Below are 70289 nucleotides of genomic sequence, written 5' to 3'. Positions count from 1 at the left end.
TCCTCCTTGGACTCTCGCACTCTGGGGCCTCTGGATGTCTGGAGCCTGGATCTCCTCCATGCCTGCTTCATGCCCTGGGGAACGGGGCTATGGCTCTCTACATCCTCTAGCGGACCATTACATGGGGAAACCTTTTGAATACAAGCGCGCTGATCCACACAGGTGTGCACACGGTGTTCACTGTTCATAGACATAAACTACACCTCTATTGGCTGCTATTTCCAAGCATATTATGCGCTGTCAGTCCTGCTTGCTACACAACAACATTCAATATTTAGTATTTACTGCTGTTTACACTTAGCTAGATTAACGTGATGGTGTTGTGTTTAGTATGTTGCTCTGTTTTTTTGGCTTGTTTTCTCTTCTTTTTCTCTCAACAGGTGATCCAGGAGATTTTTTTTCTCTTCTTTCTCTTTTTAAGTGCCCTTTCTCACTGTCCCTCTTCCCTTCTGTTTTTCCTTTTCCTTCATCTTTCTTTCTCCCTTTCCTATCCCTCAGTCATGCCTGTCCCGTCTGTAACAACTGAAAATAAAATAAAATAAATAATAACAACAAAGGTTGATCAAATGGACCAATGGACCTGAATAACGATCAGTAATTCCAGTTGAATCCTAATAGAGTGCTTCATAAGCACAAAAGATCCAGATGGAAGAAGACGTAGAGGAGGTAAAGAGAATGAAAAAGCTCAGTAACTTAACAATTTGCTTTCAACATCATACTTTCTTGCATATCAAACTCCATTGTAGTATTTTTATTTTATCATACAACTTAAGTTGAAACATTATATATATATATATATATTGCATTATAGATGTTTACTTTGAACCTCTTCGAAGGTTTTAACCTACTTTTACAAGTTGTTTTTGCAGCTGTTTAATTAGTGCTACTACAAGCTGCTTCCACTCCAGTGGCATCATGCTTAATATTCGTAACCTGTTACTAAGATGCAGTAAGAACACAGATTAAAAACATAGATGATTAAAATCTTCATCAACACTTTTTCCAAATCTTGCAGTTGAATTTTATATTAAGGCCTGCTGACAGAACTCTATTAAAAAGTTCTTCAATTTAAGCAGTGAGTTTGACTTCGCAGTATTTAAATTTGCAATTTATGTTTTTTCTTCTTCTTCTTTTATTCCCTCTGATCCATAGAGTGTCATGCATTATGTAGTAGCTTGGTTGTGGCACAGCACGAGTGGGTGTATCTTAAGCGGTGGCTGGCTCAGGCTTGGCTCTCCACCATTGAAGTTAGATTACTAACGCAGATAGTTAACCTAGCTCTCACACACACGCTCTCCCACCGCCTGTTGCCAAGGCTGGCTGATAAAGAAGAAAGCTTTGATTGTAGATTTTTTTGCTTTGGTTGTTATGGCTTTTAAAATCACGTATATTAAAGTGTAAAATTCACGATCCACCCCTCATTTCTTTATATTCTGCTTCCAATGTCATATGCTGTGGGAGTGTCTGGTCGGGCATGGTCCAGGTTCCTGTCATCCGTCCTTTGGGGTGGAGTTGGCCAGCTCATCACCTGTTTTCAATCTCCAGGGCTCCACCTAGAGGGTTTTTAAGCCAGCACTGCCTGCCACTCCTCGCCAGTTCGTCCTGCTACCATCTGTGATTCATCACCCGTCGCACTCACCAGTAGTGCTGGTTCCGTCTCCATCCTGTTTTTCCGTCTGCTCGGAACCCAAGGACCACATACACAACTTCTCCTCAGCCTGCCCTTCAGTCCATACTCTCCACCTCCTTGGAATCTGGACCGGACTGTCCCCACTCTCGATCCTCTCTGGAATGCTCCCATGGCAGCCTTTTCCCCCGCTTAATAACCAGGGTCTCCAAGTAAGCCCAAGACTATCCACTGGCACTCCATACCTCTGTCCCTTACTCGTTTGTCACTCAGTAACACCCTTCTCCTGTGTTTACAGAAAGTTCCCGTTCGAGTTCTCCCTGTGCTCTACGCCTGTTTCCCCGCCCACGGATTTCCCTTAGTTTCTGCGAATGGTTTCTGTTAAACCCAGTTCTGTTCACGTTTTTGTTCCTTCTAATAAATTATACATAGTTCGAGCAATTGAGTCTGCTTTTGAGTCCACCGCATCCTTGTTTGTGACATCCAAGGTGTTAGACTTATGCTCAAGCATAAAACAAGCACATAGAAGCAATATTAAATTGTATCTGTAGGTGTTTTTTCCAAGCAGCCTGCTTTTTCTATTGCTTTTGTTGAACAAAGTATGACAGGCATAAAATTATATTTTTGCACCAACAAGATGATTCCAAAAGAGCTACTAGCTGAAAACTTGGCACATCTTCGCATGTCGTCCAGTGCATCCTTCAAACATTTTAGAAAACTGCACAAGTGGAGGGCAAAAGATGTGCCAGGCTTTAGAAATCTATAACAGATGAACAGTATCTGAAAATTATGTCTTTAAGAAATAGGGCCTGACAGAACCTGAGAGACTCTGTTGCTCCTGTACACTGGAGCCTCATCAGAAATGTTCTCAGAGACAGAATCAAGAAGCCATTTTTAAGAAAGGGAAGCAGGGAGGCAAGGCTGACCTGTTGCAAGCTATACAACTGCACAGTGGGAACTTTGAAAGGCATAAAAACAGTATGCCTTTACATGAACAGGGTGATTCTCAAATAGCTATTAACTGAAAGAGAGAGTTTTAGCACTGAGAGTGTACAGCAATCTGTAAAACATAGTGGTGGTTCTGTTATGGTTTCGGGCTGCATCTCAGCTCAAAGCCAGTGTTGTAGACCTTGCCAAATTCAGAAGAGATTTGATTTTGATCCGCCACACAATACTTTTTGTGTAATGCTTGATTGGTGTAAGGAAGAGGACTCCCTTACTGCATTTATTTATATTGTATTGTCTGTATAGCACTTTAGAGCACACCTTTCACTTTATTAAAAGCACCTTATCAAGCACTTTATGTAGCATTGCACTTTAAGCATGGATTTGCACACAAGAAGTTTAAATATTTATTGACTATTTATTGGGAATTTTAAAATCAGTTGGTGGCCTTGTTTCAGATCCTGCACAGCTGCTCCTCATCAAGGAATGTGGTGGTTGTCTGTCAGGAGAGAAGAATGGTGATTGAGATTGTGATTAAGGTTTACCAATAAGGAAAACTAATGCAAATGTGTGTGTGAAATCTAGGGAAAAGTGTTGCAAATAAGTGTTTGTAAGTTAATGATTACTCACCTTTCTTGCCTGTGTCCTCTTCAAGGTGTTTGGGCAAATGTTTCCCCGGGGGTCCAGACACCATTTAAAGGTTCCGGGAGAGACCATGGGTAAAGAGTGTGGTGAATCTTTTTGTGCTTGGGTTTCTGGGTTTTTATAATATTGGGTTTGGTGTAACATTAAAGTGTGAAGTATTTATTAATATGTAAATGTGAAGATGTATTTATTTATTCTTATTGATATATTGTATACTGTGGTGGAAGGTTGGGATTTAAGAATTTACCTGAGAGTGGAATAATGGTTAAGTCTGTGACAGCTGAACATATTTAAGGCTGCCAGTTGTCATTAGAGGATGGATTTTTGTGCTGTGAAGAAGTTCGACAAGTTAATTGTTTTAAGGAGAGCCATATAGCAAATAAATACTTTGTTCCACTACACTTGCCTTGGTCTGTCTCACTGTGTTTCCAGCCGCTAAGGGCTGCCCTGTTACAATTGGCAATGACTTCATTTTTCAGAATGACACTAATCCCAAACACACTCTGTGTGCAGAAGAACCCAGAGTGGAACACTATCAGTCGTAGGCTGACCTCGCCAGAGCCCGGACCTGAACATTATTGAAGCAGTGTGGGATCAACTTGAACAGAACAGAAGGCAGAAATATCCAAAGATGAGCTTTGAATGACCTTCAAGAATTCTGGGGAACTTTTCCAGAAGATTACCTAAAGAAATTATAAGAAAGCTGTGTAAGATAGTTCAGGCTGTGTTGAAGAATGAAGGTGCTTATACCTAATAATGACTTTCAAGCTCATTAGAACTGTACAAACTCCATTTTTGCTTCATATACTGTATTTTCACCTATGTTTGCACATTTCAGTATATTGCTGCATCTATTTCACATTTCCTAGCAGAATATAAAGAAAATCTTTGCAAGCACTGTATTGGTATTGGATTTTTTATGGGGACTGGCCTTGCTTGCTGTTGATGTTTGGTATGTACTTGCTCCACACATTATAAAATAATATTACCTTGCAGTCATTTTAATGCCTTCTACACTTTCTTTTTTACATCTCATTCCTGATATGCATGCCGATGTAAAAGCCGTGGCCGCAGTACTCCAGCCTCTGAGCAACTTTATCCCTGAGAGAATAAACGGAGCGGAGTGAGTGTTACTTTCCCTGGTGATTTTCAAACAGCTAAGCAAATATTACCAAACACAAATAGTCTCTCTGTAAGCTAAATATACAGAGACCACATTATCCAGGAAAAACATTAAGCTGGGATAGGATCCATCCATCCATCCATCCATCCTTCGTGCTATTTAATTTCACTAGCTAAATTCTGGGCAGTATGATTGTCCCAGATCCCAGGTTTAAATCTAGTCTGGGGCATTCTTGCATGACTTTTTAAATTAGTTCAATTAAATTCAATTCAGTTTTATTTATATAGCTCCAAATCACAAGAGCAGCCCCCTCAGGGTGCTTTATATTGTAATGTAAACACCCTGCAATATCAGGTTTTTCTCTCCCCGTGTCTGCTTTTAGTTTCTCCAGGCTTCAGTTCGTCAGACTTCCCACAGTCCAAAGTTATACATGTTAGGTTTATTGGTGAATCCAAATTGCCCACAGGCTTGAATTTGAGTGTGAATGGTTGCCTGTCTCTTATGTGTCAGCCCTGAAACAGATTAGTGACCTGTTTCTTGCCCTATGACAGCTGGAATATGCTCCAACATTTCTTTTGAATTCCAAGGTTTGGCCCTGTGGGTTTTCTATTTTCCCACTGGTTTTTGCCACTGATTTGGCTTACTGACCAGTTGACACTGTTTGCAGGTTTTCTGCGCTGAGCAGGCTTAGAGCCTGGGGGTATAGACTGAGTACTACAACAGTCTGGTGAAGAATAACAAAAAGAGGTCTAGGTTAAATACTGAAGAAGAGAGTGATGAAAAACAAATGTGGCGACTGAATCCCAAGCGACCTCACCCATTTCCTGAGTGAGGTAAGCAGCAGAGTTATCAGGTGCACACACACCCACTCAAGTAAGGAAGGGAGAGTGACAGTTAGGGTGGAAGAAGAGAGACAACTAGAAGTTAGGACAGATGTGGAGGACTGGTCGCACCACGACAAACACAGGCGCAACTGAGACAGGTAGGGTAGCTGTGCTCAAAACCATGTGGCTGTGTACTGTTGGAGTTTGACCTTTTTCTAAAGTGTCATCTGTCCTTTATCTTTTATTAAATAATTTCCCAAAACACACCGTGTATTATATAATAGGAATGGATCTATATACCAACTATTGATATAGATAAATGGGAATGCAAAAAAAAAAAATGCCACAAAGGGGCGCATACTGTAACTAATCTGTGGTAAGGTAATATTACTGAAGAAAAGACTGAGTAACTTTTCTTTGACTGAACAAGTATCTCTCAGCCTCTTGCGCTCTGACAGCAGTTACACATTGCTGACATTTTAAAACATCACTTTAGTGAGCAAAGTGCAAAAAAAAAAAAGAAAAAGAAAAAAGAAAACAATAAAAATGTGTGGAAATCATGACATTAATGCTATACTAGAGCAAATCCCCCAGTCAAGAGTTTAGACAAGAAGAGCAATATTCATATTTTTAATGGGAATTTAATTGAACCTCAAAATCAATGCAATTATTTAATAACTGTTTATTTCCTTGAGTGGTGATTGAGCTGTTGGACAGCTACCAGTAAAAACACATTTCAAAAAGGTCAGACAGAAACTCTGTTTTTTCTCATTGTAGCACGGGATGATGACACAGACTTCTCTCTGATTCAAATGTTTTTTTTCTCCTCCTAAATAACGCATTATCCGCCTGACAAATTTTGTGAGATGAAGGAATGCATCACTACTAGCAATATGTTAGGGAAACAATTTAAATTGTGTAAGTTACATTAATAACAGATGAATGATTAAATATGGCTAGATACTTGAGCCAATGATAGTCCACACTAATGAATTACTAAAAGAAGTTTAATAACTCGGGAAGTGCAACCCCAATCCTAAAAATATGTAATGCTCTGCAAAATGTAAATTAAAACTGAATGATTTGCAAATCTCTTAAACCCACAGTTCATTGACAATAGAACATAGCAAACAGATCAAGTGTTTAAACTGAGAAAATATACCACTTAGTTGCGGCAGTGTTTGTTTGTGTTTACCACTGTCTAAGATCCACTCTTCTTTTAGCAACAATCCAAAAACTGAAGAGACCAGCTGATGGACTTTTAGGAGAGGACTGTTATCTCTCTTTTGGCTGATACAGAATTTTAGCTGCTCAATCATCCTGGATATTGTTTTAGCACTCATCATTAGTGATGTTCGATTCGTGAACGAATCGTTCAATACTCGAGAATCACTTTACTGACTCGTGAATCATGATTCACAAGCCCAACTGACTCACTGACTCATCCCTGTTGCTGTTAGCAAACTAATTCCATTAGTAGAAATATATCTAGCTTATAATTAAAATTGTGGGGGGGAAAACAACAGGCAGTTTCGTAACAAAAGCATTTCTGCTCTGAACTGGAAGAAAAAACCCTGAGTAGAAGCTCACATCAAGAAAATAGCTCCTCGGTTCAGAGTAGCATCGCGCTGCTAACATGCTAACAACACATTTGAGCTACTCACCCCCTCGCTTCCTGTGCTGAATCGTAAGCATAAGCGAATCACTCAGGACTCGCTCACCCCCTCCCTCCTGTGCTGAATCATAGAGCGAACGAATCACTCAGGACTCACTCACCCCCTCCCTCCTGTGCTGAATCAAAGACAGAGCGAACGAATCACTCACTCACTCACCCCCTCCCTCTTGTGCTGAATCATAGAGCGAGCGAACTAATCACTCACTCACTCACTAACCCCCTCCCTCCTGTGCTGAATCAAAGAGCGAACGAATCACTCAGGACTCACTAACCCCCTCCCTCCTGTGCTGAATCAAAGACCGAGCGAACTAATCACTCACTCGCTCACTCACTCACCCCCTCCCTCCTGTGCTGAATCAAAGACCGAGCGAACTAATCACTCACTCACTCACTCACTCACCCCCTCCCTCCTGTGCTGAATCAAAGACCGAGCGAACTAATCACTCACTCACTCACTCACTCACCCCCTCCCTCCTGTGCTGAATCAAAGACAGAGCGAACTAATCACTCACTCACCCCCTGCCTCCTGTGCTGAATCATAGAGCGAGCGTACGAATCACTCACTCACCCCCTCCCTCCTGTGCTGAATCATAGAGCGAGCGTACGAATCACTCACTCACCCCCTGCCTCCTGGCTCATAGCTTCTTCTTCTTCTTGGTTGGCAACCAATGTTAAGGCGCATTACCGCCCCCTGGCTCACAGCGCAGTGGACATTTAGATGAGAAAATATATATTAGACACACTTAAGGAAAATACTAATAAAATACAAATAAACAAAATAAATGTTTATTAAGCAATTTTGATAGGAAATTGCTTAATTTTAGAAATGTTTTTGCTCTTTTTTCTCTATAAAATAGTTTTTTTTTGTTTTTTTTAATCTTTCATCTTAGCAGTGGGATTTACATGAAAAGGGAAACAAATTAAGTTTGAGTGAAAATGTAAAAGTTTTGCACTCTCTGGTCAACTGACTCAGTGAATCAAATGACTCAAAACACCCGATTCACTTTGGTGAGTGACTCATTAACACTCGATTCAGTAAAAAGAATCAAATTTACCATCACTACTCATCATACCTCTGAGGTATTTTTACTTCTTTTATTTTTCTGGTAAGCATTTCATTGTGGCATCAACAAGTTTAGGTAAAGCAACATGAATGAGGGATGACCTTCCAGCAGGAAAGGACCAGATATGGGGTAAAAGACAGAGCTGTGGAAACCGTTCTGATGATCCAGAGCAATAACCTAAATAAAGGCTAAGCTAAAGGCTAGCATGTGGGGTGTGTAGTCTTTTATATTGTGTGGAAATGTGTTTGAATGATAACATGTCTTACTGACTTAATTTATGCTACTACGGTTATGTCTGTTTGCAGTGCTATTTGCCTATGAAGAGTGTTTCCAACCCCCCAAACCTCTCCTGTACAGTCCTGCAAAATCCCAGCTGCTGCTTGATGTGTATGATGCTGTTGGTTGAATGCTGATTTGTCGACAAGTGAGCCAGAACAGGGAAGGAAGCAAGAGTGGAGTTCACCAGAAATGAGAGAAAAAAACCCATGAAAGACCAAAAACTACAGCATGAGAAGTACAGTGAGTGTATACACAGAATCATGCCTAATTTTAATGCAGTGTTGTCTCCAGTATTGATTTTCAACCTTATCTCTTGCACACAGAAACTTCTCCTGATTTTTATAATCTTTTGATGATTTTGTATACTGTAGGTAATGACATATTCATAAGGCTTCACAGTTTTTACACCTTTTTTTGCAGATTGGGGAACCTTTGACCATCTTCACCTCTGAGAAACTCTGCCTCTCTAAGAAGATCTCTAATGTTTATACATCTGTTGCCAGTTATTTGTTAATTGGTTACAAAATGTTCCCTAAGCTACTTCCTTTTAGTGTCACTTACTTTTCCAGGCTTTTCTGTCTTTTTTATGATGTGTTGCTGTCATCAAATTTAAACTGAGTTAATATTTTTAACAACCCATTTGCCATTCAAGTCAACCACTCCAAACAATCTCACTCAATTTCTTTGGTACCAAGAAGGCAAACAGTAATAGCTAGCTTCCCAGCACCGGGATGGAAAGGAGGGACAGTCAAGGGGCTAATGCACAGGCCATTCATCCAGGCAGTCAAGGCTTCATCAGCCAGTTCCTCAGCAATCAAGGCACGAGCTAAGGCAGAAGTGGAATGAATCCCTCTGGATTATCACAGCCACAATTTTATTCTCATTTAGACGTGTCATCTGAACCTCAAGGTATATAAGACTTCAAAAAACACCTCATATGGAGTGAATGGTTGAGTGCAGACTGGACAGAAAATTATTAGTCATATGCAAGTAAAGATTGCAGCCTCTCACCTCAAGAAAATGTATTTAATGATGACATGGCCGAATGTAAAGTCTGAACAGCATGCAAGGAGAATTTGTTCTGCATGCTGATGACCACAACGTTAATGCTCATGAGTATCTGTAGGCTGCAGGTTAAGTACAACTTAACCCAAGCTGGCAAAGACTCCAAGAATGTTGTGGGGATATCAAAAGTGGCGTAACATTCACTGCTGAAAAAGTTTGAAAATTTCCCTAAACTCAGCAACAAAGACAACTTGAAGTAAAAGAGTTTTGTGGCATTCTTCTAGAGATAGTCTGCAAAAGCTGGTGACTATCTTCCGGGACTGTTATATTTGGACGCTAGAGGAGTACATCCCCTTATGGAGAAGCTTCCTCGGTTTGCAGGAGAAGTCAGTTTCAGTAAGATCCAATTGTAAGGAGGAACATCTTTCATCTTTGTAAGAGAGCAAAACTAAGGAACCTAATGAAAACTTATTGAAGCATGCAAATTAGTTTTGTAGCATTTGTTGTGTATTAACATATAATCAAAGACTGCTGACTGGCGATCAAATGTATGAACTGTAGAAGTGGAAAAAACCTAACCAAAAATTATAATGTATAAAATCCAGTTTCATGCAAATGCACATAGCTGGTGGTAATGAATAAAGTCTACATTCCAGCTCAAAGGAAACAAAGGCAATAAAGAGAGCAATGAGTCTCTTGAAAATTAGTGTTTTTGACCTTTTCAATACACACTCAAGACCTGCTCTGGGGTAATGAAAATTATGGGAAGAAATCTTGCTAGACAGTCTGTGGATGGTAAAATCAAGCTTCACTTCCAAATTTGATTGAACGTGATGTGATCCCTGACGACAGGAAAGAGAGCCCATCCCTTGTAATGGCACAACATCACCGACACTTACAGCAAGTTGCAGATAAAATTCCCCCTTAAAGAGCCAGATGCTCCTTCCTCCTGCTCTTGGGTAGAGATATCCTGTGGGTTGACAAGGTGAGGGAACAAATCAATGGCTCTTGCAGTGCGCCTTCTGCACAATGGCTAGATCTAGGATGGGTCACCATGGGTGACGCCTGCCTGGGGACAGCCCATAAGCTGCCAAATGTCAGTGTTTTGAAAACACGTGCTGCACAGTGGCCATGCATAGTTTTTAATCTGTGTCCCATCAAAATTGTAATTAAGGAGCTCTCAATGACCTTACACTGCCTCTAAACTGCACTCCTGTCTTGCATTGATCTCTCGGGAAAATGTTGGATAAGAACTCTGACACAAAGGGCTCTTCCACTTAAGGGAAATAAGGACCACTGGTATTTTCCATCTTTCTGAGCATAAACCCCCCGTCAGTTAAGAGTGGTATTTGATCAGAGTGCTAGCTATGAAGGTTCGTCCCTGAACAAAGTTCACCTGGGGAATTCCGTCAAAATCAGAGTCAAAGACAGGGATGGGCCACATGCAGCCAACTTTTTTTAACACTCTATTTTTATTGGTAGTTTTGTATTTTTTTTTTACAAAACATTCAGACCCTTAACAAGTACAGAGCATCTAGGCTAGCAAAGACGCATATATTTTAAAAAAAGAAAGACATCCATTTATGGTACAATCAAATCAAATAGGTGAATTACAGCAATGATACATGGTACCAGAATTTATAATATTTTTCCATTCAAGTAAAGGTCCCATTTTTTCCAGTACTTCTCAAATTTAACAGCAGGAAGTCTTAGTGAAAAAGTCAGTCTCTCCATTGTGTAAATTTCCTTGATGATGCCTATCCAGTCCAAAAATGACGGTGGATCCACATTTAGCAATTTGCGAGTTATGGCTTTCTTTGAACCAGCCAATAGTGTTAATAAAATATATTTGTCCGACTTCCTCAGTCCTTGGGGCAAATCACATAGATAAAACACAGTGAAATCAAGGGCCAAGTTCAAGCCCATCATAGTATTGATTTCTGTAATCACTACTAGCCAGTAGGGGACAATCTTAGCGCATTCCCAAAAAATATGAAAATGTCCTGCAGATATACATCCACAGTTCCTCCAACACTGAGCCTTGTTAGGGTCTTTACTTTGTTTACACTTAGCATTAGGCGTGACAAAAAAAACGCACTGTTTTTCCATGCAAACTCCCTCCATAGACCTGAGCTCGAGGGCATTACCACAGCCTTACATATATTAAACCAGTTGTCGTCATGTATTATTATTTCAACCTCTTTTTCCCGTCTAGCCTTGATGTACGTTTATTCCTACATGTTTGTAAACATTTGTATAATCTGGATATCTGTTCCTTTGGCGCATTTTCCTTACAAGAGTCAAAGAAGAGTTTAACCAAGCCCGTGTCCTCCTCTTCTAGGAATTTTATGTTTCTGTCGTAATTGGTGTCGGAGAGGGACAGTTCCTTCTTTATAAAATTCTCCATGAATTCGAGCATGTTGTCCCCTTCTTCATCCTCTGGTATCCCGTGAACACGTATGTTATTCCTGCGAGAGCGGGCTTCCAGGTCGGACAGACGTGTCTGGAGAGCCTCTTGTAACTGGAGAGTATGGCCGAGCACGTCTTTAAGGTCGACTGTGACCTCCTCCACCTCGGTTACTCTCTGTTCGACCTCCTCCTATTTGTTACCTCTTTTAAGTCCATGACAATTTCGTCGAGCCGTTGCTCCACTTCTTTCCTAAACTCCGACATTTCTGTTTTCACAAGTCCAGTCTTTTCCGCTATTTCTCTTTTCAAATTATCCTGGACTTTTTTCAACTCAGCGAGAATGTTAGCTTCAAATGCCTCCATCTCCATAGCTCCGTGTAACTTTAGCTTGCTAGCACCGTCAACTTCTTTCGGTGAAAAAGTCCTTCCTCCGCACTTTCTTGCCACTTTGCTCTTTAGTGGGCTGGATGAGTGTTAGTGTAAAGATGTTGCACATTTAATCCCATAGGTATCTTAATATAAAATAAAAAAGTGCAATTTCACCAGTCATCTCATTTTTCTTGCATGATAAATATGTAAAATCTGTTACGCGACTACTTTGGTGGAGCATGAATGGCTGTGAAGAGAACTGTATCAGCAGGAAAAACTTTAAAATTGATCAAAATTACAGTTAGAAGTCTAAAATTTATGTCTTCCATCCAAAGCTGTCTAGCTGGCCAGATTGGAGTCGAGACGACAACGAGACGGCCTACCTGAAGGAGATTAGGAATCTGGAGAACTGGTGCCAGAGGAACAACCTCCTTCTAAACGTCAGTAAGACAAAGGAGCTGATAGTGGACTTCAGCACTAAGCAGGAGAGGAACTACCAGACCCCCGTCATCAACGAGTGCCCAGTGGAGAGAGTGGACAGCTTCAAATACCTCGGAGCTCACATCACGCAGGACCTGTCATGGTCCTGTCACATCAACACCGTGGTGAAAAAGGCCCGACAGCGTCTCTACCACCTCAGACGCTTGAGAGACTTCCAACTGCCCTCCAAGGTGCTCAGGAACTTTTACTCGTGCACCATAGAGAGCATCCTGGCGGGAAACATCTTAACCTGGTTCGGGAACAGCACCATGCAGGACAGACGAGCTCTACAGAGGGTTGTGCGGTCAGCTGAGCGCACCATCCGCTCCGAGCTCCCTGACCTGCACTCAATCTACAGCAGGCGGTGCTGGACCAAGGCCAGGAAGATCGTGAAGGACCTCAGCCATCCCAACAACAGACTGTTCTCTCTGTTGAGGTCAGGAAAGCGATTCCGCTCCCTGAAGACCAACACAGAGAGACTGAGGAGGAGCTTCTTCCCGCAGGCGATACGGTCTCTCAATCACACCACCACACAGTATTGACCCACACATACAGTTCTTACACACACACTGGACTTTCTGGACTTTGGTTTTGCACAACACTGGTCACTATATTCTTCATTTCCGGTTAATACTTGTACAGCTGCTGTTATTGTGTATATATTTATTTATATTTAGATTTCTTCATACATTCTTATATAGTTCTATATTGTGTATTGTGTATTTTGTTGTACAGTTATTTTATTTTCAACTTTAATTTATATATTTATCTTTATCTTATTCTTCCCAGTTAAATTTACCCTTCATTCTAATTTGTGTTGTACAGTTATTTCATTTTTAACCTTAATTTATATTTTATTCCTTCCTAGTTAAATTTACCCTTTTTAATTTTTCATATTTATTTCCCTTTTTAATTTTTCATATTTATTTCCTATCTTATTCATAGCCTTTTCCTTTTTTGTTTTCTTTAGGTCACGAGCAGTTGTCCAAGCATTTCACTGCATATCGTACTGTGTATGACTGTGTACGTGACAAATAAAATTTGAATTTGAATTTGAATCTCCTGCCTTTTGCCCCCGTATCAGGGGCCGTTGGGGCTTAAGAGGTTAAATAACCTGGTGACAAGTTGCCCTGGCTTCTCTACTAGACATCTTCATACCGCCGCATACCACATTTCTCTCTCATGTATTTCTTCATTTATCAGCTTCTCGAGGTACCCCTTCCGTCTGTATACCTCTAACCTGCTGCACATTCTTTCATGCTTGCTCTCCCGGCCAAATCAACCAGTACTTTTGAGTCCTTTTCTCCTTCCTTGGTGTCCAGCCTCACATACACTCATACACCTAGCCTTTCAGTTCTCCTACTCCTCTCTGTTATTACTATTCCGCTTTAAATTTGCTAGCCCCTTCCTTTAAATACTTTTCTGTACTTCCTCATTCCACCACTGATCATTAAATACATTCTTGGCAGTTTCCCTCCGATCACTGTGCATCCACTATGGTAATGCTTGCTTTAGGATTAGGCTAGAACACAGCCATGCACAAGAAACTATCTCGGTGTGTCATATGAAATTTTACATGTTTACATTTAATCTCTATCAGAAACAGAGCTAGGAAATTAGTCCAGGTATTTGTAAGTATTTAACTTTCTCTGAAAGTATTATCATTTTGCACCACTTGTTCTAAGTAAGCGTATGGCCTTTAGGGCCTTTTGGGGTCTTAGCAGATAATACATTTTTCTAATTGTTAATGGGCCAGCATAGGCACTCGATAGGACTCATTTCATAGGCATGAGAAGATTTCAGCTATATAGGAACGCTATCATTATCCAGTCATTACCTTAGGTTCCTTATTGCCTACACAACAACAGTGCTGTCTGAATCCTACTTCTCCAACCCCTGGGGCTATTTTTGGACACGCCTGTCAATTATTTCTGCAAAGATAGAAACTGTACAGAGGTGATGAGGGAAAACATACACTAGAGATTGAAGAAAGAAGAGGGTGGGGGAACAGACACAACAAAAACTCTCCTCAGAGACTCTATGGTACAGCATTGCATTGCATGAATAGCTGACTGCCAGTGTTATGTAGTTTATTGCTGATATGATATTTGATATTGTACTGCAATATCAAAGACATATTGTGTGAAAGCATATATCCAACCACCTTTAGAGCCAAATGTAAATCACTGCTTGGTCACATTACATGTGAAATATAATACAGAGAGGACTGGACAGAACTCGAGAGGCTGTATCGCTTTATCTTTCCTATTGTATATGCCTGTGTTGGGGAACACTGGGTACAATGGTGCTTCAGCATATCAGTAATCCTTGAACTGGAGCCCTAAGGCGGTGCATAAGGAATGACACTGGGGACGGGCTGTCCAGCATTCCAACATTTTCCTCCTGATATAATCAGAAATTTAATCAGAGACATGGCGGTGCCCTGTAGCATCAATAAAAAAGGTGGGATCAAAACCATAGTTTTTCATAAATGACACAAAAAAATGAATGAATACAAAAAGATTGCATTGTGAGGAATTCCCATTTAAGATACCCGTAATTGTTGCTTTTTGGCTTTCTCATAACTGAGTCTGTCACTGTGAATTACGTTATGTTTATCTTGCATTTCTTGCACTCTGACTACATAAATATACACCACAGCTCCAATGTAGACGTTCAAACGGTTTATGGTTAGTCCCATATATGATTAGACAGTGACATTGTTTTTATATTTTAGCTTGCTACCAAAACAGATTACAGTTATTTGATGAATTTAAGGTGACAAGCATTTTTACATGCAGTTCATCTCTATCTGCATCTGAGGTTACCATTTTCAGGGAATTATACAGTATTTGACTTTGGTTTTTATTATTCTAGTGTTTGAAATTTTGGAATTTCATAGAATTTAATGGAATTTTATATAATATACTCTTTTGTAACAGTTGCAAGTTCTTTGTATTTTCATTTGGAGTTTTCCTAATAATTCCTTCCTTTCTCTTATCTCTCTGTGTTCTCCCTCAGAGTGACTTCATTCAGGTGTTTTCCTCTGTTGTAGTTTAGTTCCTCTTTTATCCTGATAGCCAGTTTTCTCGCTTGTCTTTTTTGCACAGCCTCCCTTTTTCCTTTGTCATGGTACTCTCAGTAGCTTTACAGGTGGCTTTCAAAAGCCACAGGCTAAAACTTGTCAGTTTTTTCTCAATACCATGGCATATTAAATATATTATGTACATATCTGGGATTGCTGAAGTTCTTATTAATAGCTGAGCTATGTTGCTCTTCTTCCTCTGTATCTCCTGGCATGTCCTTGTTCTTTAGATTATGGCTTTGTTTGGATTTTTGTGTTTTGTTTGTAACTTTGATCAGCCACAATAAAACCCTTTCGTGTTGAATTCCGCCTGCAGTGCTCTACATTCGGCTCCTCCACTCCTACACACTGATCATGACACCCCTATTTTTCAGAGGCAATTCCCTAAGAGCTGTTTCATGAAGAGATGTGGGATATTTCTGTTGTATTTCTTCCAAAAGAACTCACAAGGGGGCTTCAAAGTGGCTCTCAGTGTAAGCAAAAGTGACCATCCTTAGTCTCCAAAACAAAATATCACACAAAAGATGTTGATTCTGATATATTTTGAAAAACTAAAAAAACTAAAATAAGTTTTGTGCATTCAGAAACGAGAGGTGGATGGTGATGTTGGAACAAAAAACTATGTGGACTTTATAGATAGCTACGTAACCTTCTGGGCGAAACCTGTACTTGTTAGGAGAGAGATGGCATCCATCCCACTTTGGATGGAGCAGCTCTCACTCTCTGCAGCTTCTCTCCTCCTGTTACCCCCTCAAACCCTTAGAGACTCTGTCTGCTCCCTGACAAAAAACAAACCAAAATCTGCTGAAATAATTTAAACACAAAAAATTCCAAAGAAAGAACAATATTGTATCTACAACAAATAAAACTGTGAAATGTGGATTGTTAAACATTAGGTCTCTCTCCTCTAAGTTCATGTTAGTTAATAAATTAATAATTACAGTAGGATGATTGTGTTAGTTTAAATGACCCCTGAGTTACACTAATTGATGCTTTGCCTTGTCCACCCAGCTGGAAAACTAAAAAAAAAAACATTTTTATTTGTTGTTATCTATCGTCCACCTGGGCCTTTTTCTGTCTGAATTCTCAAACGTTTTACCTGATTTAGGGCTCAGCTTAGATAAAATAGTTGTGTGTAATTTTAACATCCATGTAGATATCCTCAACACGGCATTTAATCTATTATTAGACTCAATTGGCTTCTTTAAACATGCAAAAGAACCCACCCAGCACTTTAATCACATTCAAAATCTTGTTTTGACATGTGGCATAGAAACTGAACATTTAAAAGTGCTTCCCTATTTGCTGTGTAATCAGTAATGGATTAATTTGCGGTGGTTAAATCACAATGACTTACAATACCATAATAAATCTCTTCCACAGCATGTCCTGTCTTTTGTCTTGTCTTCATCGCTCACCCACAACCAGTCGCAGCAGATGGCTGCCCCTCCCTGAGCCTGGTTCTGCTGAGGTATCTTCCTGTTAAAAGGGAGTTTTTCCTTTCCACTGTCACCAAAGCACTTGCTTATCGGGGGATATATAGTTTTGTTGGGGTTTTCTCTGTTTTCTTTGTATTATTGTAGGGCATTTACCTTATAATATTAAGTGCCTTCAGGCAACAGTTGCCTCAATGCAGTAAGAAAACAAACATGGCTTAGATCTTGACCTTGAAGACATGTTTGGGAGAAAACCCATTGGGCGATTAGTGTGTGTATGTTTGATCACTGTAGTTTTGTGAATTGTAGATGGATGCCTCAAAAGAATCCATGAACTTAATGGTCCTTCGGCTGAATTAGCTAAAAGCTAAAGGCAGAAAAATCCATAAACAAATACCAATGGAAGACTTAAAGGAAGAAACCTTTATACACAGTTGACTGGGACTCATGAGCCTTACATAGCTTCTTTGTGAGGATCTCTCACACACATGCACACACAGACAGACAGACACACACACACACAAAAAAAATGAATGCCTAACCCTAACCCTTAACCTAAACCTGACCATAACCTAACTGTAACCCTGACACTAAAACCACATTTTGAGCCTCAAAAATGCCTTTAAATGCCTTCAAATTTGTGAGGACCGTTTGTATGTCCTCACAAGTGACTGTTGGTTCTCACTAGTATAGTTGAATGCAGATTTCGGTCCTCACAAAGATAGCTAGACAGGAACACACACACACACACACACACACACACACACACACACACACAGCCTATGTCATAAGTCACAGCCCTTCTATAACAGCTTTTCTCAAGGGGCAAGTAAAATTCAAGTCCCTATAGTTAGCACAAGTCCATTAAGTTGTATCACCAACTATTTCACAAGTCAGCTGCTGAATGAAGGTATTCACTGAAACTGACAGCCTCGTTACTGATTCTGCTCTTTTGTAAAAGAAACAAGGAAATGTAACAAACTCTTGAGCAGCAATCACAGTTTTAATTCTGTTGTGACTGTAGGGTTTGATAAACTAATGAATAAAATGTAAGTACTGCTGAGTGAATACTTCAGTTATGAAATATAATAACATTAATTGCATTATCTTTGCAAAAGACAAAATTAATAGAGAGCCAGCTGAGTTCAGTTTGCAGAGAAGCACAGAAGGCAAAAACCAAAGCTGACCACCAGAAGCCCTTTTTTACAGGTTTTAAATTTACATTTATTTAAAAGGTTTTCACAGTTTCTAACCAACTTTTGACAAAACATTTGTCTTACAGCTTTGTTCTGTGGGCATATGATCAATAAAAATGCCAATGATAGCCTCATATACAAATTCACAGCTGGGTGACTTTGGCGTTAAGTTATAGAAACATAAAAAAAATCACACAAAACCATAAATCAACCAATCAAAGCAAGCTAACAAAGCTGCATGTTAAATTAAGTTTTTGTCATTGGAGTGGTGTTTTTAACAGACAGCTTTAGTCACTTAAGAGAAAACACGAACTCTCATGAAGACTCAGTAAAAATTCCTGTTTTCTGTTGCACTCAACAACAGTACATTTTGCCTGCATGCTAGAAAAAGCAGTGTAGCGTTAGCAACATGCCCACCCCATCACTTTCACCTTACCTCAGAAGAGAGGGACGATTGAGGGAAGATGATTATGGTTATGTTTAACTGGGGTTTCATATTTTTACAGTTTTTATATTTTATGATATGGAACCTTTATCATTTTGGGAGTATGCTTATTTGCTCTTAGATCTTAATTATTAAGAAAGAAACAGTCGTCTCAATAATCAAACTCCTATAGAAATACAACTCAGTTTCATAATTTTGTTTTTTGCTGGTGTAATAAATTGCTCTCATCTGTTTCCCTTGATAAGGCTAAGATACACTTCCCTGGCTCTTCTTTAAGATATTGATTTTAGATACTTTAGGGTGTTTGGGTATCATTTTAACTCCCAGTTTATTGATGTAAAGCCAGCACAATCTGCAGTTAAATGTCAACTCCTCAGAATAAAATCAAGCATGAATAATCACCTTTACTAGCGCTGCTTTCCGCACTGTAGCTGCTCAGATATATTTCAAGGAAAGGTTTAGTCTTCTGAGATGACATGACAACAAAAAAAGGTGAAAGCTGCATTTCCAGAGCATTGTGTATTCAGACTGCAAGTGCAGCACTCAACACAAGTGATGAATTACCTTGAACAGCAACTATTTTTCATTCGGTTGCCTTAGTCAGACTTGGGGATTGCTAACAGCGGTAGAAATACTTTAATATGTTGTTTCTGGCTCATCCCTTTGTTGTTCTTTTTTTTTCTGAAATGATGCAATGCTCAAACATCTTTGGCCATCACGAAGACTGATGTTGAGCTTGAACGAAAGTATAAATGATGTCAGCTACTCATGAGAGTAAAGAGTGCATTTCACAGCCACAACAAAGGAATTATGTCATCCCCCTCTTGACCCAGACATGGTGATATGCATCCATTGACACTGTATTCTTACTCTTTTACCCATGCACAACACACAAAACTTTATTTCAAATATTTATTTCCACTTGTCAGTTTGTCACACATAGATACCACGGTTTAGTGGCAAACCATGGCGCCCACAAATATTTAGTTTCCCAATGACTCGTAACACAGCGTGCCCTTTAAAGAAAAAGAAATATTCAAAAATGAGATCTGTAGCAGATGCACAGAGGCATCGAACCATCTCAAAATTGTGTTTTAAATAACTAAACATGAATAACAACAATGAAAAGAATAACACACAGTAATAACAAGTAAATTCAGTCAGTGTTCATTACTAAAGAATAAGCTGGAGTGTTATTTACGCTTCATTTTGATCTCATCTTCAGACATGAACTCCCTTTTCCCACCTGTTCATTAGGACTGAAGCTATTCAAACAGTGGCACATAGCGAGTCAGTCCGGTAGCTCTGTGTGTGCGTATATACTGTAAATATAAAATGAGATCATCACTCCAACTCCAACACTGTAGTTGTAATAGTTGTATACATGTATTGCGGTAGCTATTATTTCAGTTTCACCCCATTCTTGCTCAGCAAAGGCCCCAGGGAGAGGCTTCAGGGGCTGGGTTGCACATATCCACATGATTATACCTGGAAGCTGCAAAGTCCACATACCATTCATTAGTTTTAATGGAACAACGCCTCTGCAGCAGAGCTTGGTGTTGCTTCCAGTAAACAACTCAAACTGCAGATCAGTCCTAGGAATAACAGAGAAGCTTTTGAATAATGACCAGTCAGTTATGAGTGTATTCGTATACACACAGTGAGCGGTGATATTCATGTGGCACTTCACACGGTATCTTAACTTCATTTATTGGAGATCTTTTGCAATTTATTGTTAAACATGCATTTCAAGTAGAGGAGCAGTGTAGCATGCATCACATTTCTATTGCGGTCATATAATCACAATAAATGCATTAAGAAAAACTATGTACAACAAATAATAATAATAATAGCATTAGTAATTATAATAGATATTTATTTATAAAATTGCTAAATTGCAGATATTGGCATGGCTGCATCATACAGCAAGTAAATTATACCGTGTCTTTCAGACAATCAGTGAATCTAATCAGTGAATTGTTTTCAATTTTAACACTGCAATGAACACTGACTCGATATCTTTAAGATTTGCAAAAAACATCTATGATTAAAACATAAAGTACACATAAATAGCAGTTTGCATGTGTGTGGTATACACAGATGGCTCCTTACATGACAAGCACAATGATGTCAGAGAACAATGTCATTTTTTTCTCTCTCCATAAAACAGGTCATCGTTACAGACATTTCTTGTTTTACATTCAGTGATTTGGAGAACGGGACTCCACACGAAATTTAACATATAGATCCAAGATGCCTTTCAAGAAGACAAAGCCAAAGCCAGTTTTTGTTTTTTTTTTTCAGTCACTTAACTAACTTTAAATGAACAGATCGTAGTTTCCCCACGTGGTGTATTTTCCTTAAGAGGATGAGGTATTTGCCACAGGATATGCTTTCATTCATCACCTCTCCTTTAGTCTGATCAGATAAGTGATGTTGCAGCTCAGCAGTGCAAGATCTTAATGAATGCCTTTCTGAACTCAACATTAAAGGTGGTGTATATGATGGGATTTACAGCACTATTCACATAGCCCAGCCAGGTGAAAGCGTTATACATCTCGGCAGGAACCTTGCATTTGGTGCAGTGGGTGTTCAAGATATGTGTGATGAAAAACGGCAGCCAGCATATAATGAATACACCTGAGGAAAGAAAAAAAAAATTAGGTATTAGAATAAGATACAGAGAATGAGGAAATAAAGCCCAAATATGGGTGGCCCTACTGAGGAGTTGGATTCTAAAGTATCAGTACAATTTCTTTTTGTTGCATCACTGTCTGACTTGTTTTTCAAACTCTTTTTTTAGGTCCTACTGAAAAAATTGATTGAAATGAAAACAAAAACAAACGTAAAGACAGCCAAATACCTATGATAGAGCAGTGGGAAAAAAAAGATATGTACATTGCAAAAAACGCTTTGAACACGCTCCTTTGCATGTTCAAAGATAACATTTGGTTCTAGAAATGCTTAATTTTCTAGTGTCACTTCAACTTTGATGTGCAGAATCACATAAAACGGCTTTTAATTGAGCTTGTATTCACTTTCATGACTTCTTTTAAAATCAAATGAATAATTTAAAAATTACTACTAATAATAAGGGACTAACTTACCGAGGACGATGGCTAACATCTGGGTAGCCTTCTTTTCCTTTTGCTGGGAGATCTTTCTCTTGCTCATGGTTTTCACAGAAGTCTGAGTCTTGCCATTAGGTAAGGCCTGTGTCTGGAAGGCTTTGGCTACGATGGGTGCCGGATCGCCTAAGGTCTCCTTGGCAGGATCGCCGTTCTTTTCTGCTTTCTGGCCCTCCTTGTGGGGTGTGGGGGGTGTTGAGATGGGGCTAGCGCTGGCCTTGTTGGGCATCAATAGCTGATGGCTCGTGGCTGGAGTGTCTCCAAGAGCACCTTGTATCTGCTGCTTCTGCTTCACACTGCTTCCACTGTTATTCAGCTCATCCAGCTCCAGATCTTCTCCCTCATTGACCACATCTTTGATGAATATCTGAATGAAGACAAATTTAGTAAAGGTTCATTCAGATGGGGGTAGCGAGTATAAAACTTTTCTTTATTTAACTTTGAATTTTAAAATTACATTTATTCTAGCAGATGGGGAAAACTTCAAGGTGACATCTTTCGAAATCTCTGCAGGCAAAAACTTTTTTTTTTTCCATCAATTAAACTTTTAGGGGAAAGCATAAAAACAAAAGAACAAAAATGTATACACACCACTTTCTTCTTGTTGACAGGAAAACTCCCATTAGTTTTAACAATCATGGTGCACAGCCTCACATCCTCTGGATGAGTGCACTTATCCTGAAATGAAAACAGCTGTGTCAGGCAAGGAGAGAGTACAATGTCAAAGCAACTGACAAAAGGGCCGTCTAAGCATGGAGGAACAGGTCCCGCTTCCTACACGGTCAAAAGAGGCTACACTGAGCACGGAAAGGCTGTTTAGCAGCACTCTGATCTGCAGCTTCTATACCCGCTGAAAATCCAATCCATCAATGTGACCATGTAATATATTGTTGTGTGAAATAATTTCACCAACCTTAATTTGATAATTAAGATAAGAAGTGAAAAATTATGCTCCGTTACCCCATAAAGATTATAGCTATCTGTCAATATGCTGCCATATATTGACCAAAACCACAGCACGAAGCCATGCATAAACATGAGTAATGTACTGCACTGGATCGAGAGTGTTGCTTACTTTCTGTACAGACATCAATAAGTTATGACAAGAAAATCAATACCCAGAAAAGCAAAAGGTCATTTGAGGGCCGTCACAATTAGTTTTGCATGTCACATTTTCTTTTTAAATGACACATTTTACAGGGAAATGTGTCATTTAAGATTCAAATTTGTGTCCTGGATTAAACCTGATATTAAATATCTTATTTTCATGTAAGGTGTTAAAAACTAAAACAGCTAAAAAGCCTTTTCTAGCAGAGTCTTGCTCAATTCAACCCCTTATCTTAATCCATTGTGTATTCAAAGAAAATCAATCGCAGTCTGTGTTTTTATTTTAATAATGTGTTGCTCTGTAATACAATGTCTGCTTGTAAAACTAACAAGAATAGCTGGACTGAAAAAATGTATTGCAGTTCTCTAAAGAAACAAACAAAATCAAACAGCAAATGATGTCTTTTGTGATGTTTTTTAGTTTAATGTATTACTCTAAAATATTAAGACAGTACAGAGAGATAAAGGAGCTTTGATAAAATAAATGTGTAAATGAAGCCATAAAAACACGAGCCAGCTATAGCAGCTCACCTTTAGTGAGGTGGCCATATCAGGGTCCGCAGCCTGAGAGACAAGCTGCTTTGGTTTTGTGTTGACGCGTTTTCTGCGCTTCCTCAGGACCACATAAATTTGGACATAAACGAGCAGAGTGATGATGAAGGGTACATAAAAGGACACAATGGAAGAGTACACCACAAAGGCTGGATTGGCGATCACACAGAGAGACTCATCACGAGTAGCTGTGGAGATAAGCACAATGTGAATTAAGACTGCGTGTTCTCTTTCTCCCAAGACTTGCTGCTTTTGTGCGTGTGTATGTGTTTAATCTTATTTTACTTCCACTTTTAAAAGTCTGTAAAACCAGAATTTGGAATCTTAGATTTGCTTGAAACAATAATTGCTTTTTGATTGCAAGTAGATCCAAAAATGTCACCACTTCTACATTCTCCTCACTCTGAGGTTATTTACACAGCACTCTTTCTACCTCACCTCCACTCACATTAACCGTACTCCCACTTCTCACAGCCCATGTGGACTGCCTTATAGCTGTGGAGCCAAATGCAGAGATCATCTCACCCCAGTTTTGGACTCTGCAAGGGTTGTTTGTTAAGTTTAGATTTTAATAATTTACTAGATGAATTGCCCTCATTTTTAAAATTCCCTAAAAACTAGTTTAGAAACTGAGGCGATGCTTCTCTGGGCTTGTATTTCTAGCTTTTTGGACAAACCAAAACTAATAATTATAAAGAAAATTGCAGCATTTCAAGTTAAACCTGTCCAACTGTCACGCTGAAGGCTGTGGCTAGAAGGCTAGAGAAAGTAGTCTATTTAGGGGGAACTTCACCAATTTTATACATAGAATTATCTTTCCACTAACAAGGTTCAAGAAAGATGCAGGAAGCCTTCAGTAGTTGCTATCAGAGAAATGTAGGATCCAGTGTTTTTAAAGCTCAGTTCACACTCTGGGCTAGAAGTCTGGCTATTTGATGCTTCACTTTTCTCCATTTTTAAATGTCTTTTGAAATTTGTAATTCCTTCTTTCATGCTTTCTACAAAATATGCCGACTCGATCTACAGTCAGTGTTTATTTCTCAGGGTTTGAGTCTGAGCTGAACCAGCATTAAATGAAGGACTCAAAGGGATGAGCGGAGCTTCAAAGTGACAGGCCACTGGAGTTGGTCAACAACAAGGTGGCGCCTCGCAAAAAGCACTTAATCAAAACTGCTTTACTAGTAATCCTCCTTTAAGCCCCTGTTCCTTGGAATAACCAACCTAAAGGCCAAAGGCTCACTAAAAGTAGATACACACGGGTGTGAAGGAGTTCTTTACCGGCACAAATAGCTCCATAGTGAATTTACAGTGCAGTATTGTAGCTGTAACTGGGTGCTGACATAGATGGTCTGCTTAAGTACAGTGGCAAACGTCTGTTACCTCTGCTATCACTCTGTCTTGCACCATCACAAAAGCATTTCTGATTCACAGACTGAAGATCATGTGTGTATTGTACTCTCTCTTACCTGTGTTATTTAGGCCAAACAACAGGGGACAGGATATGGCGAAAGACAGTACCCAAACCACAGAGATCATCACCGTGACCCGTCTCCTGGAACTGTAGCGGGTATTGTACAGCATTGGCATTGCAACTGCCGTGTAGCTGTAAGGGGTAAAGGAAACATAGTTGTCATAGTTATAATTGGTGAAAAACATGGCACATTTTTATAGTTGTACATAGTGAGTAAAGCAGGTTTGAAATATTTATATACACACACATGCTTTTAATAAAATTTCATTTTATTGTATTTTTTTCATTAAGTGATCACACCACTTCTATTTCCAGTTCTCTTTCTCCATCAGTTGAAATTTTTAGCTCAAAGCACAACAGAAAGCATGGAGCCAGAAAAGGGTGAAACAAGAAATGCTGCCTGTCATTTTTAATCAAATCCTTTTCCGAGATGGACTGGCCTGTGGAAACTGGTGCTGTAAGCTGCAGCTCCAATAAAATGAGATACTAGTAGGAAGGCTGTTTTAACCCCAGTCTCTTGCAGGAAAGGCCTTATCATTTAACCCTGATACATTAGTTAACCTTATTAGTGAGCTTGCAGTAATCACTAGGAAATGCCCAGCTTTCTCATTCATTGATTTTCTTTTTGGTTTTGAAGTGTTTTACTCAGAAAGTCAGCTTGGGAAAGCCTTTAAGAGCGCATGACTGAGTGTCTTTGTGACAGAAAATCAGTGGTTACTGACTACCAATCTAATGTTTACGATGATATTGGCAGAGATTTCTTCCAGTAAAAGTTTTTCCTCCTATGAGCAAGAAGCCAACTGCTTGCTCATAGGGGATTTTTGTAACGTTACCTTACAATTTTTTTGGTGGCTGGTGGAAAGCACAGGTTAGGAAGGTGGTTGCAAAGAAGCTGAAGCGTCAGACAGTTCAATAACAGTTGTTAGTATTATTTTTTTTGGCATGCATGACATGAATCATTCAAACAATAATAACCATTTTAAGTGTTTTCTCCCCCTATTTTTGAGCTGTTGATGGCGCTCATCAGTGTAGTTAGAACATTGAGCACGGCGATATGACTCACTCAGTGAACATGTAATAATCACCACACCCTTGATTAATAGCTCACCTAGTATCAATCAAGCCCTTTGGCTATTTGTGCCAGTGGCAGCCTCGCAGAAACCCACGCAGCCTGCGTACAAAAGACCTGTCATTTCAAGCTTACACACAAAAATAGGACCAGTGTGCATCAGGTCAATAGTCTGAAAACTTGTGAGACACTATCAAGCTCTAGCAAAATATGTAGCCACTAAATAAGCACCTGCGCTAAGGTAAAGCAGCTCAAACACCTGGAGACATGGGATGCATGTTTTCTTCCAACCTTTTTTTTGTCATGTGCTTCATATTACATTAATAAGATTGTTCTGGGAAGCTGTAGTTTTAGGCAATTGTGCAAACCATTTATGTAAACAGACATTAGTTTTTCTCACAGTAATTGAAGCAACGTGCTGTATATAAACACATTCAAATAACGTTAAATTAATTTATTCTATTGCATATTATGACTCACTGAGAGCATTATTACAGAGAAGTGTTTTCAGCCATAAAACCGCCTGCTTTTTGGCGAGCATAATTGGAGATTGGAGTCCACGCGTACATTCGTATTATCTCCTACACATAAGCAGTTTTGTCTTAGTCCCATTAGTCTTCTGCTTCTAAAGAGGAAGTGAGTGGTTAAATTGATTGGCCATTGTTGGAGGGCGCCCCAACTCCAATTGCAATTAATCTAGTCATCCTTCTAAAAAGAGTGAATACTTACATTTGCACACAGAAATAGACCCCATAATTTCATCACACCCCAATTTGCTCCACATTAGAGAATAAGAACAAAGTTAGCACAGCAGGAAGCAATCCTTGGATGTATAAATTACTGTGCTGCCTAGAGCTGGAAACACATTTATCTGTGACTGTTATATGAATCTTTGCAAATAAATCGCCATCATGTGAGTGGATCCTTAACCGTGCCAAAGCCAGGTGAAGTGATTCTTGATTCTGTCACAATGATTCACATATTTGGTATTCACAAATATGCGGCAAACAAGCACAGGCCATATCACTGATATCTAAATGTAAATTCAGGTGAGATTCCTCTCTAGCGTGCTTGAAACATTCATTTACATACAAAAACAGCGATATACGATCACATTATTCAGATTAATAAGATTTTCTCCACATACAAGTCATCTGTATTCTAATTCACTCACCTCAGTAAGAGCTGAAAATGTGACCAAGGTGAATATTTATTACTACACTAAAGTGAAAGCCTGTGTGGAGTTATGAGATTATTGTATTTGTTTACTAGTCAGCAAGACTATGCGATATCTACAAAGTGTAATTATAGGACCATAGGTGGAAAGGCACAACACTGGCAAAAGAAGAACCCATTTAATTTTGCTGTGGATGCAGATCACTTCTTTAAAATGGAGAAATAAATCAGTGTCACTGGATATGCTCCTTTAGCGTATCTTTAAATTAATCGTGAAAGAATTAAATTAAATTAAATGAAGATAGAAGAGAATAGATGGATGGAAAATGTGGTAAATATATCCTTGATATTCCCATGAACAGCCTTCAAGTGTAAGTTTCAAAAAATTACATAAAGTTTAATCACAGCACTATCGTTAAACAGTTTTTTTTTAAATCACAGAACAAAATGAGAGAATTTAGTTTTTAAAGAATCCACGTTTATTGACAAGACAAGAAGCAGTGTTCTTGCACTGTTATGTTGAATTAAACAGAGACTATTGATTTTAAGCAGTTCCGATCAATATTTAAACAATGAATCAAACTACTGTGTACGTAATGGGCGTTCTGAAAGACTGTATCTGAGCAGATAGTTAAAAACTGATGCTAGAAAAATATAACACTGAAGTGCTACGTTTAAGCTATTTTGACTTTGTTAAAATAATCTGTATTAATTCTTTATTATAAAAATATTTCATGTTGTTATTAAATAATATTGATGCATATGCTGTTTGTAACACATACTATGTAATATGCAATCATTAATCTGAATTATGAATGCCTCTGGCTCAGTTTAATATTCAAACCTGAGCCTTTTGTTTTATTTAATACTTTCATCTAAATCTTAATTTTACACCCTTTTTGCATGTGAGAGGCTCTTTGGTATTTTGATCATCTTTACATCTTTACAGGAGGACAATTTATGTGAGTAACATAAAAATTCAAACTTTGTTTTACTACTGACACTTAGTTAGGATATATGAGTGAATTATGTAAAATGAATGCTTAATAACCTATACTCATTGAAACTTTCTTGCTTATAGTACATCATTTAGCATTCAGATTTACACAATTATATCACATGGCTTTAATACTGATAGTCAAAGCTTTACAGTGTACTTTTAGATGTTTGTAAGCTACTATAATTGAGATACTGTAATTAATCTAAAGTGATATTATTCACTGTTATTTTTAAATTGCACTTTTTATTAATGCATCGAATATCTTTAATAATGGCATTATTAAGCTGCTGTGTAAATGTAGTTGCCACCTCTACTAAAGAAACTTTCAAATATGACTCAGGTCTGTGGAACATTTCAGCATCCCTCAGCTCACTCTTTTAGTTTTCCACTAGTGTTAATATTTTTGATGCATTCCTTGCTCTCTGTGGTCTCAGCTGCAGCAAAAACCTTTTTAAGCAAATATGCTCTATAAACCTGACTGTTTGCTACAAGTTTAGTTCTAAACCACAGTCAAAGTCTTCCGCTCTTAGATTATTTTAAGGATTTTTGCAGCTAATTTGGTTGAAAAGCCAGCAAGCTCTGCAGTCTAAATGACTATGTAGATTGTTTGCTTTGTCTGCACTCTCTCACAGAAAACATGTCGTTTGTGAATTGCATAAAAAACAAATGACTAATGATTCAGGATGACAACTTTAAAGGAAAGACAGAAAACAAATTTGCATTTAATGTATATGTTTTTTTAAATAATAAAATTTACGCAATAAGTATAGTATAGTTTAGCATTGTGTTATGTTATGTTAGCATTTAGAAACTAAGTGGTGCCTTTTTCATACTTGGGATTCCAAGAAACACCCTGTGTTGTGAGGCAGGTCTAGACTACAGGGGGACAATTCACACATTACACTGGCCAGACTGCATGCATGGCATTACTGGAACTTGATCACAGGATTTAATATTCATAACCCCAGCTCCAAAGTGTAAATACAACCTGATAAACCCATATTCCATTCACAACAGATTATAGAAAAAAAAATCATGATTTTAAAACAAAAAAAGGTTGATTTTTATTTTATGGCAGAAGCAGTTCTCTAAAAAGTCGTTACAGGGCCATGTTTACCACAATTTAGAGTCCTCTATTCATTTAACAACAGTCTGTAAATATCTGGGAACTGAGGGGGGCTGCTGCTGGACTTCTTTGTCCTATTTTTTGTTTCATGATGTGCCAAATATTTTCAGTTGGTGAAAGATCTGGTCTGCTGACAGGCTGTTTCAGCACTCGGACTCTTACATAACAAAGCCATGCTGTTGTAATATTAGCGGCATGCTTTTTAACACTGTCCTACAAAAATATGAAAGGCCGTCCCTGAAAAAGTGACGTTTGTTTTGCTCTATATGTTGCACTGATGGTGCCTTTCTACACCTGCAATCAGCCATTTCTACATGCACTAATGCACCCCTATACCATCAGCGATGCAGGCTTAACAACAAGGATGGTCTCTCTCCCGCTCCTGTAGTGTGGATGATGTGGCATTCATATTTTCCAAAAAATGTAAGAAATTTCGATTTGTCTGACCACAGAACTGTTTCCCTCTTTGCTTCAGTCCATTTTAAATGAGCTTTGGGTCACAGAAGATGGCAGCATTTATGGATCATGAAACTTATACAACTTATAGACAATATTATCTGGAAGTGTTCCGGAGCCCATGCAGGAATTCTTATGACAGGAGGATTCCTGTTTTATTGCACTGCCATCTGAGGATCTTAAGATCACAGGCATCCAGTGTTGATTCTCGGCCTTGTCCATCGCAACTTTTTTGTAAATGGTGTTTGGGGTTTACTCAGCAGTTAACTAAAAATTAACAACTAACCCAAAACACCATCTGACAAGTCATCACATTGACTTAACCCTTTATAGCATGACCTATGAAATAACTGCCAGGAAATTCAAATTTTCTGAACCATTTATTGAGCTTATTGAACCATCTAACAAATCTGCTTAATAAAATTGATTAAATTATATTTAAATGTCCTTTAATTTGCTACATCTGACATTAAAAAATGCTTAAAAATACATCGTGCAATTTATTTAGGTTTTTCAGGATTTAAAAAATTACACTGATTATGCAGAAATCCCCAAACCACACAAAAAAACTATATGTATTAAACATGACACACTAGGCATTAAGATGTTTATTTCAAACAATATTTATTTGAGAAATTGGGTTCAGCAAATATTTATTTATTTTTTCTTAAAGACTTAATTAATTAAAACTCTTTTTTTTAAATTTGGTGTATATTTATATTACAAAATGTATTTATTTTTACATATTCAATTAACAATTAATTACTCAAGATGAAATCCTTTTCAGTGATTTGCTAATTTTTGTACCCGGTAGTTAAACCTTTGCTAAAGTTCATCTATTTTTAAAATTTTTAACCCTGGCATATGTCTATGAAAAGTTTGCTGCTGACAGTGTGCAGGCACCCACAAATATGCTATTAGATTTCACTCTCCACAGCACCTGTCTTACAGGTGGTCCTTGGATAATGCACTCATTTTAGTTCCAAAATTGCATCAATATGCCATATTGATGTGCATACATATTTCTGTCCTGAACATCTGGTGGCTGGTAATCAGTATTGCAGATAAACAGAAACTGAATGTGTTGTTATGGTGTATTCCTGGCTTAAAAATCTCATTTTGTTTGTTAATAGCTGTGTGTGCTTTGATGGTCATGCAGTTAAAAGACACCAGTTTTCTGTTTCATATTATTCAGCAGGTAAAGATTTCCATCGGAAATCCATGCTGGAATCATAACAGGCTAAACAATCTGCGAGGTGGCAAACTCACCGATCAATGCTGATGGCACAGAGATTGAGGATGCTGGCTGTACACATCATCACATCCAGAGTGACAAAGATGTCACAGTGGATCTTGCTAAAGCGCCACTCTCCCACCACCTAGGAGAGGAAAACATCCACAAATGACAGTTAACTGCCAGAGTCAACAGAAAAAAGTCAATATGCTAGCAATGGAAGCTTCTTGGCAAAAATAATGTGTTTGTGTTCAGCAATAAAAAGCAAACCTGACACTAAAGCCTTCTTGCATAATTTCCCATATCATTTCAAACTTGGCAACACAAAGAGAGAAGCAAAGGAACAAAACTGAGACATAAGAGGAAAGAATGGATGACTGAATTATGAATGAGTAAGTATTAAAAAAGCATCCGTTCTATCACATGAAGAGATTTCTTGCTGTCATAAACATTTTGCAAGAGCTCCAAATCCAAATAATATGTCAGTTTCTTTTTTATGAAGAATTTTACAAGTGACTAGTTGAAATTTGACAGATTATCTTATCTCTCCACTTACAGTGGTAAGAAGTAAAAGCTTCAAAAACATATAGACATCCTCCTTAGACAAGACAAGTATTCTTTACCATGTATCCTACTCTTTAGCTCGAGGAAGCGTTTGATCAAAGACGAGATCGAAACCTGTTTGAATTCATGCCACCGTTGCTCTCAGCTGTATGATCTAAGCTCATGATGAAACCAACATCAGTGATGTTGTGACAGGTCTGAAGCCGCCCAGCTTGTCTGACACTGAAGCCTGCCTGTTTCCTCCCACAGCTCTATCAAGGGTAAGGGAGATGTGTTTGTTCAGGGGCAACTCCTGCCTGGCTGATTAATCTTTGTCTTGTGGATGTGTCTTCATAAAACTAAGCTCCCATCATTAAAGAGCTGTAACTTTTTGCTGGTGTCGTTATAGCCAGTTTTCTGTTGCCCTGAAAACTGATTTCACCTCTCCTCTCTTCTCTTTTCCACAATTTTCCAACCTTTAACTCTTGACGTTTCTCTTCACTGTGGCTAAGCACCACTATGATAGTATGCTTTCATTTTGACTGTTTCTCTCTTTGCTATCATCCTTTTGCTCCTTGCACTTGACTTTTATTTTTCAGTCAAAGCTACTCCAACACACCCGTGCAAGTTCCCGTCCTGCTAGAGCTGCGAACAAATTTTAGTGTTAAAATTTAAAAGGCCTACAAGAGCTGAAAGCCATTTCATGTCCTTGTGGCTGCAACTGAGGTCTGTTCAGTCTATGTAGCGAAACACCTTTTGTGGATATTAAACAGCTTTTTACAAGACAGTCATAATAAATGCATGTGTGCCAAAACTGGCGTGATCCCCTGTCAGGAAACATCGATCTGTCCTTCTCAGTTATCCCACCGTTTGCATTTTTCTGTTAAAGTGAAGATGACTTTAATCTTTTGAAGTTAAATTATGACACATCATCATTTTATGCTGTGAAATATTTATATAGATTTTTGTCATTATAAGTGTATTCAGTTGAAAACGTTGTGTTATGAGGTCTTTACTTTCGTGCGATTTATTCAAATCTGTTCATTTTGAGTCATTTGTGCCAAATTTGAAGATATTACCTCAGCATGTTCAGAAATATTTCATTCATGAGAATGGGAATGGGATGATTAACCCAATGGCATTATGCTTCTGGCAACAAATGAAAAATGTAGGCAATAAAAAGATAGAAATTATGACAAGTTTACTAATGTTGTCCATCAGCAACACACAACAGTGCTATTATATTATTGAATTTTAATGATGGGTTTATTTGTTTCTCCTTAAATCCTGCACTTCACTTCATTATTGAAATTAATTGACTGCATCTTTGTTTGCAAATTAGTAGATTGTTTGAAGAACTTTCCATTCCCATAATGGGTTTTCTTGTAATACTGCAGTGTCATTTTTATTTGCCAAGCTCATTTTTTTGGTGAATTATCATCTATAATTCATATTATGCATACCACTTATGCATATGCATATCACTTAGAGGGTATTGGCATTTGATTTCAATCTACAATGCTGGGAAAAAGTAGAAATAAGGATGTTATGTGAGATACATCATTTACTAGTCAAATGAATTCTCATTTGTCAACTGGAGAAAGGATTAGCTGATTTGGATTTAAATGAGTCATTCCTTTGACAGTCAAAATAATGTGCTGTTTTATTAATTCTTATCTTTTATTAATGTTTTATAACTAAAAAGAAGGAAAATGTATTATTTTAAAAATGCTATTTTTACTCAGCAGGGTGGAGCATCAGTATCTGTGTTTTACTGACAGAAGTGCTACATGTCTTTGAACATCAATGTTTTTCTTCCCACCTTTACTACAATTAACAATTTTTGTGCATGTTTTGACTTGTGGTGTCTACCTTGCAAAGCAGCTTGATTCTTATTGTAAGATTCATAAGTTCAGATTTTGAGCTACAAGACTTCTGGAATAATGTCCTTTGGGCAGGAAAGAGCAAAGTGGAGATATCTGGCTATAAATCTGGCTTTAATACACACCACCACATTTGGTGTGATTTGGGCTTGTTTTGCAGTTACAGGATCCAGGGACTTTGCAGTCATTGAGTTGACTATGAACATCTCTGTATATAAAAGCATTGTAGAGCCAAATCTAAGTCTATCAGTCAGAGAGTTAAAGCTTTGCCAAAATATTGTCATGCAACAGGACAATGATTCCAAGCACAGCGGCAATATTTTTCCAACTTTGATGAATGGTAATAATTTTAGACAAGAGTGGCACCTAGTGTGCTCTTCTGCTTCTGTAGCCCATCTGCTTCAAGGTTCAATGTGTTATGCATTCAGAGATGCTCTTCTGCATACTATGATTGTAATGAGTGTCTATTTGAGACACCATTGCCTTAAACTGGGAGCAGGCTGGCAATTCTCCTCTGACCTCTGGTATTAAGCAGATTTTTAAATATAGAACTGACTTTGTCTTTTAGGATCTTTGCAAATCCTACACATGGTCAAGTGGAAAAATCCCAGTATTTTAAGTTTCTGATATGCTTCGACTTTTAACAACAAACATGCCACATTCAAATCATTTAAATTGCTTTCTTTCCCATTCTGATGCTCAGTTTGACATAAAGCAGGTTGTATTGACCATGTCTACTTCCCTGAATGCATTGAGTTGCTCCCATGTGATGGCTGATTAGATTATTTCCCATTACAAGCAGCTGAACTTCTGTACCTTAAAAAGTGGCTGATGAATGTGATACATTAAAGTAAATCAGAAAATTTCCAAAAAGATTCTCATGCCCATCCAAATAATTGAATTCAGGTGTTTTTTGGATCACTTTAATGATCACTGGTGTATTACATCAAGCACCTAGGCATGCAGACAGCGTCTACAAACATTTTCGAATGAATGTTTCGCCCATAGCAGCTCAGTAAATTCCAACATAGTAATGTGATAGGATGTGCAGCAAGTCCAGTTTAGAAATTTCCTCACAACTAAATATAAGTCAACTCTTATTGGTATTATGACAACAACAACAGCAACTCAGCCATGAAGTGGTAGGCCAGCCAAAATCACAGAGCGGGGTCAGTAGATGCTGAGGTGCATAGTGTGCAGAGATCATCAAATTTCTACAGAATCAGTAGCTACAGATCTCCAAATTTTATGTGGCTTTCAGATTACCTCAATTCAATTTATTTATATAGAACTAAATCACAACAACAGTCTCCTCAAGGGGCTCATCAGAACAGCTGTATCCACATTATGAAATGCGATGCAGCGTCTGATGCAGTTGGGTTAAAACTGGACTCTAGAGGAATGGAGACATGTTATCTTGAGCGATGAATCATGCTTCCCCGTCTGGCAATCTGATGGAAGAGTCTGGGTTTGGAAGTTGTCAGGAGAATGGTACCTATCTCACAGCATTGTGCCAAGTAAAAGTTTGTTGGTGTGGTGTGGGGTTGGTTTTCAGGAGTTGTGCTCGGCCCCTTAGTTCTAGTGAAAGGAACACTTTAATCTTCAGCATACCAAGACATTTTGCACATGTTCCTAACTTTGTGGAAACGTTTTGGGGGTGGCCCCTTGATTTTCCAACATGACTGCGCACCAGTGCACAAAGAAAGGAAAGGACCATAAAGACATGGATGAGCGAGTTTGGTGTGGAAGAACTTGACTGGCCTACACAGTCCTGACCTCAACCTGATATAACACCTTTGGGATAAATTAGAGCAGACACTGTGAGCAAGGCCTTCTCGTCCAACAACAGTCTGACCTCACAAATATGCTTCTAGAAGAATAGTAAAAAAAAATTCCTTGTGGAAAGCCTTCGCAGGAGAGTTGACACTGTTGTCTGCAGAGGATGGGTAGATGTCATTTAAACGATGAAGAATAAGAATAGGATGTTATTCTAGTTCACATGTGAAGTGAAGGCAGGCAAGGGAAAACTTTTGGCAATATAGTGTACGTAAATAGGCAAATAACCAATAAATACATACATGAATAAATAATCATATTGGTAAAAATGGAAATTTGACTCTGTAATGCAGCAGTCCTCAACCCCCGGGCCTCGGACCGGTACCGGTCCGTGAGTCGTTTGGTACCGGGCCGCGAGAGCTAAGGCTCAGGTGTGAAATGTATGGTTTTCAAGGTTTTTATCGGTTTGTTATTGTTTTTATCGTTAACTCGGTTTTCCTGGGTCTTTTCACGTGTGTTATGAATAAATCTTCTTTTTTTTCGGTACCGGTACTAGTTTTATTTTGTTGTATTTATCTGTGACACCTTAAAGGCCGGTCCGTGAAAATATTATCGGGCATAAACCTGTCCGTGGCGCAAAAAAGGTTGGGGACCGCTGCTGTAATGTACACATGTAGAGCTTTACTACAAAAATGGGGTTATGTCACTCATCAGTCAGATGAGATTTTTCCCTGAAAATGTCAAAAGAAGTAAATACAACAGTAGGGCTGGGCGATATGGCCTAAAATTCATATCGCGATATAATTTGAAGCATGTGCGGTAACGATATATATCACGATATATTCTTTTCTTCTGTATAACGTATTTTCCACACTAAAAATCCTTTAATTTTCTCAAAAATTGAGAGTGTTCCTTATGTATGAATTCTGGTTGTGCTTACTGACCTCGAACCGATTTCTGCGTGCAGAAATCTGTTAAAAAATGTTTTAGTACAGCTTTGGTAAGCCGCACTGCTTGATGGATTGTCAGAGCATTACGGCTGCCTAGTGAGGAGCTTTGCGGAGTAATATGGGTCCAAAACTCCGTCAACTTCAGGTCCCAAAGTAAAACAAACACTAAGAGTTAAAAACGGTCTAAATTCTTTCATCTTTAATTAAATCATCAGCATTGCTGCTTTATCGGGTGTAACAATTAAGTTTAACATCCATGCGTCCATGAAAACAGAATTTGTTAAATTTAATGGAGTTAGAAGTTAACAGGAAGTTAGCTCGCTAGTTTACACCTAAACATTTCATACCATGTTCTGACTGAGAGATTTTTTAAACTAATTAAAACGTACAGCTCTGCTACCAGTTCCGACATAAATGAAGACAGAAAACTAAACAGCAGTGGCATTTGTAGTAGGGCTGGGTATCGTCACTGATTTCTAGAATCGATTCAATTCCGATTCACAAGGTCCCGAATCGATTCGATCCACGATTCGATTTAATTCGATTCGATTCAATTCGATTTGAATCTGGGAAATTTTGACAGTCAGAAATATTATAATTCAGATCAGTACATTTACATATTTTTGTATCTATAAAAAGGAAGCTGACACACGCAAGACTTTATCAAAGGTGTGAGCATCACAGCAGATGCCTTTGTGTCAAAGTAGCTGAGGATAAAACACAGAAAAACATGAAGGTGATTTTCCTGGCCTGGGATTTTATAAAAATATTCTGCAGTACATCAAAAATGAAAGAAAACCATTAATCAACACATGAACATTACCTCTGAAGTTACAGCGGTTTTATTAGAGACACGACTAAACGTTTTGCATTTTGCATAATTTTAGTTTATGTTTGTTCAGTATTGAACGGCAGAAATTAGGTTTTCTTTTTGGAAGTATATAAAACGAAAAAAAAAAAGCGTCGGAAGTATCGAATAATGAAGAAAACAGATTTTTAGACGGGAAACTGTTCTTGAAGTACAGAGCGGGGGGGGGGGGCAGCTGTGCATCGTGGTCGAAGCATAACAGTAAAAGTACACTGAATTCATGACGATGTTTATGTGAAGCATAGTTTGGATCTTCTTTTGCTGCTGGTTCGGTCAATATTGTTTAGAGAGACATCAAACTAACAGCTTTAGAATCAGCACATAAAAGGCCGGAAAAACACAAAGCGCAGACCCGCCGACAGATCAGAATCAGCGAGCTGTCGGCTTTCAGCCCCGACTGTGAGAAAGGCAACATCTAACTGATTCTGATCCGCGGGTTGCGCTGTGTGTTTAAGTCTTTGTGCAGAATCCGTGTTCCTGCTCTCATTTACTGTCTTAGCTGTTTGGTGGCTGTTGAAATTTTGTGAGATTTCACCTGAGATTCTGGCATTTCGGGCAAAATAAATTTATATAAAAAAATCGATTCAGGATTTTAATGAATCGATTTTACATTATCCAAGCCAGAATCGATTTTAATCAATAAATCGATTATAAAAACCCACCCCTAGTTTGTAGGGTTACTGAAGTTGGACTACCTGGTATATAATGTTGTGCTACGTGATTGCTAGCGACACAGCTATGTTAGCATAACATTAGCACAGTGAAGCTGGAGGATGGATGCCAACTTTTTTCCACTCGATAAAAGTTAACGTGCAGGATTCTGGTGGTTAGGGACAAATGCAATCGCATAGCAGGATGCTGTACTTCAGTCAGGAGAACAACTGAGATTATTCATCCACAATACGAGGTTAGTTATTAATATACTGCAACAACATGGGAATAGAACAGCTGCGAGAGAATTCAACATTAATGTATCAATGTTACGGAAGTGGAGGAAGCGCAGTTTTTGGCTTTCCCCATATTTCAAAAGTGCTTCATCTCTTTGCTATGACTGTCGCCCGCCATAATTTGCAGATGATAATGGTTTTAGCCGCTGCGATGCTTTTGACCAAAACAGGCGCAGCTTGATGACATCATCAACATGCGCTATCGCGATAGAGCGATATAGTCAAAATCTCTATCGTTGGCCAAATTTATATCGTTTCTATCGCCCACCCCTATACAACAGGAGCCATCACTCTACTCTACAAACTTTCTCTGGTTTCCAAATTGAAATTCTGTACACATATCAGCCACAATGCCTGACAGCATATTCTTTACAAAGCCTTAAACAGGATTTAAACTACAGCATTAGCTGCCTCCGCAGGTAAGGCGGGTGTTTATTCCTGCAGTTTTTGTGCAACACTGTTCATAGCCTTCATTAAATTCATGGCTCTGACCAGGTCACTGTAGCTGATCGCCAATTATGCACTCCAAGGTAATAGACTAACAGGTTTAGTTGTTGGCATGATGAATATTTTCCACTGATTACATTTATGAGCCATTTGGTTTGCAGTAGTTTTCAAACATCTGCCTGCTGTGTGGATGCTATAAAGACATGAGGCAACACCTTGAAAGCAAATATTCTACTATATACACGTTTTATTCACCCTTACTTTAAACTAACTCTCAACTTCTAGTTATGCAAAATGTTCCCTCCGTACGCTTTCTAAATCAGTCACACTAGGCAGAAAGCAAAACCTGCACTAATTAATGCAAATTTAGTATTTAATAATAAAGGGCAAGTTGAATAACCTGCCCACACTCTGTGACTATGTTCCCACTGTAGTTCATGCTGTTACATTCTTAACACGAGTTAATACGCGAGTTACATGATGACCTGAGTCAGTGGCATTCTAAAAAAATTCAGTGCCTACACATGAATACAGAAAAATAGGAACAAAAAGGAAAGATGAGGCTTGAAGAAAGGCCTCTCCGAGTTCAGCAAAAAACAGAATAAAACAAAAACAATATTGTAAGTATTGTCATGAAGTTTGTTTGTTTTAATCATCTGAAACGAAGCCTAATTTCAGATGGTGTCCGTGATGGAAGAAAGATGTTATGAAGAACATGAGTTGAATAATTGACAAATCTCTGCCTAAATTCCTCCGTTGTGAGCTCTGAACATATAAGGCCATCTTCACTCAACACGCTAATCCAGAGATTATGAAACTGTCTGGTGTTTACCTCAAAATGATGTGAACTGTGCAGCAGTTCCAAATAATTTCCTATTTTCAAGGATTTCTAGCGGACCAACTACTAGCGTCTCACTTTATCCCATCTCACATTAGTAGGAGGCCTGACAGCCTTGGAGGGACACACCAGAATCAGATGAGCATCCCACTCTAAACACAAGCTGGGAAGTAATCCCTTTTGACTTTGACAAACAGCCAGCACTTGCTTCCCAGCATATTATTCTAAGGAGGACTTCACTCTCCAAATTGCTGTTATTAGCCTGTTTGGATTAAATGGCTATAAAATTGAAGAAATCTGTTTCTTAATGCACCAATCTGCTCATGTGGGTCTCCCCCCCCATTTAACTGTAAGAGATGTAGATTGAATGGAAAACACAGACGCCAAACATTTAGCTAAGTAAAATAATAATCCTATCGAGCTAGACTTTGATTCCTATAGATTTACATGAATAATTTTGCCAAACTACATTTATGATGTGTAGAGCCAGAACTAAGTGTGGGGCATCAGGAGAAACAAGAGCAGCCAACTACTCGGTGAGTGTTTTGTAATCTGATGTTATGTTTGCACACAACAGATCCTATAAAGGAACAGCAAACAGTCAGATTTTTGTCCAAAAGCATGCTGTGACTTATATTTGATGAAAGATCCGGAGTAGTTTTAGTGTTCGCCGTACTTCAAATGTGTTACACTTAGTAACGCACACTTGTTCAGTTAAATCTCTTTACACCATCAAAGACTTACTTTTCTGATATCAAATGCTATCTTTTATTGATAAAGTTTTATGCTGTAATTTGTGGGCTTTGATACGTTGCTGATTACAATTCATCTCCCACTTATGCGATCCGCTTTGATGTAGGCTCCCTCTGCATGTATCCAGCTGGCCAAATCAACAGAGACAACAAGTAAATAATTTGGATAAAAACAAACAGAATGTGCAGGTTGGATACTTTATGCATGAACGAGCTTGAATCTGATTGTTTTTGGCAATGACCACAAAAGTATTCTTTTGTTTATTTGAAAAAATATGCCCAGATCATACGGACAGAGTTGGGCTATGAAATTCTTTAAATGCACTATAATCTGGTTAAAGTGATAATCATCAAGAGTTTCTGAGAAACATGGGGGGATTAAAGTCCCCGCAGTCTTAGATTGCTTTTTTTTCCTACATCAGACAGCGTGACCTGAAGCCTAATGGTCAGAAATAACCGCAGGATGAAGGAGGTAGCTTCCAGAGATGGGCAAAGATTTTTCAAAAAGACCGACCACATCCCACTCACTTGGCAGGATGTGCATGCTATTATGAAACATCGAAGTCTGCCTTCTCTTTAAAAACGTGATTCCGATGTGTCATATTTAAATGATGTACCATAATTCATTTAAAAAACAAATGCAGCAGTTCTCTGAATGAGAAAGGATGTAGCCCAGTATTTGGGTGAATTATAGCCTAACATCCAGCTCTTGTTCAAATAGACTGCTCTGACATTTTGCTGTTGTCACATAGTGGGACTACATTACAGGCCTTTATCCACTGCAGGACTGATGTGAACACATTAGTCTTCACCTTTGTATCACCTTGAGCCTGTGACCTGTAGTTAACTGTGGGTGACTGTTTGGCTCAAATCCTTTTCACCAAGATTATTTTACTGGCATGCAATTTCACTTAAAGTCCTGCCCTTTCCAGTTTTTTAACCCCTTTCTAAAAAGAATGATTTAAAAAGAAAACTAAATACTGCTTTTTAAGATGGCAATTTTCTGCTTTCTGAAAACCCGAGACACAGAGGGGAAAAAAAGGTTTAAGAAAAAGAAATAAAAGAGCATGTCTGCTGCATAGGTCATGTCAGGCTATATGTCTCTTCGAATATGGGCAAAGAGAGTGTGTGTGCGTGAATTTCTACAATCCTACCTCTAAGTAGACAACCCAGGGCATAACAAGTGTGGCCACCAGAAGGTCAGCGACAGCCAGGCTGACGATCAGGTAGTTTGTGGTGGTCTGCAGAGCCTTTTCCCTGGACACAGCCATACACACCAGCACGTTGCCGAAGACGATGACGAAGATGAGCAGAGTAAGCAGCATGGCGTAGTAGTTGTAGGGGTGCTTCTGCTCTTGGTCTGTATCGTTGAAGCTCCATGTTCCATTGTCATAGAAACTGTCATTGTAGGCATACTGGGTAAAGACATCCATTAGCTGTGAGTGACAAAGGCCAAGAATGGGCCCTGCAAAATATGCAAAAGGAAAGAAATACTTTATTAATGTTGTATACATTTAGGGTTTGCCGACTGAGAAATAAAAAGCTACAGGATGACATATGAGGTTAAGTTTTCAAGATTTTGATACAGGTTTATCTTGTAATGGAAATGTAAAATTAATATCTTTCCTCAGACACTGTACTCCAGTTCAAAGCAAAAACAGACCTTCGAAGTGTTTTGCTAAGTGCATTCCTTAGTAGGTACTTAGCCATCTTTGGCTGCAGTTAGAGCATCAAACTTCGTGTGGATTTATCTAACAAGTCTAACACATCGATTTTCTTGGTAGAATTGAAACCAATTTTTTGGTTTCTTTTGTGTTTTTTAACTATTATATTTATTTACCTTTGTTTTAAAAAAAAACCTGACAAGATGTTAAGAACATTTGATGGCAGAAATATCAACAGCTAAAAGGGCACCTGCACAAATTTGAAACCATTTTAACTAACCACTAGTTATGTACCATAAGAACACACATACAAGCATATGGACATTATATAAACATAACACATGTAATTAAGAGGCAACATCATCAAGATAAACAACAGAAAGACATCAGAGAAGCAGATAAATAGGAAAAAAAAAAACACACCAAAAGAACAAAATGCAGAAACATTAGCAGAAAAAGTTAGGGGGGTACTGGCAGGTTGGGAAACAGCTGCAAAAGTGGCAATATATGGAGTGATCCCTATTATTTTAGTTGAGGATGACTTTGTTCAGTTAACAGTTTTTTAAAATTTAAAGAGAAAGAAGAGCAGTGATCTCAGTGACACGGTAAAGGTATGAAGAGCACGAACTAATGCATATTACAACAGGTTCATGAGGTTAACCACTTACCAGAGAAATACAGAGTATGAAAAGTAAGAATATCTATCTCCATAGTTCACCGTTGTGTGCTGACCGGCGTTAGTCTAACACAAGAATGGTCTGTTTATCCATCAAAGCTAAGGTGGAGAACAATCTGTTTGGGAATACTACATCATTAGGTTAATCTTTAGATTGTAGCCTGCTGACATGATGTGAGAAGGACATGGTGATCTATGATAAACCCTCAAATGCGACAATCTTTCAGGCTACAAGGGGGACAGAAGCCTTCCTACCAGATCACACAACATCATCTTGGTAGTGTTTGGAGTAGAGGCCCTGACGGCTGAAGTGGAATAAGTGCTGCATCTGACAAGTGACTAAGGGCATTAAGAACTGTTTATCGGTGTAAAAGTTACCAGGACCATTCACACAGAAGTAAAAGTGGATATAAAAAAATCTGCAAACCTTGTTGTGAGCATGAACTATTATCTATATATTGAACTATATCGATTGACCTCTTCGGTCTGCATCCATCCATTTTCCAGTGACAACAGGCTCATGCTAGCGACAGACATACAGACATACAGCATGTAAACATTACTGCATCCTCTCAGCTGAGCTTTGATGGATACCATTTTGACTGACATATCAGACCAATGTATTCTGCCATGTTTATGGCTGGTACTTCTACACATCCCTATAACACCCAACCTGACCTAAAGAGACCCTAGTGTCTCCCACTAGGGTGGGAATACAAAATTATGTAACTGTGTTGGATAATGTTAACTTCCACCAAGTTCCTTCCACTGTTCTGAATAAAATATGAGAGGAGCACTTTTTAGCATGATGTTGGTAAGTATGCAACCACCAGCCACAACATCATTTGTTATACACCATGAATGCTAGCCGTGAGGACACTGAAAAGTTATTTTAGGGCATGGTTGCACCATGGAAGGAGACTTCTTCCCTGGTCCCCTGTGAGGGAAGACATCATATATGCATTATTAATAAGAGAAACAGATGTCCATCAAAAATATGACAAATTGTGGAATTTTAAGCTATTTGGAGGTGCAATCTGTTGATTTTTGCTGAAGAAGTGCACGTGTTACATATGGATGACTGATTCTGACAACCATGATTTTCACTGTAAATCATGGTTGTCAAAAAAAGAAGCCAACACTCAGATACTAATCAGTGCAAAAATAAATAAATAAGTAAATAAAAAATCTTGGCTTATTTTCTTGGCTTACTTATTTGCAGCAGTAACACACCAACAGTGCCATCTTCACCTCTTCCAGTTGACACAATTTCACACAGCATCTGCGGACAGGACGCACAAAGCCCCTCCCCTCACTAGCAGCTGAAGTAGTCACCATTCACAACACTGAAGGACACTTTGAGGAGGTCAGTGGAGCTCATGTTTCAACAAGATTAAAGTATTAAACAGTTATTAGCCAGACCGGTGCAAATGTTAATGTTAGCTGTTTAACTATTAGCGATTATCCTGCAGCCACATTAGTTGTCATTTATTAATGGGCCAGCCAGTGGCTCATTAATAAGATGATAACATTAATCTTGGAGCTAGGATTCAAATACTATTGTTCATGCCTATCTGTAATTAATATACTGTAGAGCATGGAATTTTCTCATGAATTGTCTCCCAGTTTAAAATGAGAATCTAAAAATACCAGTGTGATACTGAATGTCATTCAGCTGGACAAAACTCACCCGTATACTGTACAATAAGCAATCAGTATCAGCAAGAAGAACAAAGCTTATTTTTGTTAAAGCACTGAAAAACAATTAGAGGCATTTTTCAGTTCGGTGAAACAATAACTAGATCGACTACTGCTTGCAGACACACAATAGACTTGTTTTGTCCCATGATACAGCTCTGACAGTTGTACTTAAAAAGCTTTCAGAATGAGACAAAGCAATTGTGGGGGGGAAAAAATCCTATGAGGTGATTCTTGGTGCCTGATTGTCCTCTACACATGCCCTTGGGAACTGTGACCAAAGGCCACCTTTGTTTCATCAAACCTGCGGCTTTGGCTTTTCATGGTCTGAGAGCTGTTCAGATGTCTTTTAGCTAACTCCCTGGGGGCTGTTATGTGCCTTTTAGTGAAGAATGGGTTTTCTGCCAACTCTAACAAAAAGGCCTGATGGTTGAAGTGATGCACTGAAGGTTGTACTTCTGTAAGGTTCTCCTGTCTCCACAAAGGAGCTCCAAATCTCACTGGATTCATCGGTAGTTCCAAAGTCTAAAATCTGACCTGTACTTTTGGGTGCTTTTAATGCTGCATAAATTTCCATGTGTCCATGTGTAAAGGCACACATATAATGATATGTGTGCCTTTACACAATCCTGTCTGATAGTACAATTCTACTAACCTGTTAATGTTATATATCATGCACCTCAATAAAATAAACAAATAAATAAATAATAAACTAGGAAAACACACAAAAGACTTATTATTACACTATTTTAAAGGTAAGTGAATATTGTATTTGGAGGCAATGAAGTGTCATCAGTACAGGGGTATGGTTCAATTTCCACAAAGCTGTAATATAGACGCAATCACAAACAAGCCACAATTCATTATCATGTGCAAGCAACTTTATATTTCTCTGTCATTCAAGTCCAGTTGTAACACTTGATGTGTTACAGTTTATGAAACATTTCTTTATCTTTGGGTGACCGTGGCTCAGGGGGTTGGGAAGCGCATCTATAACCAGAAGGTCGCCGGTTTGATTCCCGGGCTCTCTGTCCTGGTCGTTGTATCCTTGGGCAAGACATTTGACCCTACTGGTGTTGGCCAGAGGGGCCAATGGCGCGATATGGCAGCCTCGCTTCTGTCAGTCTGCCCCAGGGCAGCTGTGGCTACAACTGTAGCTGCCTCCACCAGTGTGTGAATGCGAGAGTGAATGAATAGTGGAATTGTAAAGCGCTTTGGGTGCCTTGAAAAGCGCTATATAAATCCAATCCATTATTATTATTATAATTATCTATTAAACTGATTTAGAGAGTTTGTGCTATAAGCAAAACTGCAGCTTGCCAAAAAATCATGCTGTAGGAAATATGACTGAACCCCAGATGGTTCTGGGATATGAAAGTCTGTTTACTCTGATGTGTGCTTTGCATTCATCTTCGGTTGACTACAATATTGCTAAAATATTATCTTGCCTTCAGATTTGTCATAGTCACAAAATAAACACATCCACTGCAAAGCGCATCCTATTTTACAATACCCTCAGCAGTGTTTTTACTCCCACATACCTGTCTAGATTAATGTTTATGTCATCCTCCACTTTCTAAGCTCCATTTTCACTTCCTCTTTCCTCCTCACTCACACACTAATTGGTTCTACAACCTTTCAAGCTGCCACTTCTGCTGACAGAAATCTACTTCAAATCCCCATTTGGATCTAACTCGCTTTATCTCTTCAGCTAATTTAAAGCCAACAATTATTGTCCTGTCCTTTAATTGTTTTGGTAGGTTGTTTTTGTTTTTTCTTTGTTGCTGGGTTATGACTGTCATCAGTCAGTGTTACCCCCTTGCTTACGGCCAAAGGCAAAGCTGCATATCTGGTTCGGTGTTACTTTCAAATGGAGGTTTTGTGTGAAAACTGCTACTGTTTCTACTGTTGTTTTCTTTTCTGCATGTTTGCTGATTTTATGTAACATTACTTACAGGAAAAATTACTTTTAAATTTAAAATAACTTTAAGTGTGTGATCTATAATTCAATATTTTATTTTAACATTGTTTTGATGAACAGAATATTTAACGGGAATGTGAAAATGTGAATCTATTCTATGTTCAAGTGTTGCTGTGAAGTTGCCTTCCTTAAAATAATACAACATGAAACCAAGTGGCATGCAGTTACTTTTGCAGATAGCCAAGCAGAGACTAACCACCCTCCCATCCACAATCACAAACAAAAACGTTTTTCTCTAATATTTAGCAATTCAAGATAAATTAGATCAGATTAAAACATACTATTCATGCTGACTGTCTACACTGTTCATGGAGGTTTTCACCTTTCTGCAATCTAATCTTACATAAATGTTTTCCTATTATTTCCTATTAGCTGACAATGATAAGCGGTTGATGAATTTTTCAAACTATTTCATTAGGATAAAAGGCAATGAAACACCATGAAAACATTTAGTACATATGTTATTCTGCAGAAAAATGTTCCCCATTATTAATACATATCTTTTGGTTGAATTAATTTTAAATACTTTATATATTTAATATAATATTATAATATCTGTTCAGTGTCCAGTATCATATTCTACAAATCACATATTGTAGTTGCTGTCCATTGAGAACCACATATCTATGAAAAAACAGTTGTGCATGAGTTTAAAAACACAGGCCCACATCCTGATGATATTTCTTTTTAGCATATTAAATATATAAATAATACAAAAAAAATCAAAAAACAAAACAGCTGAATTAAAAGCCTTGAGCAGTGGTTGACATGGTGAACCGTCAATATATACAGCAGGAAAAATGAAAATGAAAATATCAATGAAAAAAGAAGGTGGAGTTTTGGCCAGCAGTGCTCGCCTTGCTTGCCCTGACAACATGGTGAAACATCCATCCAGGTCACCTGTAGCAAACCGGACATGTCAGCCAATGTTTTCTTTTTCAGGCTTGTGTTCTTTTTAGCGTCTTTACTGAATCTAGTTTCTTCATCAGGTTTCTCTACAGACTTTTAACACCTGCTTGCAACAACTGGTGTGTAGAGGACATATCTTTTTGCAGATGCTTTTTGTGCCCTTCAAATAAGTTTCTTATTTTGGCATCCTTTAAAATCTTTAGTGATCAGGACATTGCAAAGTACACACTGTTAGGAATTTTAATAGGGTCTGCTCACTGCAATGATTAGATTATTTATATTTTTGAGAGGTTCACACACTGGTTCTGGCCTCAATTATTATTGACCTTGGAGATGGAAGCATACTATCCCCACATTGTGATCATATTTATGCAACTAAGTACAGTGAAAAACAACACCAAAAACTACGCCTCTTTCTTTGTGTTTTTCTATTTCTTGAGCTCAGAAGTCAGCTGAATTATAAAGAAAAGGTACCAGCAGAGGGCAAAGGAAAACCAAAACCCAGGGAGAGGGTAAAGAAGGATTAAGTGAGAAGCAATGAGAAGTAGAAGGGAGGGAAACATGCTCCCGTTAGGATGTGTAAGCAGTGCTCTAGGGCACCAGTCTGTGTGTACCCTGCAGATGCCCTGTGCTGTCTAATCTTATTTATTTTCCCACTCTACTTACTTAGATACAGTACGTGAGACTGTTCCCACTGCTGGCCTGATAGTTGGTGCTTGCTTATAAACAAAAACATCCACGCTCTCTGTGCTGCCTTAAATAGCTCATATACTTTAAATTCCACCCTCTGTGACCAGTTTGGTTAATAAAATAGAGTATATCTTTCAGACAGGTAAGAGAGTCATTATAAGTGGTCAAAAAACGCGTCAAATTCACTGCACGCAGGACGTAGTTATACAAGTATAACTACATTTCACTGTGTGTTATACTTGTATAACTATGCATGTGACAAATAAAGAACCTTGAACCTTGAACCTTTTCACCAAATAATACCTGCTGAGTGCTTGTATTAAAATATCTAACAGAATATTGAAATACACCTTTGAATGTATTTAGGATATTTTGTGTGTTCTTCTGAACAAACAACACTGTAAAGAGCCTTTCAACTTTGTGAAAGCAGCTGTCGTCTGTAAGATTGCTCTTGCCAATCCTGAGCCAGCTACCTGGCCCCAAACACTGTAGACTGTCGGGTTCCTCTGGTCCTGTGCTGTTTCTGTTTTGAGCAGATTGCATGAGATTTGCTTTCACAACATCTTTTAACATTTAAACTTTTACATGTAAAGCAGGCAAAGTGATATGATACATAATCTCACCAGCAAGTTACTCATTACGAGACTTAAGGGTTCTGCACAGTTCAGTAAAATCTTGGATTGGTAGCAACCAATTAATATTAACAAGCAGTCTCAGTGTAGAATTCAAACACTGCAGCTTTTTATAGTTGCTGTAAAACGACTAAAAAAATTGGTACACCGAAAAAAATTAATGAAAGGTGAGAGCCTAAAGCATTTTTTGAATGTACTTATTCCTTAAAAAAAAGGCATGTGCTTTTATTTTTGTCCATGAAGCTATTGGAAATTTAAAGTTTAACTTACCATATCGCATATGTTAATGCTTTGGATGCTTCTAGGAACTCATTTGCTAGTAATTTAAACAAGAGAAAATAAAATAAACTGGGTGACTAATCCAAAAATTAGAACATACTCTTGAGACTCTTGAATCTTTTCATTTCTTTGTATTTTGTTAGGAAAATGGAAAATAGCAGCAATTTATCAAGACATGCAAATAGAAACTGAAAAACATTATAAAAAGCAAAAACAGTTTATGGGGTTTGTCCACCTTCAACTGAATTCTCTTAGGCAACTACCTTTTCATTTGTTTAAGCGGTCTTCAGCAATAGTCCTCCAGGATTCTTGAAGGACATTCACAGCTCTTCTTTGGATGTTGGCTGCCTTTTGTTCTGTTCTCTGTCAAGATGATCCCACACTGCTTTAGTAATGTTGACGCCTGGACTCTGGGGAGACCAATCCAGGGCTGATAGTGTTCCATTGTGTTTTCCTATCCAGGTGTGCTTTTACTGCATGTGCAGTGTCTTTTGGATCATTGTCATACTGAAAAGAAAAGCTGTTGCCACTGAGATTGTATTGCATGGTGGGTCAAAATCAGTTTTGATAAGGACATCACCCAACCATCTCTCACTGAGTCTAAGGAGCTTGGAAAGAAAAGTGTCTGAACTTCTTTAAGTTGCTTGAAGATGTTTCACCTCTCATCCAAGAAGCTTCTTCAGTCTTATTCACAGAGAGAGTGAAACGGGCAAGTTGCCACTGCCTGTCAGGGCTGCAGTGTTGGGAAGTGGTCGGTGGCATGGTAACATCTTTGAACTGATTACTGTCACTGTACACTAATACGATAATAAACTAAAATAATATATTTAACTGACTAGTATTTCTGGTAATGACAAGCAAGGGCAGGAATTTAGTTTAAATTCCTACAAAATTTAGTTTGGAAGTGCGCCGGATACGCCCAACAGGTTAGAGACCCTGGACCCAGAACTCGCTAGAATTGATATTTCTCATCTGGCCTGGGAATGCAATGAGATTCCCCAGCAAAAGCTTGAAAATGTGGCTGGGGAGAAGGTTGTCTGCAATATCCTCTGCAGTGCAACCTGACATCAGATAAGTGGAAGATAACTGATAGATGGATGGGGGGATATTGTTATCTCTCTCTATTTTCTTTGGTTATTAGTTACAGTTTTCCCCATCACCATGAGCCAAAATCCTCATAATGAGAATGAAATGGATAGAAGTAAGATATTAACATTAACATTAGCATTAACTTACTTTATATTATCATTCAAGCTGGATGCTTTCACTTACAGTCCAGTATTATCAGTATTTTTTTTTGTCAAACTTTTTTATGTATTTTACTTGTAGCACAGTGAGCGTCTCAGGGCAAATGATATTCAGCACTATTATTTCAACCTGAGCCTTACCCTTTTTTTTTTTTTTTTAAACTATCATCACTTCTGTAGAAAACACTTTGCAAAGGTGCGCCATTTCTTTCTTTCTCCTCAGACACCACAATTATCTTTTACAACATCCACCCCGCCTTCTCCACTTCACCTTGAAGTGAACTTCTTCCTTACAAAGAGCATGGCAGCATGTAGACCTGAAGCAGATTCTGATTCACTAACATTTGCGCTGTGATAAGAACAAAATTGGCTGGAGGGCAATGTTTTATGAATCTGATGGTAATTTTTGCATGTACTATTATTATTTTTTGTGCAGGGTAAGAACATTTCTGTGCACATATAAGTAAATAGGACCGTGGCACACATGGTAACAGGGAGTAGTTTCACACAAATTACTAAATGAATGTTTCCATCTCAATCGGGTTGAGTTCTACGGGGATGCAAACGCACAAATTACACTCTCAGTGAATTTGCAACATCAATAATTTTTTCTTAAAATAATTGCATATATCATGTTATATATGAACCAGTCTGTGAATCGTATCAGTTATGATCTAGTTTTCAAATATATGGGCTTCAAAAAGAAGATTAGAAATATTGAGAACATACAAATTTAAGTAGCACTACTGTATCGCCTGTAATCCCATACATGCCACATGTTGTTAAGCTGTATAGTGGAAATGCTACTTTCGCTTTGAAGTGTTAAAGAAGTATTAAAATGTAACAAACACGCAACCTTCCTGTTCCCACAGAAATAAAGTTTTGTGTATGTGAATGTTAAGTCTGTTTGCTCTTGATAAAAAAATAAAATAAAATAAAAAAGCAGCTGCAGACATAAAGTCAGCGATAACCACTTTTTGGCAGACGAGGATTGCTTTTAGGTGTCCACATGACTGTGATAAGCAGTTATCGCAGATGCGCCGTAATTTATTTTTGTTCTGGAACTAGGCCTAGTCTCAATATCAGGCTCTTGCCACACTGCATAACTGCATTAATCTCAAGGAAAGAACATGTTACGATCAGGATAAATAAGGACTTTGAATTGATGAAAAGACCGAATTACACAAACAGCACAGAAAGCAAAACTCTTGGACAGGATGGCCAGTGCTATCTGGGGCTTTGTGGACATCTAATACTTTGTGGCAACAGCGGGGGGTGTCTGAGCAATTAGCTTTGCAAATATTTGAAAGGCACTAAGGCAACAATGGAGGTTTTAACAGAAAATTTAAACCATGCAAAGTGCTTTGTAATAATCACAAACTACAGCTTAATGATTAAAACATCATACAGTATATGTACCTCTGGCTTCTGAAATTACCAGGCAAATCCTGAAAAAAAAATGGCACCTCTATTCTGTGGAGGAAATTCAACTGAAATTGAAGAGGTATCCTTATATGCACTGCTGCACAGTAAGAAGAGCAGCAAGCATACTCCTACGTCACTGAAAATCTAACAGGCCGAGTCTCCATCCTCACTGGTCTAGTCTTAGGTCCAGTGCAGTCCTTGCTGTAATTTGTGGAGTCTGCCAATGGACCTAAGTCCGATATCTTAGTTAACTATCCACTATCCTCTCGCTTGTGGCTCAGCTTTATTCTTCTTCCCCCACTTGACCTCTCCCTCCAAAATAAAAGCACATTAAAAATAAAATGGCGCCCCGAAAAGTCTCTGGGCTACAAAGTGATACATTTGAGTGCACGCTGCATTAACAAAGTTAGAAGATTTTCATACATAATACAAAAGGTAGGGAAGTGCCACAGACTTAATAGATATCAGATTATTTTTTTTATATGCAGTACACAGTATTCACTGAAATTGTTAATTTATGATCTATATCAATTATTTGTCCTTAATTTTTTAGGAAAAAGTAATTAAAAAATAGATTTTTGTCCATGTTAATTTTTAAATAATACTTGTTGGTGTTAGATGTTTGTCAGATGTTTGCAGCGGTACAAAACTAACTTAAATGATCACTGTGATTGCTATATTATTTTACAATACAAATGACTGTCAGAGTTGCAATAAATGAGCTTTCTCTCTGAGCACAAATTTTCCTTTCAACATCTGCAAAGGTTTTCCTGTGCTGCTGATCAATATCGCTTTTCTTTGCAATTACTTATATAGTCAAACTGTTTCCTGCTTTTAAAAACCCACCATTCAGACCGTGTTTTCTGTTTCCCAACAAAAACATGCACTTTGTGATCCTCTAACAAAAGAAGATGCGGCTAAAAACAAGCTGTTACTATGCGATTTTTTGAGGCCCATTATGGTGTTAATTCCATTGAGGCGCACCACTAATTAGCTGTCCGTTTCATTGCTTTTGTTTTTTGTTTTTTACTCTTAAATTTATGTCTTTTGTTTCAGTCACGTCTGTCTAGGGCCACAGCATGCGACGCCAGACACCTGTCAGTGGTCTTACAATCCTCTGCATTATTATCCTCTCAGCTCAGAAGCTTCTGTGTGTCTGTGGCATGTATATGAAAGCAGCAGTCAGAAAGCTGCTGGTAGGACAGTGCTTGCACACATGCTCAGATACATAAAATGACCACGGTTTGCCTAAGAGCTTTAACTTTAAAGTGTGAGTACACAATCTCAGATAAAAACTGAAGTAACCCCCTGGGTGTTGTGGGTGTCCTATGAAACAAAGCTGACAGCCAGAACAGTAAACAGAGAACAGTAAACAAAGCAAGGATAAAAAAGGAATCAAGTGGACCATTACAGATAAAATTATGTGAAAATTGTTGCACCAGTTGCATCAGTTATTATTATAAGATGTGTTATGTGTGGCGTAAGTGTGAACTGTGGGCATTGTGCATTGGTCTGTTGGAGATCAGTGCTGCCAGTAAACTGATTAATTGAAAACTCAGACAGGACGTCATAAGATTTTAAAGACAATCTGACACTGAGTGGTAGAGTTCGCCTTTTAGCTCAAGGCAAGCAGTGCTTCCGCAGTGAAATCTAAGGATTATTTGCATGTTCAAACAACAACGTTGCTGCATGAAAGAGCTCACATGTGGCCAAGAGCTGACTGAAAGCTTCTATTTGGATTGACACTATTAAAAAGCAGATTCTTGGAAGGGAGCTACAAGCTAGCAAATGAGTTAGAGAACCAAGAGGTAGTACAAGTACACAAAACAGAATAACTTAATAAATAAAACCCAAGAATGCTCCTTGTGGTGTAGATATATTACTTTGTGTATGATTAAAAGATGTTTGTTCTATTATCTACCTGCCTTTTTAGCCATTTTTAATCTTTGTGTATATGTTTTTTACAAGTAAATAAAAGAAGAAAACCATGAGAGAGACCAGAAGGCAAAAATGGGGCAAACTGCTGCCATTTTTGTGACACAGGTAACAAACAGCAACAGCTTACTAACTGGGAGGGAGAGCTTAATTTCAGACATAAACATGCAGGTCTGTAATGTAGTCCTCCTCTGCTTTTTAATCCCAGTCAATTGCTTATTTACACTCGTAAACATGCTCCATAATTACCAGCTCACACATCTGCTGACTCCCGTACATCTGCATCTGACGTGTATTGGCCTTCATTTGAGAACAGTGAGCGGACTGAACAGGCAGATTGTTAGGCTCCTCCGCGATAAGGGTCATCACCATTGGTTCCCTTTTAGAGGCAGCAGCTGCCATAGAGGATGGCTTACTAGCTTGCAGGAAATGTAATATTTCCCATGTGTCATGTAGTGTTCACTCATGTCCTGGGGGCATTTTCACTGCTTGTGGGAGAAAACTGCAGGCTGACATTATGATGTGGTCATTGCTTATAAGCAGTGGTATTTTTGAGCTCTTTAGCTGACTACATGTATGAAGTGGATTTGTAAATAATACAGCTGCACAGTCTTTCGGAAGATTTCTTTGTCCTCAAACCTTTCCCCACACCTCTCTCTTTTTCCTATTGACAGGAAAGCTGTGAAGACTAATATAATTTCTTTTTTTTTTTTTTAACTCTTGACAGAAAAACAGCCACAATAAACTCTTTTTTTCCTGTTATGTAACTCAGGAAGAATAGAATCAGCTGCTTTGTATCAATAGCTCTGGACTACTACCAATTAACTTAAAAGGCATTCATTGATAAAAAAAAAAATGCATCTTAAATATTTAGGATGAATTTTTTTTAAAGTTTTTTTTACAGTGTGTTTTAGTAGAAGAGGGATTTTGTAGTACATTAAGACTCACAAGTTGAATTAGTAAGAAACATTGTGAAATTGTCAATTAAACTTAACAACAACAAAAACAGACATCTGTTAAAAAAAATTAAGCGAGTGAAAGCGGTGTTTTTAAATGCACTGTGTTTGACAAAATAATGATAACTGAATGTTCCTAAAACGACCGGTGACAATGCATAAATATATTTACAGCACTGATGTGGAGACAGGGAGTGAGTTGAATAGAGTCATGGTCAATAGAAGCACTGTTAGTTTGAAAATTCCTTTTTTTTCTCCCACACACTGTGCAACCACTATCCATAGAGACCAGCTAAGACTGCCAACCTACTGAGAGCTGTTCATGCTATAAAGCGTCTTACACAGTCTTGGGCATATGGCATGTTTGCATTATTGAACAGCTGCACCACAGAACAGTGGATGAAGTGTATCCAGCTCTCTGTGCTAAAATCTAAAGAGGGAAAAAAGGCCAAATTTTGAATTCAACAATTCCCCCAAAACCATTCCTTCTTCTTTTCTATCCAAGTATATTTGAAATAAGTCAGTGCTCAGATTTGGCTTCATCTGTCCCTTTTCACTCACTCCACCACACTTTGCTCTGGATAATGCTTCACATTTCCCACAAGATCTGGCTGTAAAACACTTATAACTTGCCAAAGTCACCCCTTGCTTGTGATCGTCTCTAAAACAAACAAACAAATTTGCTAAAAGGAAATTAAAAATTTATTATTCAGCGATTTTAACAACATGTTGCCTATTTCAACTTTTATGTAGCATTCTATCCAACCAGATGACCTCTGAATTGTGCGCAGTTGACCGGTCCTGAATGAAATCTCTAAATAGCTTGACCTCACTTTATACCCACAATCCCTCAGTTTCACATCTCACTGCATCCTCTTATTCCCAGGTGACCCAGCAGTGATCTATGGGAGCATAAGGCATTATCTAATGTGATATGAATGTGATTTTCATCTGCACGTTGCCAAGCCGACCCTCTAAAAAACAACAGATAGTAACTTCACTTTGGGCTTTTGGACACTTTCTTTAATCATATAAAATAAGGAATTTTTATTCCCCCCCCCCCCCCCCCCCCCGCCGACAGGTTTTGATTCATGCATTATAAAAGATTGAATAGACTCATAAGCATGAATACTGATATATATTGGTCATTTTTTGTAGTTCTCTAATTTCTGTTATTGGATTAGATTTCAGATAGCAAATTATGTTGTGATTACCTTTTACATTTACAAAACACACCCTGTAATTATAAATCTCCCCCATAATCTGAAAATAGTTTAAGTATAATGACTTTATAATCCTCTCATAAATGCACACCTAACCTGCAACTTTAATATAGGAAAAACACACGACTCTGTTGGCATTAAACGACATTAAACAACAACAAATGTTGGCATCAAGTACCAGTTGTGAAAATTCAGTTTAATAAACCATGCAACTACCCTGTTAATCTTACAGTAAGCTCCATTTAATAGCAGCTGTACTAAATTGCTGCTATTTATGAGCCTTTAAACTTGATTATTAATCTCACAGAAGCACTCAAAGTTGAACATTTACAGTCGGGAAAAATAATTATTTGATTCCTTGCTGAATTTGTAAGTGTGGTCACTTACACAGAAATGAACAGTCATTAATTTTGATGATATTTTCATTTTAATGGAGAGAGACATCAACCATAATCAACTAAAATTTAGAAAAAACACATTATATAAAAGTTACAAATGGATTTGCATGCCACTGAGTGACGACTATTTGATCCCAAAGCAAAACCGGATTTAGTCATTCAGCACATAGATTACAGTCAATCAATCAATCAATTCCAGATACTCCTGATCTCAACGTATTAGATTGATGTATAAAGCACACCTGAGCACAGAATCAATACATTTTTCAATCAGTTTCCTCTATTCCATCCTCTCCATCTCTATGGAGAAAAGTGTAGACCTGTAAAATGCTGGAATGTGCTACAAGAGCATTGGCAAGAAGCTTGGCGATAACATAAAACTGTTGGTGCAATGACTCGGAAATGGAATAAAAATATGACCATCTGTCACCCTCAGTGGAAGATCTTGCCACAGTCACCAAGATAACCAATAGTAACACACTAAAGCATATGTTGGAGTGTCTAGAAGGTCCCCCTGATCCAGAAGGCACATGTACAGGCCAATCTTAAGTTTACTAGTGAACATCTAAATGATTCAGAGATGGTTTCAGAGGAAGTGCTGCGGTAGATAAAATCAAAATCAAGCTGAGGGGTATCAATTTGTCCTGATGTTTTTGTATAATGGGAAATACTGAGCATGGCCCAAAGAACACCATCCAAACAGTAAAACATGGAGCTGGAAACTTTATGCTTTGGGGCTATTTTTCTGCTGAGGGTAAAGTGTAACTTCACTGCGATGATAAGCCAGTAAACGGAGGCCATGTGGTGGATGGATCTTCCAGTATGACAATGATCCAAAACATGCCACCAAGGGAACAAAAGAGTGGCTAAAAAAGTAACACATTAAGGAAATGGAGTAACTAAGTTGTTCTTCACACCTCATAGAAAATCTGTGGAGGGAGCTGCAGCTTCGAGTTACCAAGCAGCAGCCAAGAAAACAAAAGGATTTATAGAGTGTAACCAAACCTCTCTTAAGATGTGTAAAGGGTTTCTTCATCAAGTACTAAATCATGATTTTCTTAGGGATCAAATGCTGGTCACTCTGGATTTAGGCTTGAAATTTTGTCTCTCTCCATTAAATGAAGCCACTCTAAAAATCAGAGACTTTTAATTTCTTTACAAGTGAGCAAACTTACATATCCCGAATTAGATCAAATAATTGTTTCTCTCTATATAAATAACCTTTGTGAAAATTTATCTAATGCTGCATTCCATCTTTATGCAGATGATACACCTATTATTTATTTCCTTCAGTAGCACAAACCCCTTGATTTTTTACAGTCTGCCTTTGATGTTGCTCAGTAACATTTAACTCAACTTACAACTAACCTGGTGTTAAATGTAGATAAATCTAAGTTCACGTTATTCTCAAATGGCAAAGAGTTGTTATCTGTGTTTCTATCTATTGTAGGTATCATTAGAGATCAAGGTTTGTCATTGAAAACTCACATCGAAAGGCTTGTGTCCAAGTTGAAAGTAAAAGTGAAGTTTTTTGGAAATCATGTTTCTTTATCCAAGTGAGAAAAAACACTTGATTTATGCAACTTTTTTTTTTTTTTAACTGTTATTAGATTTTGGTGATCTGCTTTTTATGAATGCACCTGCCCTGTACATAAAGAGGGTGGATAGTGTCTATCATTGTGCCTTTTTATGTTATTATTGGATGTGGAAATCGGCCATCTGTGTATATAAGCAGACGTTCCCATTGGTTGGTTTTATCTATAACTCTCTCCTCGGGCTAGTTCAGTCTTATCTGTGTATTTATATGTGTAAAAACTACAACCAATATAGCCTTCGCTGTCACAACGCCATGCAAATAAGTTGTCCTGAAAATCAGAAGAGAACTGGGAAAAAGGCATTTAAATAAAAGGCTGTCCCTGTTTCCTGGAATAGTCTACAGGAGGAACTGAAATTGGCAGAGATGGTTACCATGGGGGAGTTTAGGTCCATTTTAAAGGAGTGAGAGAATAACTCTTTTAGTCAGTGTTACTGTTTTTAAATATGGCTCTTAATGTATGTTTGTGTGAAATATTGTATTTGTTTTTTACTTGTTATGTGTTGTATTTGCTGTAACCTTTGCTGCCATGATGGCCAGGTCTCTCCTGGAAATGAGATTTAAATCTCAATGAGACTCTGACTTGAAGAAATGAATGATAATAAATAAATAAATAAATAAATAAATAAATAAATAACTTCCCTCGCTGTACTACAAAACCATCATTATGCTTCTTGAGATACACATTGTCTGATAGTGGCTCTTTTTGCCTTTCCCCATTTTCTCTTCTGTTACATAAATCTAATTTGTGGATGTTGGATCAAGGTAATTGCCTTTTCTAAACTGATTATGCCAAATAGTCACACCTGTTTTCCTTTGTCGTGTATGTTTATGTGCACACAGGGATTTAGTCTTAGTTAACCTTCTTCAGACCCTTCATTGTTAAATCTTTGTCTAGTTTTTAGTAACAGCCTATACAAGCTGAACACAAAAGCTTAAACTGATATCAGTCTGTCAGTACCAACAACATGTTTGATTTAAGCCCGTGATAACCTTCATCCTAATTAGTTTTCTATCTGGCACAGCCCTGTTTGTTGTTGGGTCAGAATGACCGAAGCTGAGGAAGTCAGTGACTATGTTGTAAATTCGCTTTCTCAGAAAATAGCTCCCCTTTGTTGCTGTGTGAGTGAAAATGCAGCTCGTTGCAAATGTGAAGCCACGTTGTACGGACCGGCTGTGTAGGTGGTAGCTGGTATGACTTTTACTGTGCCTAAAATAAACCTGCTCATTCCGGTAGCAATTAGTGTGTCATTATCTTGTCATTGCAATTATGCTGCCTTTCTCTCGGCTCTTGCAATTTAAAAGTTTTTCTCCCAACATCCATATGGGGTGCATTTGCTTTGATCAGGCACACCTCTGACATAAAAGCAATAAACATTTTACATAAAAAAGAAAACGTGGAGCTTATTTACTAAAAATAATTGGTAAGCTGTGTTTTCTGTTCAAATGAAAGTGGACAGAGGTACGCTCTCTCGTTTTAGTGAGACAATCACATTTCATAACGAAGAGACGCTGGAGCAGTTTGAAAGCTGTATTTATATTTATATATGTATCATACTAAATCAAATCCATCCTTCTCACACAGTGTGCACCGGGTTAGCATATCTCTGTTTAAACAGAGTTAAAGAAGAAAGGCCCTCAGCAGTTTGCATTAGGATGCACAAGCGCCAATGTGACTTACATAAGAGACCACCCAGCCATTTATTTGGTTTAGATATAGTATGCAATAACCCATATCAAGGGAAATCAAAGTACGCGTTTTAACACTGGCAAGGGAGCTTTCACTGTGAAAAGACTGTCTGAAGGAGGTGAAAACAAATGATATATTGGAGATTCAGGAAGCGTCAAGACAGGCACACTGAAACAGAGTGAAAGAGATACATAAAGGGCTGAATAAAAAGCACCGATGAGTCAACCATGAAGGCTTAACCGCAGAGGTTACAAAATTCTACCTATGCTACAACATTGCTTATACAGTGAGACATAAAGGTTACTGTTGTGAAGATTTGAGCTATTCTCTATTCAGATCAAGCCATAAGGGTAAAAATGGAAGGACATCCACCCACTGCCAAAAGAGGAAACGGAGGTTGGTAACAATCCTCCATTGACCTCATTAGGTGATAGGGTAGTTCCAACCTAACAACTGGTGTGGTCCCTTGAGACGTTGCATACACACACACGCACACCGTTTACTACTTTTCCATTGCATCCCATGTAAAACAGAGCCAGAAACAGATGAACAGAAGTGCATGCACCTGTAATGTTGAGTATCTGCCCCTTCTTTTTTGCTCACACACTTTAGGTCTTATTATACGAGAAACTTGAAAAGTCAAACGATTCCCTGGATTTGTCCTGAATTGTTTAATTAAACACATGAAAATATGTCACTTTGTTTCAAGGTGAATTTTTAACTGTGTGTCATTAAATGGAGACTCTGAGCAGCTGCTTCTCACATTTCCACAGTGGGAAATGAGGTGCAACAAGTGTAAGTCTGACAAAGGTCAGGTGACCAGATGGATTGGCTGTAAAAACAGAAACCACAATAGTGTCTTGTGGTGGTTTCACTTTATTTATTTACTCTCAAGCTGTTCTGTGATCACTGAGATGCGAAAGAACGAAAGCCTTATCTGCAGTTTCAAACACAAGAAATATTAAAGTGTTGGTACTTATTTTACAGACATGCAGCTTGTGGGGATAGGTTAATTGGATAATCTAAATTGTCACTAGGTGTGAATGTGCGAATGAAAGTGAGTGCGAATGGTTGTCTGTCCCTGTGTGTTGGCCCTGCGACAGACTGGCGACCTGTCCAGGGTGTACCCTGCCTCTCGCCCTATGACAGCTGGGATAGGCTCCAGCGCCCCCCGCGACCCTGCAAAGGATAAGCGGAAGCGAATGGATGGATGGATGGATGGATGGATGGATGAATGGATGGATGAATGGTACTTATTTTACTGCTTCCTATATGCTACACATATTTATTGCATTCACGAATAAATTAAAAAGATACCCATCCACTGGTTGAACTAACAAACGAGTATCTCGGACTCTTGGAAAGTCTCACTGGCAGAAAGAAGAAAAACAAGTCTGAAAGAAAGCACATTGTATTAGTTTAGAGGAGCTTAAGACCAGGCCCCTAAGTACCAAATCTACATAGGCAGGGTTTCCTTCCATATAAGGCCTAGTGGTACACGGTGTGTAATGATGACACAGAAAAATGCAGAACAAAGCAATCCTACTGAGAAGCACAAACAATTACCCGTGATAGTGTATGGGAATATGTGTCAAACGTTCTCAAGCTCTGAGGGGTTGCACAACAAAATGTTGTTTATCTTGAGGGGTTCAAGTTCCAGTCTTTCCATTTCCAGTCGTTCCATTTCTCCTTCTGTTATGCACATGTAGACAAGTATATTTTCTCATACAGTGAAATGGGGGCTTTCCAGTACAATCTCAGTCACATTTCTTTTAATCTATGGTAGAATAAACCTGATTCATTAAATGAAGTGAGTGTAAACTTATTGTGTACGTAAACTGATAACATTTCTATGAAAATATTACTGAGTGATGCCCAATTTCCCCATATTGTTAAGGAATCAGTTTTCTAAGGCTTAAACAGTACAACAAAAACAAGAGCGGTCCAGTAATCCATTTATTTTTAATCCCTGCCTTGACTTAGATCTTTTTTCTTTTCTTTTTTTTAAAGAAAATCTTAAAATGCTCAGTGTTTGATCACATTTTTACCAGCCACCAGTTATACCTTTGTTTTACTGGGCGCAAAGCTAATCTAAGCTCATCTGTTTTAAATAGCTGCCTATGGTTTTGTGCTCAGAGCTGGCGAAAACTATGGCAAGCAACCAAAAAATCCATACCAGAAAACAAAGACAATGAGTTCAAAGCAACAGCAAGAATAATGAAATCAAAGGGCTGGTTTCAGTGAGATTGTTACTGCAAGCAACCGTTTACATAACCAGGACTGATCAATTAAATTATTATAACCGCAGTAAATCACTTCTTCAGTTTTCTTATACTATGCTCCTGACTGTGGTTGTGAAAACATCTAAAAATGTCACTTTTCTAATGAAATAATATTTGACTGGGCATCAAGTTCACAAAGAGTAAGACTGAAGTTATTTATAATAAACGCTTGTTTTGCTTTCTAAAACAAAAGACTCCTGAGCTGTTGAGGAAAATGTCAAGGGAACTTCCATGAAAGAGTCTTTAACATAACACAAACCCAGCTTTCGTTTGGCATTTGACATCGCTTAAAAAGAAATAGTTCAAAGAGACGAATGAGTCATGTGCTGTATCAAAACAGACACATCACCCTACTTCATCTCACTTTCACCTTTTAATTTTGGCCCTTGTTAAGGTTCACATTCACAGCCAAGAAGAGTATTTTTTTCTTTCTACACCACCTAGAGGGTCTCTGGGTGTCAAGCACCATCTGCAGAAGTTGGAATGATTTCGAACAAGTGCCGCTAATTTAAAGTCTACAGTGAGAAACCCTTGGGTGAACCACATATTTGTGGTTTTTAAAAGCTTTTCATACCAAACTGTCCACACAACAAGAGAACGGTGAAGTAAGTTCATTTCTCCTGATAAATTATTTATTTATTTCTATTTTGCTATTAATTCTCAATCCTTGTCTTATAATGCTCATCCTGTCAATATCAACCCAAAGTCTTTCATCTGTCTCATGCAGTTTTTCACTAGAAAAAAATTCTCCTGCATTTTGAGCCAAGGTTTGTAAGCCTCTTATATTTTATGAAGCTCTATACAGGGAGTGCAGAATTATTAGGCAAATGAGTATTTTGTCCACATCATCCTCTTCATGCATGTTGTCTTACTCCAAGCTGTATAGGCTCGAAAGCCTACTACCAATTAAGCATATTAGGTGATGTGTATCTCTGTAATGAGAAGGGGTGTGGTCTAATGACATCAACACCCTATATCAGGTGTGCATAATTATTAGGCAACGTCCTTTCCTTTGGCAAAATGGGTCAAAAGAAGGACTTGACAGGCTCAGAAAAGTCAAAAATAGTGAGATATCTTGCAGAGGGATGCAGCAGTCTGAAAATTGCAAAGCTTCTGAAGCGTGATCATCGAACAATCAAGCGTTTCATTCAAAATAGTCAACAGGGTCGCAAGAAGCGTGTGGAAAAACCAAGGCGCAAAATAACTGCCCATGAACTGAGAAAAGTCAAGCGTGCAGCTGCCAAGATGCCACTTGCCACCAGTTTGGCCATATTTCAGAGCTGCAACATCACTGGAGTGCCCAAGAGCACAAGGTGTGCAATACTCAGAGACATGGCCAAGCTAAGAAAGGCTGAAAGACGACCACCACTGAACAAGACACACAAGCTGAAACGTCAAGACTGGGCCAAGAAATATCTCAAGACTGGTTTTTCTAAGGTTTTATGGACTGATGAAATGAGAGTGAGTCTTGATGGGCCAGATGGATGGGCCCGTGGCTGGATCGGTAAAGGGCAGAGAGCTCCAGTCCGACTCAGACGCCAGCAAGGTGGAGGTGGAGTACTGGTTTGGGCTGGTATCATCAAAGATGAGCTTGTGGGGCCTTTTCGGGTTGAGGATGGAGTCAAGCTCAACTCCCAGTCCTACTGCCAGTTTCTGGAAGACACCTTCTTCAAGCAGTGGTACAGGAAGAAGTCTGCATCCTTCAAGAAAAACATGATTTTCATGCAGGACAATGCTCCATCACACGCGTCCAAGTACTCCACAGCGTGGCTGGCAAGAAAGGGTATAAAAGAAGAAAAACTAATGACATGGCCACCTTGTTCACCTGATCTGAACCCCATTGAGAACCTGTGGTCCATCATCAAATGTGAGATTTACAAGGAGGGAAAACAGTACACCTCTCTGAACAGTGTCTGGGAGGCTGTGGTTGCTGCTGCACGCAATGTTGATGGTGAACAGATCAAAACACTGACAGAATCCATGGATGGCAGGCTTTTGAGTGTCCTTGCAAAGAAAGGTGGCTATATTGGTCGCTGATTTGTTTTTGTTTTGTTTTTGAATGTCAGAAATGTATATTTGTGAATGTGGAGATGTTATATTGGTTTCACTGGTAAAAATAAATAATTGAAATGGGTATATATTTGTTTTTTGTTAAGTTGCCTAATAATTATGCACAGTAATAGTCACCTGCACACACAGATATCCCCCTAAAATAGCTAAAACTAAAAACAAACTAAAAACTACTTCCAAAAACATTCAGCGTTTTTTGGGTTCATTGAGAACATGGTTGTTGTTCAATAATAAAATTATTCCTCAAAAATACAACTTGCCTAATAATTCTGCACTCCCTGTAGGAGCTACAGCCAATTAGCCAACGATGTCTACTATCCATGCACATATGTTGTGCGCATATTCCCTGGTCACTTTATTAGGTATATCTGTTCACCTGCTAATTAATGCAAATTTCTACTAAGCTATTTACACGGCTGCATCTCAATGCATTTAACTGTGTAGACATGGTCAAAAGAACCTTCAGAAATTTAAACAGAGGATAATAGGGAAGAAACATGACTTTGAACAAATGGTTATTGATGCCAGACAGGCTGGTTTTGAGTATTTCAGAAAGTGGTGATGTACCGGGTTTTTCCCTCACAACCATCTCTAGAATTTACTTAAAATGGTCAGTGAAAATGCGTTATTGATACCAGGGGTATGAGAACATTGGGTATAGCAGCAGAAGACCACTGGATTGCCACTCCTGCTAGCTAAGAATAGTTTACACAGGATCACCAAAATTGGACAATAGAAGATCATAAAAACATTGCCTTTTCTGATATGTCTTCATTTCTACTGCTACATGCATATTGTTGGGTCAGAACCTATATGCGTTCATGGCATAAATACCATGAATGCGTTGATCCATCGGACCCTTTTCACGCTTCGCCATTCCAAAGCATGAAAACGATGTGCATGCAGAAGTTGCAGTAAATTGCCGCAACAGCAGAGGGAGATATTTTATTTCAAGCCAACATGAAAATAACCAGGAAAGTGCTAGACAGACATTATTCCCCATTTGCATGTATATAGATATTAACCACCCATCTTATTCATTTCTGATGATTAAGAACCCTGAAATTACTTCTTGTCTTTAATATATTATCTCCCCCTGCTGGTAATGCAACTTCTGCATGTGTGTCCATTTCACATTTTGGAGAGGCAAAGCGTGAAATAGACACAGTGGACCGGCGTGTCTATTACACATTTTGGTGTGATATCAGGTTGCTTTATGACCACCCCATGTGCCAAAGTTCAAATGATTTGGAACTGGTTTCCTCAACATGAAGATTTATGTGGTCTACTTAAACTGCCTCCACAGTAGAGCCCAACTGATATAGGATTTGTAAGACTGACACTGATATTTGGACACTTCACACAAACACACAACACAAGTAGATAGGTTATCATTTATTGACTTATTTTTTTATTTACTTGTTTACACTTTACAAACAAATGTGCTGCCAACAAGGAAAAACTATGCAACATCAACACTCATAACATGATTGAAGAGTCTTTCTCCCATCTCTTCTTTACTTTTACTTTTTCATTCATAATCTGTTATAAAAGCAGATATTAATCGATCAGCAAATAGCTCATATTGGTAGATAAAATCAACTTGCCAATATATTGGTCAGGCTCTCTTCTACAATCTAAAGATTTCAGTCAAGTCGAGCACTTTTGCGATGTGGTCGAATTAAAAAATTAACATCACACAGATGTGCACTAACTGTGTGATGATATCATGTCATTATGGACCTAAATCTCTGAGAATTGTTTCCAGCACCTTGTTGAATCTATGCCACAGTTTTGAGTTCCAAAGGTGGGTAGAACCTGGTACTAGCAATGTGTAACTAAGAAAAGGTGTATGGTTTGTACAATCATGCAGAAATGAGGGTGTTGCCTAATTTTCTCTGACACTGTTCTCTAACTGCAGGTAAAGCAGGATCATACCTCTGGAAAAACTTTGCATGTGTGTGTATATCTGTGGATTAGTGAGATAGCGAGATGTTCAAAGGTTCAGTGTGTTTTCCAGGTATACTAAGTTTTGACTGCCTGTTGCTCAAGCTTAAAAACATAAAGACCAACAGGCTCTTTTTTTTAAATAAAAAATGTGCAATGGTGGATTTCTATCCAGCAGAGCAGTAAGTCTGTATAAGTTATTTTTGTCTGTTTCTAAATGCAAGAGAGTACGTTTTGCAGCTTTTTTCTGTATGTTTGTGTGTCTCTTCTAAATATAAAATTGAATTTGTGGAGGTGTTAGTGATTTGAAAATGTTATGAACTGCACTATAATTGCCAAAAATATAGTACTGTGTGTGTACCCCTCTCCATGTAACTACATTTAAAAATAAAATATGTGCGATTGCAAAGTGTTAAATGAGTAATAAAAAAATCAATATCCAGTTATTCACAACAAACAAAGCCTAGTGATTGTAAATAGTGTTTAAACTGTTTAGATCAATATGTAATATGGACACACCATTAACGCATATATAGACCAACCAGCTAACCTGACTATCACAGCATATAACAGTAGAACCACGATCATAATAGATCTCCTATTGGGTTTGGACCTAATTGGCTCGTCCATCCTGTCAGTAATTGTGTGCGTCCCTTGAGTGTTGATGTATTTGACATGCTGGGAAAGGGGTTTCGGGAGAGAGAGAGACTGTAAGCGAGTTGGATAAAGTCTCAGAGATCCAATACAATTAAGTGATTTACTTACAGGGATGTTTGCGACCCTGATATAAAATCTGTGAGACGTACAAGAAGAACCCTGTAGCTGAGTTAGAGCTTGTGGGCATCCTTTTGGGATATTAAAGGGAATACACCTCCGCTTTTTCTTGAAGGAGTCCATGTTTACACTATTCGGAGGCCATTTCAGGCATCCAGTTAGTAAGCTCTATGTTCTGCTGAAAATCTAAACTATTTATATTTCGTCTTCGGTTGCTTAGATGTCAGATGGCGCCACATGCAAAGGTCAGATGTGCTGTTTTTTGGGGCCCGACTGAGTATCATCAAGTGCTCCATGACATTCTGGGTCTGAGCTGCGTCTTCTATACACAATGATTAAAAAGTGTTTATAGAGCTTGGAATATATGTGGTTTCATTTCTGCACCTACACATTTATGAAGTTGCACTTTGCAAGATGCATAAAGTCATGTAAGACTTGATTAGTAAAAAAAAAAAAAGTCACTTTTTAAAGTGTATTTCTGAAGTGGCAAGCCTCATTCATTCAGCCATATAATGTACAGGTAATACTATACACCATGAAATTAAATGTTCCTCCAGAGCATGACAAGGCTTAAACCATACAAGACTGCAAACAGAATTACAAAAGGTACACAGCATTATAAAAATATAAATATATAAATACAGTATAAATACATACAGACGAAAAAATTACATTAAAATTCCTTACAGTTTCTACTTTGCAAAACAAAACAACTGCACCACGCCAGTCCGACGTAAGATTTCTCCTCTGAATGACTTTCAAATCTGTCTGATTAATAAAAGGTTTCACAGCAGCAGCTCCCTGCACCCGAACAACTTTTGTTTGGGTTTGTAATTGGATTTAACAAGCACAAGCTGCGACACAGCGTCATTTCTGTTGACTGCATGTCATTTGAGAGCAATGTGTTGAATCTCAACATTTTATTGATCGAACGGCAGCATCGAGTGATTTCCCTTTAGATCTTTATGTGCTTAATCCATTCAAAGTCTGTGCATCACCTCAACGTAAATGTTGCCATGAAATCAAATCTCTCACAATGCATCTTAAGGAATCTTATGGAATCTGAGCCCTTGTTAGTGTTTTTTTCCCCCGAGTATTAATTCAAATAATCCGTGTGGGGATTAATTTGTGCTTATATTTCTGTATATAGCATCCAGGAGATTGCATTCAGAAAATCTGCTTGTGGCCAAACAGCTAGGCTGGACAAGCCTGCATCAGGCAGCTCTGGTCAGACTGTTTTCCACACAAAAGCATCCAGCAGATCAGACACAGGAATGTATAGAATTCAAAATGTGTCAAGGGAATTCAATAACCAGGCTCAGCCTCTATCCATTTGACCTAAGATGGGTTCACTAAGGATTACTGGTTTGGTTTCTATATTAAAGAAGATTTAAATAGTTAATTCTAGTCAAGTGGAGTTGATATGAGCAATTTGCCTTGACAAATAAAGCCTGACAGCATCCCTTTTGATGAAACCACCAATTTGCCAACCAGGTGTTATAACCACCTGACCTATTCAGATATCCATACCTGCTGGGTACAGAGCAGCTGCTGACCAAATGTCAAAGCAGGTTTTTGTTGTTATGGTGGCTTATTAATATTTTCCAGAAGGCAGTCATACTGTTCTTTCATTTCTTTCTCCCCTTTTAGCACTGACTCAATCAAAAGAGATAAGTCTTAAATCAAAATCACCACAATCATTAGCATTATTCAGTTATTTGTCATGCTGTTTATGTGTTAGTTAGAATATGGCAGTAACTCGGAACATACATATAATATACACATCTTTTTTTTTTTAAATATTCACATAGATCATAAAAGGGTAACATAAACTCCATCAAAAGCGCTCTCGAGGCACTCAGGCTTATCAAGAGAGGTTTAGATACATTTTCCACTTTATTTATTTCCTGTTGTTGATAACTTGTGAAAGCTGCTTAGCGATGCTGACACAGGACGGAGTGTGCAGCCTGTACAGCAGTCACCTGCGCAGCACGAAGCTTGTGCCGAGAACCCGCTGCCTCTGAAAACCCAGCACTAATTACAAATTGGAAAGCACGAACAGATCTGAAATCAGCGCTTCGCGGGTTGGGAAGGGCACCGTGACACGGACACATCGCCACTCTCAAGTCTGAAACTAGGGTATAACTCACTTATAGCCCCCCAGCCACCCACCCTTTCTTGGGGTGGTTAAAACTGTCTTATATTAACGCCCAGCCAGGATCGATAAGGTAAACAGTAGACCTGTCATACAAATAAAACAGTGCACAGCCGCTTGCGCTACCTGCAGTGTTATTTAATGTATGTATGTATGTATCTTTGAGCGATATGTCATAGATTATAAACTACCCTGGATTATCTTATTTTTTCTCAAGTTTAATACATCACACAGAGAAAACAGAACTGTCTTACCTTCACGCCATAAGTTTCAGAATCTTTGCTTTCACAGGAAGCGGCTGTTAAATCCAAGATCATCCACAGTTAGCTCCCACTGTATCCTTTATTTGCTTTACTCATTGCTTACTCTTTAAAAAAACGAACCGTCTCTTCGCGTCGTCTCTGGTGCGAGGCATTAGTTCAAGCTGGTAGGTTAAAAAAAAATAAACTACTGGGAGCCAAAATACATAGCCTAACAGTGAACGAATGAATTAAACAACACCTAAGATCACTTGCTGTTTTCCGGCCGTTTAATTAAACCCTCGAGGTTTATTTTATTTTATTTTTTTAAATTTTTAGATCAGTTCTGATCTTGAGAGAGCGGAGAAGCAGAAGCGGAAACTGTGCGGTGCCCTTCTGGTGTCCAGGAGCTTTACGCGGAGAGCTAAGTTACCTTCTGCACTGACGGAGACGGGAGACGCGGCGGCTGTGAAGAACTGTGGAAAATCAAGGCGGGGTTACATCTGTTTAATTCCTAAGAGGGATGCGTGTTTTGGTTTTTTTGGGGTTTTTTTGTAATGTCACCGGTGTAAGTGAAACCTTATTCCCTTATGTTTGCCTCAGATTTTCCACAGTTCTATCTTCTCTCCGTGGCACGGGCTGTGCTTTTTGTGTAATAAGTAAATAATGGAAAATGGCAGTGTGTGATTTAAAAAAAAATTGGACATCTTTTGATCACTAAATAAACAGTTGGTTAATAAGTGGGCACATGCTAGGATGTGAGTTGGTGGATCAGCACAAGCAGTGAAAAATGGTAATGAAAGAAATGAGCGAACACATGGACTTACAAATCCATCCCACGCATTCCTCATTATCATTTTCTTAGATAATGATCTTTATTATTTATATATGTATTTTTTTTTCATCTATTGCCAAACTTTGTCATTATTGTTAATTGCTGGCATTTCTTAGGAATCTGTTGGCTTTCATCCCAGCAATATTACACAGTGAATGCTACCAAGTAAAAGGACAGGAAGCAAACTGTTTTGTTTGTCCTTGGGACAAGTAATAAGGAAAGAATGTACAATTTCATATTACACCACTGAGATTTATTTGCACCTGCTGGTTCCATTCAGTACAAATGACACAAACCACCTTCCATCAGTGTGTGCATATATAGGGAAGTCCAAACCAGAAATATAAATGTTACATTGTTAAATTCTCCCAATTCTTTTTGATCTTTGGGCTGAAGGAAGGACAATACTCGGTGTATAAATGCTCAATCAACAATCTTTTATTCCATACAATTCAACACTTTATGAGCATAAACCATCCGGAGGGGAGATGAGCGCGGGAGGGTGTCCGCCTGATCTCGAAGTGTCTGAGCATTCCACACATTCTTATAGCTTAAGCTCCCCCTCCACTTAGTCATAAAACCTAAACATCCACATTCTTTCTCTCTCTCAGTGAGCCTAAGTTATGACCTTGGCTTCTGTGCAGTATGTTCTGTTCTTTGCTAATCAGACAAATAAGGCCATGACTCTCTGAAAACAGTATTTCTTATAACTCAGCAGCATAATGCATCATAAAACAATATCATTCATTCACAATGAATCAGCAGTCTAATGTAATAGAAATCAGTTTAACAAATGTAATCGTTATCACCTTCTAATTCAGGAGAATAATCCAAACTAAAACTACATAATAATTTCACAATCTTTAATTAGGGGTCTAACATGACATAAGATAATTAAAATAATCTCACAACATCAGGATCAATTTTTGACTCTTTGTAAGTGGCATTGGACTGTCGCTCTCTTTTAATGACTGCGTGTGTGTGTTAGACAAAACCTCCTAGAAAGAAACATAGTTGTTGATGATCCATTGATGATCCATTTATTCATTATTTTACAACT

The 70289-nt window shown here is 38.4% G+C and overlaps 1 protein-coding gene across 1 annotated transcript; it reads right to left on the bottom strand.

The window, feature by feature from the left end:
• Positions 1 to 20314: 20314 nt before the first annotated feature.
• On the bottom strand, positions 20315 to 68843 carry drd2a (dopamine receptor D2a). Its single transcript, XM_004543724.3, has 8 exons — positions 68410 to 68843; positions 41085 to 41395; positions 30962 to 31071; positions 24861 to 24997; positions 23374 to 23582; positions 22327 to 22413; positions 21715 to 22102; positions 20315 to 21247 (listed from the first exon to the last, which is right to left on the bottom strand). The coding sequence occupies exons 2-8, from the start codon at positions 41361 to 41363 to the stop codon at positions 21051 to 21053; spliced, it is 1407 nt and encodes a 468-aa protein (XP_004543781.1). The 5' UTR covers positions 41364 to 41395; positions 68410 to 68843; the 3' UTR covers positions 20315 to 21050.
• Between the last annotated feature and the right edge of the window lie 1446 nt (positions 68844 to 70289).

This window comes from Maylandia zebra, linkage group LG14 (genome assembly GCF_041146795.1).
Source record: "Maylandia zebra isolate NMK-2024a linkage group LG14, Mzebra_GT3a, whole genome shotgun sequence".
Taxonomy (NCBI): domain Eukaryota; kingdom Metazoa; phylum Chordata; class Actinopteri; order Cichliformes; family Cichlidae; genus Maylandia; species Maylandia zebra.
Note: the sequence above shows the minus strand (reverse complement) of the source record. Positions and strands in the feature narration are given on the sequence as shown.

Coding starts and splice junctions, on each gene's coding strand:
- drd2a (XM_004543724.3), bottom strand. CDS start 41,363: ATGGATGTCTTTACCCAGTATGCCTACAATGACAGTTTCTATGACAAT. Junction 23,583..24,860: donor GTTTGGCCTAAATAACACAG/GTAAGAGAGAGT, acceptor TTATCTCCACAG/CTACTCGTGATGAGTCTCTC. Junction 21,248..21,714: donor GATGTTAGCCATCGTCCTCG/GTAAGTTAGTCC, acceptor TTCTTTCCTCAG/GTGTATTCATTATATGCTGG.